The 71,378-nt window shown below is 47.6% G+C and overlaps 2 protein-coding genes across 3 annotated transcripts; both read left to right on the top strand.

The window, feature by feature from the left end:
* Nucleotides 1-16,627: 16,627 nt before the first annotated feature.
* Nucleotides 16,628-31,791, top strand: CCNF (cyclin F). 2 transcript variants are annotated; one of them, XM_073553573.1, is made up of 17 exons: nt 16,628-16,798; nt 19,773-19,927; nt 20,006-20,112; nt 20,467-20,534; nt 21,876-22,090; nt 22,252-22,305; nt 23,514-23,618; nt 23,760-23,837; nt 23,939-24,087; nt 24,567-24,731; nt 24,839-24,962; nt 26,269-26,449; nt 26,971-27,058; nt 27,255-27,354; nt 29,513-29,646; nt 30,595-30,767; nt 31,359-31,791. In XM_073553573.1, exons 1-17 carry the CDS (start codon nt 16,786-16,788, stop codon nt 31,724-31,726), a joined length of 2,277 nt encoding a protein of 758 aa, XP_073409674.1. In that variant the 5' UTR covers nt 16,628-16,785; the 3' UTR covers nt 31,727-31,791. The 2 variants fall into 2 exon arrangements, with proteins under 2 accessions (XP_073409674.1, XP_073409675.1); XM_073553574.1 differs by having other exon boundaries at nt 16,629-16,798; nt 29,516-29,646.
* Nucleotides 31,792-43,551: 11,760 nt separating this feature from the next.
* On the top strand, nt 43,552-70,938 carry ABCA3 (ATP binding cassette subfamily A member 3). The gene is made up of 31 exons (XM_073553571.1): nt 43,552-43,871; nt 50,277-50,366; nt 50,789-51,044; nt 52,101-52,228; nt 52,309-52,474; nt 52,631-52,890; nt 52,981-53,097; nt 53,783-53,903; nt 54,270-54,443; nt 54,528-54,709; nt 61,374-61,520; nt 61,732-61,861; nt 61,988-62,142; nt 62,226-62,381; nt 62,465-62,675; nt 63,342-63,492; nt 63,751-63,849; nt 63,930-64,113; nt 64,467-64,773; nt 64,926-65,199; nt 65,528-65,732; nt 65,862-66,081; nt 66,586-66,747; nt 67,369-67,526; nt 67,651-67,785; nt 68,190-68,384; nt 68,478-68,665; nt 68,751-68,921; nt 68,991-69,175; nt 69,594-69,667; nt 69,846-70,938. Exons 2-31 carry the CDS (start codon nt 50,313-50,315, stop codon nt 69,975-69,977), a joined length of 5,097 nt encoding a protein of 1,698 aa, XP_073409672.1. The 5' UTR covers nt 43,552-43,871; nt 50,277-50,312; the 3' UTR covers nt 69,978-70,938.
* The last annotated feature ends 440 nt before the right edge of the window (nt 70,939-71,378 follow it).

The following is a 71,378-nucleotide window of genomic DNA, read 5'->3' as shown; positions in this document are numbered from 1 at the left end:
GATGTTTCCACCACCATGCTTTACAGTAGGTATGGTGTTTGATGGATGCAACTCAGTATTCTTTTTCCTCCAAACACGATAAGTTGTGTTTCTACCAAACAGTTCCAGTTTGGTTTCATCAGACCATAGGACATTCTCCCAAAACTCCTCTGGATCATCCAAATGCTCTCTAGCAAACTTCAGACGGGCCCGGACATGTACAGGCTTAAGCAGTGGGACACGTCTGGCACTGCAGGATCTGAGTCCATGGTGGCGTAGTGTGTTACTTATGGTAGGCCTTGTTACATTGGTCCCAGCTCTCTGCAGTTCATTCACTAGGTCCCCCCTCGTGGTTCTGGGATTTTTGCTCACCGTTCTTGTGATCATTCTGACCCCACGGGGTGGGATTTTGCATGGAGCACCAGATCGAGGGAGATTATCAGTGGTCTTGTATGTCTTCCATTTTCTAATTATTGCTCCCACAGTTGATTTCTTCACTCCAAGCTGGTTGGCTATTGCAGATTCAGTCTTCCCAGCCTGGTGCAGGGCTACAATTTTGTTTCTGGTGTCCTTTGACAGCTCTTTGGTCTTCACCATAGTGGAGTTTGGAGTCAGACTGTTTGAGGGTGTGCACAGGTGTCTTTTTATACTGATAACAAGTTTAAACAGGTGTTGCCAAGTCCGTGTTGCCAAGCGAAAAGCCAAAAACATCACTGCTCTAGAGGAGATCTGCATGGAGGAATGGGCCAACATACCAACAACAGTGTGTGGCAACCTTGTGAAAACTTACAGAAAACGTTTGACCTCTGTCATTGCCAACAAAGGATATATCACAAAGTATTGAGATGAAATTTTGTTTCTGACCAAATACTTATTTTCCACCATAATATGAAAATAAAATGAAAAAAAAAACAGACAATGTGATTTTCTGGATTTTTTTTTCTCAGTTTGTCTCCCATAGTTGAGGTCTACCTATGATGTAAATTACAGACGCCTCTCATCTTTTTAAGTGGTGGAACTTGCACTATTGCTGACTGACTAAATACTTGTTTTCCCCACTGTACATGTCATTGTGACAAACATATTTATTTATATTTCACAGAGTTCTTCATAGCAGAATTTGGGAGTTGTAGTTGTTATTTTAAGGGGTTAATTCGTTGTTAAAAAAATGCGTGTGCTTCCCATTGTTCTGTAGCGGTGGCGAATGGGTTAATCTAACAAAGGGTTAATGTCACCTTACAATCGAATAGTGACATTAACCCTTTGTTAGATTAACCTACTGGCCACCAATGTAGGGCAATGGGAAGCCCACGCATTTTTTAACAACGAATTAACCCCTTAAAATAACAACTACAACTCCCAAATTTTGCACACAAACCCTCATCTAATTATTAGTCAGGGACATATAAAAAAACATGAAATGAAATGCTTTACTGAATGTAAACCATGTGTCGTTTCATGTCGGGTTGGGGAATGATTTCATAGAAGCCGGCAATTTAATTAGCGGCTATTCTGCTATGAAGAACTCTGTGAAATATAAATATATATATATATGTTTGTCACAATGACATGTATGTGTGTATATACTGTATATATATATATATATATATATATATGTATTCTATGTGTATATCTCTATTTCTTTCTTTATTAAACCTGTCAGTGTGAGTTTACTGTACAGCGCACTGAATTGTCGGCTTTTCTAAAAGACACCGGGTGCGTATTTCTCGCAAGTCACATGTGTGGTCCGTGTGTAATCCGTATTTTTTCCGCACCCATAGACTTGCATTGGCGTATTACGGGTGTAGTACACTGACATTCGCAGCATGCTGTGATTGGCACGGACCGTAGAATACGCCCGAGAAATATACGGCTGTTGGGAGCTGCCCCATAGAGAATCATTGGTCCGTGTGTAATGCGGGCTTTTAACGCCTCTCACTCGGCCGTATTCCTCGCCAGTGTGACCCCGGCCTAAGACTGATCTGGGTGGAGCAGTCAATCATCCTGTTGTCGGCAGTCACGTCCCGTCGACAGGGCAGCCCCGAGGAAGAAGAGCTGCTCTGTTGACTTGGAGCAGCTGAGTCGCCGGCAAGAGTGGTCAGTGATCGCTCTGAGCCGATGGCGGGTAGAGCAGGCAGGTGGTTGTCTCTGTTAGCAACTACCTGCCTGTTAATTTTTAGGCCCATAGTAAAAAAAATAAAATAAAAACGTTGTGGACAGCCCCTTTGAAGCTCACTCTACAACATGCAGATGATAAGGCAGTGTACCAATACTTAGTTGCCTTCTTGCATAAGTGTTTTCATTCTAGAGGTTCAGTTTCTCTATCACTCCCCGATCATCCATCCATAATTCTCACTAGATGCGACTTGTATCATGACTCACATTGCATGTAATGAAGTACGGGATCGGGAGACTGAGGAAGGACGCCCAGGATGGTTCATCATGTGTCATTTCATTTACAGCCCGATGACTAGAGATCCATCAGGACAGAATAATTAGTTTCTTTCTCCTCACTGACAACATATAATTTGCAGCACAAAAATGTTACAGATATTTTTAAATGTGATTGAAAACATTATTCATTTAGGAAACCATTTGATATTATTGCTTTGTGGCTCCTAGGACATTTAAAGGGATACTGTGGTGAAAACAGGGCTTTATTGAATAGTTGTCAGTCCGCCTGGGTGGGTGGAGGCTGATTACATTGGACTCTTGAGGTCTCTCACTCTTTAGCTGGGCCTAAAAATGCTCGTTTTAATATCAGGATTATATAGTCATTCTGATATGGATTTTAAAAGTAAGTACACTAGCTTCACCAGGTCAAAGAGATCTACTGAATAATGTGTATAGTGTGGATTGGGAAATCTGTTGACAGAACTTTGTTAAATATTCTATGAAGGCCATGCCTACTGTTGTATGATTGCTAGCACAGTACCGACCACTGTTTCTTAGGCTCCATTCATGTTTGTACTATGGCTTTCATTTAGGATGGCTTTCACATACAGTAATGTCAAGCAATGGACCAATCTAATGAAATGTTTCTATGATTAATGTATCTCTGCCATTTAGACTACCTATGCTGCCTATAGTACCTGTGCTACCTAGAGTAGTTGTGCTTCCTAGACTACCTATGCTGCCTAGAATACCTGTGCTTCCTAGAACACCTGTGCTGCCTAGTGTACCTGTGCTTCCTAGAGTACCTGTGATTTCTAAAGCACCTATGCAGCCTAGAGTACTTATGCTGCCCAAGACACCTGTGCTGCCTAGAGTACCTGTACTGCTTAGAGTAAGTATGCTTCTTAGAGTACCTGTGCTTCCCAGAGTACCTATACTGCCTACATCACCGGTGCTTCCTAGAGTACCTATTGTTAGGGTAGTCAGATAGCACTAAATTAAATTAAACTATAAAGTGAAATCGCAACCCGGGGTCCACCGTGCAGAGATGAATAATTGCTGCTAGTGTGAATAATGGCGGATAAAAAACTACTAGCGAAAGTTCCTCCAAAAACATGAGTTAACTCCACACAGTGTGAATGGAACGCAAAAACCCAACACCAGATAATATTCAGGAATGCACAGGAAGAGGAGTACCAGCTCAGCTAACCACCGAGGGGTATAAGGGAGAGGAGTAGCAGCTCAGCTAACCACCGAGGGGTACAGTGAGAGGAGTACCAGCTCAGCTAACCACCGAGGGGTACAGGGAGAGGAGTACCAGCTCAGCTAACCACCGAGGGGTATAAGGGAGAGGAGTACCAGCTCAGCTAACCACCGAGGGGTACATTGAGAGGAGTACCAGCACAGCTAACCACCGAGGGGTACAGGGAGAGGAGTACCAGCACAGCTAACCACCGACGGGTACAGGGAGAGGAGTACCAGCTCAGCTAACCACCGAGGGGTACAGGGAGAGGAGTACCAGCTCAGCTAACCACCGAGGGGTACAGGGAGAGGAGTACCAGCACTGCTAACCACCGAGGGGTACAGGGAGAGGAGTACCAGCACAGCTAACCACCGAGGGGTACAGGGAGAGGAGTACCAGCTCAGCTAACCACCGAGGGGTACAGGGAGAGGAGTACCAGCACAGCTAACCACGGAGGGGTACAGGGAGAGGAGTACCAGCACAGCTAACCACCGAGCAGTACAGAAGAATGAGGAGTGTGCAATACCCAGTTAAAATAATGGGGAATAAGCATGTTGGTTGACTGTGCCCCGAAAGTGACCCGTGCTAACCGCACACGTGGCCAAGACACGCGCTAGGTCAAGCAAAAACCTGCCTAAGGAAAACTAGGCACACAGAAGAGCGGCAGCGTATGTATGTATGTGTGTATATATATATATGTACATACATCAAAGTATGTATGTCAGTGTCCAGCTACAGCAATGAGACTCATGGGTCTTTCCCACCTGGTGATCAAGTTCCTGCACGGACTGGATTAGGAGTAAATCCTTCAATAGGAGAACAAAGAGGAAATCCAGCAAGGACTCAGCAAACCAGGATTGGAGTAAAATAATACTTTTCTTTATTTCTTCAAAAAAGGTTAAAAAGACGACCCACAAGGATCAGGAACCAGAGTGCATGGCAGAAATAAACGCAAATGGGACTACGCCTTTTGGCGACCTAATCTGCCTTCTTCACGGTCCAAACCTAATCAGAAGAAATAAAGAAAAGTATTATTTTACTCCAATCCTGGTTTGCTGAGTCCTTGCTGGATTTCCTCTTTGTTCATATATGTACATATATATATACAGTGGGGAAAAAAAGTATTTAGTCAGTCAGCAATAGTGCAAGTTCCACCACTTAAAAAGATGAGAGGCGTCTGTAATTTACATCATAGGTAGACCTCAACTATGGGAGACAAACTGAGAAAAAAAAATCCAGAAAATCACATTGTCCGATTTTTTTTTCATTTTATTTGCATATTATGGTGGAAAATAAGTATTTGGTCAGAAACAAGCAATCAAGATTTCTGGCTCTCACAGACCTGTAACTTCTTCTTTAAGAGTCTCCTCTTTCCTCCACTCATTACCTGTAGTAATGGCACCTGTTTAAACTTGTTATCAGTATAAAAAGACACCTGTGCACACCCTCAAACAGTCTGACTCCAAACTCCACTATGGTGAAGACCAAAGAGCTGTCAAAGGACACCAGAAACAAAATTGTAGCCCTGCACCAGGCTGGGAAGACTGAATCTGCAATAGCCAACCAGCTTGGAGTGAAGAAATCAACTGTGGGAGCAATAATTAGAAAATGGAAGACATACAAGACCACTGATAATCTCCCTCGATCTGGTGCTCCACGCAAAATCCCACCCCGTGGGGTCAGAATGATCACAAGAACGGTGAGCAAAAATCCCAGAACCACGCGGGGGGACCTAGTGAATGAACTGCAGAGAGCTGGGACCAATGTAACAAGGCCTACCATAAGTAACACACTACGCCACCATGGACTCAGATCCTGCAGTGCCAGACGTGTCCCACTGCTTAAGCCTGTACATGTCCGGGCCCGTCTGAAGTTTGCTAGAGAGCATTTGGATGATCCAGAGGAGTTTTGGGAGAATGTCCTATGGTCTGATGAAACCAAACTGGAACTGTTTGGTAGAAACACAACTTGTCGTGTTTGGAGGAAAAAGAATACTGAGTTGCATCCATCAAACACCATACCTACTATAAAGCATGGTGGTGGAAACATCATGCTTTGGGGCTGTTTCTCTGCAAAGGGGCCAGGACGACTGATCCGGGTACATGAAAGAATGAATGGGGCCATGTATCGTGAGATTTTGAGTGCAAACCTCCTTCCATCAGCAAGGGCATTGAAGATGAAACGTGGCTGGGTCTTTCAACATGACAATGATCCAAAGCAAACCGCCAGGGCAACGAAGGAGTGGCTTCGTAAGAAGCATTTCAAGGTCCTGGAGTGGCCTAGCCAGTCTCCAGATCTCAACCCTATAGAAAACCTTTGGAGGGAGTTGAAAGTCCGTGTTGCCAAGCGAAAAGCCAAAAACATCACTGCTCTAGAGGAGATCTGCATGGAGGAATGGGCCAACATACCAACAACAGTGTGTGGCAACCTTGTGAAGACTTACAGAAAACGTTTGACCTCTGTCATTGCCAACAAAGGATATATCACAAAGTATTGAGATGAAATTTTGTTTCAGACCAAATACTTATTTTCCACCATAATATGCAAATAAAATGAAAAAAAAAACAGACAATGTGATTTTCTGGATTTTTTTTTCTCAGTTTGTCTCCCATAGTTGAGGTCTACCTATGATGTAAATTACAGACGCCTCTCATCTTTTTAAGTGGTGGAACTTGCACTATTGCTGACTGACTAAATACTTTTTTTCCCCACTGTATATATATATATATATATATATATACACACACACACACACACATGCTTTGCTGAAAGCCCTTTATGCGCTAGGTGGCTCCGCCCCAAACACATGCCCAGTCGGACGGGGCGTCGTCCATGGGCCAATCCGGAGCTGCCACATCACCAGAGCAGTCTGAGCACCAATAAGAAGGTGCCACATCACAGACATGCTCAATAAAGTGACTGCTTGACTTAGACTCCAGAGAGTAGGGCTGCCTCTGTAAACCACTGGTTACCATAGACTTTAGCTGGGGAGCCAGCAGTAACCACACGTATAACAGGAGCCTGAGCACGTTGCAGGGACTGACTTCTGCGCTAAGCAGCAGACCCAGCGGCTGAGCCTGATTGGGAGACCATGGCACCAGAAAAGTCTTGGGATCTATCCCGCACAGCAGAAGAATCCCGGCGCCTGTGCTTCCTAGAATACCTATGCAACCTAGAGTACTTATGCTGCCTAAAATGCCTGTGCTTCCTAGGGAATCAGTGCTTCCTGGAGTACCTGCGCTTCCAAGCATACATATACTACCTAGAATAAATGTGTTTCCCAGATGACCTATGCTGCCTATAGTACCAGTGCCTCCTAGAGTACCTGTGCATCCTAGAGTACCTGTGCTGCCTAGAGTACTTGTGCTGCCTAGAGTACCTGTGCTTCCTAGAGTACCTGTTCTGCCAGGAGTACCTGTGCTTCCTAGAGTACCTGTGCTTCCTAGAGTACCTGTTCTGCCAGGAGTACTTGTGCTGCCTAGAGTACCTGTGCTTCCTATAGTACCTGTGCTTCCTATAGTACCTGTGCTGCCTAGAGTACTTGTGCTGCCTAGAGTACCTGCGCTTCCTAGAGTACCTGCGCTTCCTAGAGTACCTGTTCTGCCAGGAGTACTTGTGCTGCCTAGAGTACCTGTGCTTCCTATAGTACCTGTGCTGCCTAGAGTACTTGTGCTGCCTATAGTACCAGTGCCTCCTAGAGTACCTGTTCTGCCAGGAGTATCTGTGCTTCCTATAGTACCTGTGCTGCCTAGAGTACCTGCGCTTCCTAGAGTACCTGCGCTTCCTAGAGTACCTGTGCTTCCTAGAGTACCTGTTCTGCCAGGAGTACTTGTGCTGCCTAGAGTACCTGTGCTTCCTATAGTACCTGTGCTTCCTATAGTACCTGTGCTGCCTAGAGTACTTGTGCTGCCTAGAGTACCTGCGCTTCCTAGAGTACCTGTGCTTCCTAGAGTACCTGTTCTGCCAGGAGTACTTGTGCTGCTTAGGGTACCAGTGCTTCCTAGAGTACCTATGCTGCCTAGAGTACATGTGTTTCCCAGATAACCTATGCTGCCTAGAGTATCTGTGTATCCTATAGTACCAGTGCATCCTATAATACCATATGGTGACCAGAGTACCTGTGCTTCCCAGAATACCTGTGTAGCTGTGTTTTACAAATGTGGAGCATGTTTGTGACACATTAGGCCACATCCTATCATTGGAAACTGTCTGCACCACTGTACATTAATGTGACTCCCCCATCTCCGCACTATAAGTACCAATACTATGACATATAACGGCCTCATACCTACGGCTCGCTCTGTTACCTTGGATGACAGTGTATGTCAGGCTACTAATGATTCCTCATGGGATCTTAGATCACTACAGTGCGTTACAATGACAGTACGGCGAGATGAATCACTGACTGTAAATTTCTGAGGCGTCTCGGTGTCTTTCACGCTCGCCTTCTGGGCTCCCTGCCTGTCGTGAGAGAGATTACCTTATTGTGTATGCGCGGTCCTGTCTGTCTTCATTTTTGGAGAAAGCTTTGCGCCAGTGAGTCATCCAGCCCGAAGGAGACACAGGACTTTGTAGTAGATCCGCTACAAGCGGAATATACAGACAGATTAGCGAACGTCATTGCGAGTTCAAGTGAAGGATGACTCCATTTAAATATTGGTCCAAGGAAAAATAAATGCAAAAATTGAAGGCCACAGCTGAGACTTGGGAGTCAGGTATTTCAGGGTCGGACACAATGCGCTGAGCCAACATACCATTAGGCTGGAGTCACACTAACCTGCGCAAAATACGGTCCGTAGTTTACATGCGTAATACGGATGAATGACCCCTAAATAGTGCTCCGTAGGTCATCCGTAAGCAAGGTGTGGTCGCGTATTTTGCGCATGTCTGCATCCGTATGCAATCTGTATGGCGAGATTTTCTCGCAGCCTTGCAAAATGGACATTTAACGGTTTTGAGGCCTGCAAACAATTTAAATCATTAGCCTGCACCCTATTAATACACTCAGAAACAGGTGGCTGCCTCCATTCTGTCCATTTGTCACCTTGCTTTCACGAGGGGTGTTGGTGGTCTTTGTGCAGCATGGCAGAGGGTCTGAGATTCAATACAACTGAGCAGGTTCTCTTTACCTGGCTTTTGTCACGGCGCTTTGGTCACCCATACCCAGTGATAGTGGATCCGCGGAGGAGGAGACACATGTGGGTCCATCCACTTTTGAGGCAACGACTCACAAGAGGGCATTTTCACCGCCTCTATTCTTCTCTGAGGGAGCATCCGGAGAAATTTTACCAGTACTGTCGTATGAGCATTTCCACATTTGATCGACTCTTGGAGACAGTGCGCCCTGGGATCACCTTTCAGGACACTAGGATGCGCAAAGCTATATCTGCAGAGGAGCGACTTCTACTCACAATACGGTATGTACTACACAACCACATTCTCTATGTTCATAATGTGTGTGCTAAATTATGTTTTTTGGCCTTCTTGGACAAAGTTTAATACCCTCATCTTACTCCAAAAATGTTTCAACTTACACACCAGAATGTTACATCTAATATGTCCTGCATATCACTTAGTCATTGTGCCACCAAATATGTGTGTGTTGTTCTCTCTCATTTCCTAACAAGTTTGGTCGGCATGTAACTGATTTTTTTTTACTTTAGCCATTCTAAACTTAACTATTTCTGTTGTTCTACAGCTTCCTGTCCACTGGCCTGTCTTATGCCGCCCTCCACCATGAGTTTCTCATTGGAAAGTCAACCATTTCAGGCATAGTGAGGTCTACATGTACAGAAATCTGGACAAGACTCCATCAAGTGGTCATGCCCGAGCCCAGGATGGAAGACTGGTTAAGGATTTCAAGGGACTTTGAGGAGGAATGCCAGTTTCCAAATTGTATTGGGGCCCTGGATGGCAAACATATCAGGGTGCGTAAGCCGCCGAACTCAGGCTCCCAATTCTTCAATTATAAACAATACTTTTCTGTTGCATTGTTGGCTCTGGTAGACCCTCAATACAAGTTTATAATTGTTGACATTGGGGCCTATGGAAGGACGGAAGACTCTAGAGTCTTCAATACTTCCAAAATGGCTCGGCGGCTACGCACCAACCAGTTGGATCTACCACCACCACGCCAGCTACCAGGCTCCCCCGAACAATCAGTCCCTTATGTCCTTGTGGCAGATGAGGCCTTTCAGTTATCACGCACTGTCATGAGGCCATATCCCCGGCGCAACCTTGACCACAGGCGCAGAATTTTTAACTTGCGCCTATCACGTGCTAGGCGACTGGTGGAGTGTTCCTTTGGGATTCTTTGTGCCAAATGGCGGGTACTCCAGTCTGCCATTCAGTTGAGTGAGCAAAATGTGAATGAAGTTGTGAAAGCCTGTGTGGTTCTTCATAACTTCACCAGGATACATGATTGTTCCTCCTCCGATGGTGTTGTGCGTAGGCCGGACAATGTGCGCAGGGTGAGACCACCTATCAACCCTCAACGTAGACCGCTCTCTGGGCTCAAAGTGCGTGATATATTCACGAATTTCTTTATCTCACCTGAGGGGGATACTTCTTGGCAAGAGAATGCTGTGTCTATGTTATAATTTGTTTCTTTAATTGTGTCTAAATATATATTACTCAAGCCCTTATGATTCTATGACTGTTTCATTGCATTGGTTAGTGTCTGTTAGTATGTTGTGAGGGATTGTGAAAAATCACACAGAGACATTAACTAGAGTAGACAAATTTTTAGTTTTGCCTTTTTTTTGGTTGGTTTGCTTAAAGGCAAACATAATATTGCCATATGAACATTTTGGCAATGGGCAAAATAACCCTTTGTGCCTTCTTTAACTTTTTTTGTAAAATTAACATTACATAACAAAACACAAAAAAATATTAGGCAATAACAACATTGCTGCATGAGAATATTAAACTAGATTTGCCAAAAACAGGTGAGTTCCATCACCAAAATAAATGCTACAAGATAACACTCACATTTCCTCATAATGTTTTCCAATCATAGAAATATTCCACCACGACAGGCAAGGCTACCTCACATCTTTCACACAGATATTACCTGTCTGTAGAACAGAGAATATTTAACCATGCTATACTGGAAAGGATGAAAATACAAAACTCACTTGTTAAGACATAGAGAGAGCGGGATATTCTGAATGCTGGTCGCCTTCAATTTTTTTTCTAGAGATTGGTAGCAAAAAAGGTGACTACTTCACTAAGGCGAGCACGCCTTTCCTAGGCATTAGCAAGTGAGTAGTGTATTTTCATCCTTTCATTTTACAGTATAGCACGTTTAAATATTCTCTTTTGTACACACATGAAATATCTGTCTGAAAGGCGTGAGGTAGACTTGCCTATCATGATGGATTGTTTCATATGTTTGGAAAACATTGTTTAAAAATGTGAATGTTAAATTATGTTCTAAATGTTGGTGATGGAGAACACCTGTTTTTTCCTTTCTATTTGGAGCACCAGTTAAAACGCACTGGACATCTCCCGCCATCAGAATCATAAATCCTCATAGGTTGGGGAAGGGGAACGTGGAAGAACAGGCTGTGGGTGCTGCTGGACACTGTGGCCAACATCACCCTGTGTGGGGCCATACTGTTGCCCATGATGCTGGAATTGTCCTGCCTCCTGGGACTGTTGGGGATACTGGCCAGAGTAATGATGATGGTGAGGGGCTTCTTGTTGGCTCTGGTAGGCTCATACCCACCAAGATAGCCAGATCGTCCCCAACCAGGTTGGGACCAGCCTCCAACACTGGGTGGGTACAAGTGGCCATATTGGTGGAGTTGGCTTGAGGCTGACATTTGTGGCTGCGGAATAGAAGGTTGGGTAGGGGGAGGAAGGGGTTGAGGTGTTGGCCCACGTATTAGGGGCTGTTCGGACCCTGCTTGAGCAAGCATCTGTGTGGATGGTCTCATGCGCATTAGATTTTGTGGTGGGAGCTGCCACCTCTCCAGAAATTCAAAAACCTCATATGGGGTATTGGGGGGGGTGCTTGCATCAAGCAGGATCTGAATACATCCCCTAATACGGAGCCGGACCTCACGGGTAAGGGCACGGAGATAAAGGGTGAGGCTACGTGCATAGGCCTCCTCCCCATCATCTGTAGTTACTCTAGACAAATAATTGAGCACCCCAGTGTCCCCATTGGTCCTGCTCTCTTGAAGAGTGACCTGGCGCCTTCTTCTTGTTCGTCGTGATACTACAGCAGCCTGTGGGAGGACCTGATCTGGGCAGTTGGGCTGCTGCTCAAGTTGCCCGGCTCTTCCAGGATGGGTGATGTGGCAGCAGCAGACCATCCTGGTGGTGTTGTGTGTAGGCCAGCCATTGTGTTGTCCTGTGATGCCTCATCTTCAGCCATCCTCCTTGTAGGGGGAGAAGATGGGCCAGCCACCTCATCCCCTACAGGATCTATAATGGGCTCTGCCTCTGAGGCCGTTCCTCGATCCGTAAGGTTGGATTGAGTTCTGTTATGAAATAGAACAGAGGCAAAAATACATTAATATTTTTGTCTCTGTAAAGTATTTGTGTAATGTATCTGTGTAATGTGGTGTGAGGTATGTACTTACGGTCTCAGATCCAGAATTGGGGTGAGGAAGGACAGCCGGTCATAGTATATGTACTTTCTTTTGACATATTCAGCATCCCCACTCCTGGACGCTGCTGGCGTTCCCGGCGGAACTGGTCCCGGATGGTTCGCCAGCGTTTCATCACATCTTCCACTGCAATGTGACAGGAAATATTGTCAAATTCACATATTTGAGAGGTCACATTTTCTAACAGTAGTCTAGGCATTGGGCCTTCTGGGGTGTGCGTTCTACCCATGGTGGCATATGTAATTGGGCCGATACACAGGGTCTCATTAGCTACACTTAAAATAATTTTTTGGGCTACGAGGATGAGGAGCTTGTGGCCTAACCCCAAATTATGGCTGTGTGAAGCCACGTGTCACATTCATATGTATCGGCCTCATGAGGCTAAAAGTACATGCACAGGAAGGGGGGTGCTGATTCTATGTTCCTTTTTTTTTTTGCAAGCTATGGTTAATGATGTTTAGCGTTGCACTTACGAATTTTATGCTGCTCATCACGTGGTCGGTCACCAAAGTCATGGTACATCTGGCGACAGATGCGCCTCCATGACGCCTCCTTTCTTGTCCGGTTAGCATAATTTGCATCGCGTGGGTCCCATATTTCGGGACACTCCTGCACCAGGACAATGAGCATCTCAACATTAATGTACATGGACGCCATGCTGCTGCTGTACTCCGTGGAGGCGTACTTCCTGGATGTCTGGAGCGTTTTTTTAGCTCATTTGCATGTCTAGGCTTCCTGATGATGGATTGGGCCATTTCTTGTCACCAGCCAAAAGACCTGCGTATTGCTCGCAGGTCACACGTGTGTTCTGTGTGTAATCCGTATTTTTTGCGCACCCATAGACTTGCATTGGCGGACTACGGCCGTAGTACGCTGACAATCACAGCATGCTGCGATTGGCACGGAGCGTAGGATACGGATGAGAAATATACGGCTGGTGCGAGGGACCCCATAGAGAATCATTTGTCCGTGTGTAATGCGTGTTTTTAGCGCCTCTCACTCGCCCGTATTCCTCGCCAGTGGGACCCCGGCCTAATACTTGGCCTACGTTGCGGTCGGGCACTGGCTGCCCCCGGATAGCCGTACCTTTTATGCCTTCTAAGTAGGTGCACTTTTTTACCTTGATTATCTCTATGTAATATTGGCAGGAGGTTGCCACTACGTACTGATCCACAGGAGAGGAGATAAATAAATGACGGTGGGGTCTGGGGACCATCAACATCACCATGCTAAGGAGGAGTGTGGCCTAAAGGATATATCCCAACATTAACCTTATCACCTATCTAAATGATAGGTCATAGGGGATAACTTGTGGATCAGTAGGGGGACCCCAAATGATCCCAAGAACAGGGCTTTGAAATGCTCTTATATTGGTAGTGAACTGCTTCATTCTCTATGGGACTGCCGTAAAATGGCAAACGCAGTAGTTGGCTATCTCCGGCATTAACATAGAAAATGAATGTGGCGTAGGGGCGTATGTGTGTCGAGATCATTTGAGATCCCAGCAGTTGCCCAACACACACCCCAATCTACAAGTCATTTAGATAGATAATCCCCTTTGGTGGGGATTTTACTCAAATCCATAGCTTTACTGCATCTAAAATCCGTGCATATCTTTTGCACTTATTCATGCGTTTTTATACACTGTCTTTGCTCTGCGGGAACACACAAATATGCAATAAAACAATACCAAGCCAAAGGTTAAACAGGCAGATTTAGGGTCTACCCTAGAATGAAAGGGTAAAATCAGATGGGTGCAACAGACATTATCAGATTTAGTAAATCTCTCCAATAATGAAAAGGAAGAATAAACTCCACAATATAGTATGCCTTGAACATGATGCATGTTGTCCCTTTATGGAATCTCTGCGAAAAAAAACCCAACTAATTTAGGGTTTGGTTTCTCATTCAGGACCTTTCTTAAATTTAGCCAAAGGGAGTAGTAGTGGCTACAAAAAGAGCCTCTCTCTGAAAAACCTGCACGTCTGTGCATTACAAGAACATCACATTCATATATATTTGCTTATTCTGGGCTTAAAAGTCCAGTGGGCGGTCCTGATTGGATCAAACCAATCTGTTACTATTTAGCACCGCCCACTGGACTCCTATGCAATGAAGGGGCAGGGATATCAATGGATACATTACACTTTATGCTGAATCTTTTTTAATAAAACTATATATCAATCTTCTCAGTTCCTCTTGCCCAAGAGACAGGTCTCCATATACAACATGACTCTGTCCTCAGCTTTGTTGGAGTACCCCTTTAACCAAGAAGGATTGTACAAAAGGAACGACCCCTTCATAACTAATGCATACCCAATCCATTGTGGTTTTGTTGACGATTTGCTGTCAGGCCGCATGCACACATTGAGTATTTGGTGAGTTTTTTACCCCAGTATTTGTAAGCCAAAACCAGGAGTGGGAAAAGCATAATAGAAACATTTGCAGCATTTCTGCATTTTTCACCCACTCCTGGTTTTGAATTGCAATTACATAGGTAAAAATTTCACCAAATACTGAATGTGTGCATGTGGCCTTAAAGGGGTTGTCCAGTGAAAACAAGGTATCACGTATTGAAAGGATAGGTCATAATTTAGTGATTGGTGGGAGTGTGACCGATCAAAAATACGGCCGTCCAAATGTACCATAAAGGGGATAAAAATTCTCTTGTCTATTGGTTCAGGTACCAGCAGTCAAATCTCCACCAATCAGTAAGTTATCACTGATCTTATGTGATAAGATAGGTAATAACATGTTTTCACTGGACAACCCCTTTAATTAAAAAAGACACTAAAGGGCTAATGAAAAATGATCCCTCCTGAAACCAGTGTCGGTACCCAACCTGGGATCAACTGGCAGATTCAGGTTCTATCCTGGAATGAATGGGTAAAATCTGTGCAAAAAAAAAGTGCATTAGTGCTCTGGTGGGGGCATCAGGAGAAAGCTACAGCTACTCAGTGGCCACAGATTGGCTGCAGCGCTCACAGCGAATGTTGATGGCAGAGGACTGGGTGTAGACGCAGCGTTGAGTACAGAGGCTCGGGGGTGCATGGACCCAATAATCAGTGCACATTACTGTAGACTTAGGGTAGGCTGCCCGCTATAGTGACCCCAATAAACTCCACTGGTCTGCTCTCTGCCACTCCATGCTGTGGCTATCTCTGTCAGTCCGGTAGACCTCCCAGCATTAGGGCCCGTGCTTGACCAATGTTTATTTCTGTTGTCCTTGGAAAGGGGGCTCGAGACCCTTGATCTGGTCATCGGGGATCCAACTGGATGAGTGATAAATGTGGCTCACTTCATGATCATCTGCTATCGCGCACAAGTCCTATGCTGATAAGTTGGATGAGCCAGGTCTATATGGGCCCTGGGGGTCCCACTGGGCCCCTCTTCACTTCCGATTTGACCTCCTCCGTTTCCATGATCTATACGCTTTACTTCTCGGTCAGTAGAGCGGTATCTTTCAGGTCTTGTTTTTTGCGGCACGAGCTGTAGTTTTTATTAGACTTTCTGATATGATTTCATTTTGCTTTTTTTTTCTAGGCAAAGTGACCATTTGTATGGGATAATATATACACATTATTTGTTTGTTTACACCCAAGATGATACCAAATATGTTTTGTTTTTGTTTTTTCAGATTTTTTTATTATTTAGGCTTTCTATTTGATCTGCATATAAGGTCATTTCCCATATTGTGAAAATTGCTGTCGTCATGGCAACCAAAAACATGGCGGCATCGCTAGGAGGATGACCACGCCCCCTCCAGTTTAAAGAGCTGGCCACACCCCCTACCCAATCAGCCAGCCGGCGTGGTTCGAATTCTCTCTCGGCCACGCCTCCTGCACTGCGAGTGCCAGCACATGCCGCAGACCTCAGGTAACCTCAGCCGCTTCCTGCTTTCCTTCCATTGGGCAAACAATGTCCGTCACGTCACGTCACGAGGCAAGACCGCCCACTGCTGGCAAAGCCAATACTATCTAGCCACTCGGTTCAAAAAGAAATGCAATCGCGTCGCTCTCTGGGTAAAATAAAGGCGTGGTTATCAGATCACGTGCAAAAAACCTTAATTTTTTATTGGTCAGTTAGGCGAAGGGGCATCGCGTGCGAATACGGCATGGTTAGTAAGGGCAAAGCACGGGCTGTGTAAATTAACCGTCAAACTGACGCGCTAATGTGATCTTGCGCTCACGATGACACTAATAGGAAAAAAATTAAAAATAACCGAAGTTACATTTTTGGAGGGACTCCGTCGCTATGGTAGCTAAAGTCAACGCTAATTGGGTGGATTTGATAAGAGTTTCTGAAAACGTATTGGTTGTAGAGGAGTTGAGGGCGTGGTTATCGGCGGTATTTATTATGGGGTGGGCGTGGCCTGAGTACACTAGTGGGCGGGTTTTGGAGGGAGGCAAAGTGAATGGGAAGTTGTAGGAGGCGTGGCCTCAGGAATGGGGCAAGCGCGGCCCGGTTTGTAGCCCACAGCGAGGTCTGACTGTTCTGTCAAGCGGCTGTCCTGCGACCCTGCTCGGCCATCTACCTCATTCACCCGTCGGTATGAAGGGAGGCGGTAAGTGCGCTCTGGTCTGCTTTAGGCGCTACCCCATGCATAGATAGGACAACCTGTTGCATCTCTTCTGCTGCGGGGGGGGACTACAAGTCTCAGCTTGGCAGCAGAGCCTCCGTGTCAGGATCTATGCAGCTAATTACCGTGCATAGAAAGTCGCTTGTAGTTCAGGCGATCGATCGCTTCCTATTGTCACAAGGCACGATCGCCGACGATCGCCCATTGTCGTGTTAAAACTTGCTCCACTGAGTTTGGATGTGGTTTCTTGCTGATTTTTGGGGGGTCCTGGGACACTGGGCGGGCTGCCCCAGGGTGTTACTACTCCTCCGCTGCCCCAATGAGCTGCCGCTTCCTGCTCGCTGGATTTTAAATCTCCCTCCAAAGTTAGTTGAGAGTTAGGAGGGGGGAGGGAGGCGCCCCCTCCAGTGTGTGAGATGCCTCCAGACATTATCTGGGGGGTTACTACATGCCTCAACAGTCAGCAACTAGTGGTGTCAATTTGCTTTAAAAATATATATATATATATATAAAAAGTAAATTATCTCCAAAATATGGCCACTAAATACTTAGACAATTTTTTTTTTGTCCAGCCTGATCAATCGTGAAGATATTTCAAGTTTTGATTAGTTTGTTTTTTTATTTTTAATTGATGGATTAGATAGATGCAGTTGTCCAAATGGCTCCTAAATATATTCCCATTTCTTGTCTTCCTCTGTACCTTATAGTAATATTCTGATGATCTTTTAGGCACCTGAAGTTTTTATTAGTTTTGGGATTTCCTTTTTTTATTTATTGATGGATTGGATAGGTAAAAAAAAGTGTTCCGAAGTTTTCCAAAAGTCTATTAAATACTTTTTGCCCATCCTGACTTGTTTGGCTTTGATGAAATATTCAGTATTTTTGTGTCGTTTTATATACTGAATTATACTTTGTGTTGTGCATCTATATAGTAACGTGTGTAATAAGTTATATCACTTTCACTCATACACGCACATAACCTTGTCCTCAACCAGATACTTGCTTTGTGGCTTACATGTTTTAAAATAGATATTTTTTTTCCAAAAGTTAGAAACCTGCAACTTTTTAGTGCTGTAAATATTATATATTTATATGATTCAGTGCTAACTGTCCAAATATTGCATTTACAAGTTGGCTTCTAAGGGACCTGGTTCTATACACAGTAAATGTAAGGCAATGCTGAGAGTTGTAGTTCAACAACCAAGCAGAAAAATGTTGTAAGTGTAAAACAAATCCTGCACTTATTTGTTCAGTTTCTTTACTGTATTTTGACCCCCTGACTCGTTCCCATTCGGGTGCTTCCCCCTCTACTCTCTTGATTGCCTTTGCGGATTTAGGCCAGGGCTGTGTCATTGCCTTTTCAATAGATCCCAATTCTGTGTAGTTGATTGCTGGACTGATTGTCTATAGGGTGCTGTGGGCGGGTGAGGGTTTGAAAATCAACTTCCAGTAGCTCTGCCTGTAAAGGGGAGGGAGCTGTGCTCATTGATCAGGGCTGACTTCCTGCAAGGGTTAAGAGTAGGACTTAATCTCAATGTATAGAGTTGATACATTGTATACCTGTACTATGCTGTCACTATGTATCTCTTAGTAGCTCAACATGTAAGATTTATTTATTATACTCGCCAACATCATCAATATTTCTCTCTCCAGATTGGCTGACCCCTGACTCAAATTTCACTGCCCACCACAGCTTGAGTGTTTTTGACTCCATTCTTTGCCAACCATGCCCTTCCTCATCAGTTTTTGTAACTCCCATAGCACATGCATGGTCACCTTACCATTCCTTCTCTGAATGTAGATGCCAGAGACATGACAGGAGATCAAGGGGACCTCTATTCTGGAAAGGGTGCACCTATCAGACGTGTAGGATATGCCATGCTGTGACTTGGCCTTGTACATCCCTCTTTTTCCCCTTTAAGTGCCACTGGCAGACTGGTCCCTACAACCTTACCACCTAGACAGCCACTCATTTCAGTGCCCGATGTGCTATAAAACTATGGCCAGCCATAACCTCCCCTGGCAAGTTCTAGTGACACACATTTCCTACGAGCTTATGATTTTGGAGGTTTTTGTTTTTTATTTTTTTAAAAAAAATCTCCAATGGCTGTGTCTAGGTTTGCCGCTGCAATACCGGGCACAGTCTATAGTTGAGAGTGGTGCTGTTTCTAACAATACCCCAACTTTTTGTACATATCAAACAGCCCTTTTTTAAATTAAAAAGTTGCTGATAGAACGTCCGATCAGGGAATCCCCTACGATCTAAGGTGGCGGGTTGATACGAGCAAGCACAATAAGTGAATTTTGATTGAATTTCCTCTGTATGGATGCACATAACTGACAACATATGGTCATAACAATAAATGCAGTTGGCCACTTTCACTACCAGCTGTCTTCTACAGCACAGCTTTGGCCTCCAGCTGTTAAAAAAACTACAGCTCCCAGCATGCCCTGCCCACCACACCTGGCTAGTATTCTTCATTCTGGTACGTAATACCTGGTAAATGCTTTTACGCCATGTCTTCAGCGCCTACTACCTTCCGATGAGGAGATGAGAGGCGCTGTATATAAATAAATAATATATAAAATTACCGTGTTTGTTCTGATCTGCTGGAAAAATGTGAGAAAATCTAGAAAAGAGAGAACTGGTAACGGCGTTGTATGTAGGCAGCAAACGCTGATGTGTAGTGACAGGGTCATGTTATGGGGCGGCTGTAGGGTTTCTGCTCATGGCTTCAGATTACAATGGAGGGAGAAGCACGAAGGGAAGGAGGAGGAAATGGAAATGCAGGATAACAGAAGTGACAAACCCCATTTATACGAGGCGACCATTGCACGGTGCCTATTAGAGCTGCATAAATATACAACCCCTTATATATTGCATATACCTGGAGCTCTATACACTGCCTGTAATTTATAGGTTCGGCGTTTCATTATGTTCTTCCTTTCCTTTTTGCAGTTCTGCATTGCCGCTGCTCAAAATGTTTTGCTGCCCCTTCGAAACGGCGCGTGAAACGCCGTCCGCGGCTCCTGACGCTGCTCAGCCTCCCAGAGGACGTTCTTCTCTATATCCTGGAGTGCCTTCCTGCCGTGGACATGCAATCCATGCGAGACGTAAGTCCATAAGAGGAGATGCGTATGGGTCCCTGGTGCAGGGCTGCGGGGGGATAACGCATGTGCTCACCATTGCAGGTTCACCCTCATCTAAGGTCCATGGTGGACACTCACAGTAGTGTTTGGGCTCGCGCCTGCTTCCAGGATGTATGGCCGTCACCCGAAAACCTACATCTGTTCGAAAGGTAACATTATTTTATTCAGGTTCGCTGACGTTTGTAGGAGCTTGTCCCTCTAAGGGAAGAGCCGCACAGGGAAGAAAAACTGGTCGGGCTCCGATGTAAATCCAACCCTTGCTGACCCAGTTTCAAGACAATCATTGTACGGATGTATTAGTGCGCCAAAATTACGGACGCAAGTCCTGGTCCAGGCGTAATGGCTGATCCTCATGAAGCGGTCATAGGTCACATTGGGGATTGCATTAGTAATATGGGCTCAATATCTGCCCATAAACCGCAAACAAAGTGCAAGAAAACCTGACGTAAGTTTCAATTTTTTTATTGCATTTTCCTCAATATTTCTCTTCTTGATTCCATTAGGGCTGCAGAATGTGGAAATTTTGAAGCGTGTGTGAAGCTGGGAATTGCCTACTTGTACAATGAGGGCTGTAAGTGACCGGTTGGATTTTTATAGCGCCTTCTGATATTCTGTGCTAACACCATTCAGGCCTCATCAAAACCAACCTGACAGAAATACTGGCCTTGTTGCCCATAGCAACCAATCAGAGCGCTGCTTTCATTCCCCAAATGGTGCAGAAAAAATGAAAGCCGAGTTCTAATTGGTTGCTGTGGGCAACATGGCTGGTTTTTCCGTCAGGACATTTTGAACGATTAGGCCCAACTTTCTGAATGTTTACATTCCCCAATAGGTTTCTATATGGTGATGTTTAGATGTCCATTTTGTGATGCCAACAAGATTTATTTTTTTTTTTTTTTTTTTTTTTTTTTTTTTTTTTACTTTAGTTCATACTTTCAAACCATTTTTGTGTTTAATTGCGCTTTAACCCCTTCCTGACATGAAACGTACCAGTATGTCCTATGAATGGAGGATTTTGCGGGCAGCTTGTAACTGTAGCAATCAGAAATGGCTGCCATCACTGTAGTTTAACGACTTAAATGCCGCTGTCAACATTCGACAATGACATATAACTGGAGTGATTGCATCATTTTGACTGCTGTGGTGCCCACCCTGTTGCCATGGCAGCCAAAGGCCCATTGAAGACCCCTGTCACCACCACCAGCTCGGCTTCGTAGAAGATTATCACTGATTCTATATCATCTGTATACAGAACAAGTGGACATGTCCTCAAAGGCAACTTTTAAAAAACAAAAAACAGATTAAAAGAAAAGTTTTCTTTCAATTATACACCAATTTGAATTGACCTTTTTTCAGTTAATAAAAATTAAGAAATACACATTCCTAAAAGTCCAATCTATGAGAATCTAAAATTAATTTACCCATGCTGTATGAGAAAAATTGAATTGCTAGGAATTTTTTTTGTTTGGTGACTGGTCGGTGGGATGGACACTGCACCTCCTCCTAAAAATGCAATAGAAATGTCATAATTACCCCAAAAAATGGTATCAAGAAAAGAAAGCTTGCTTTGCAAAAAAAAAATAAATAATAAAAGTTAAGGAGATCGGACAATCATTTTATTTTTGTCTTTTCTCTCTGTACAAAGTTTTGTGGTTTGGGCTTTTTAATCACTGAACTAACAGAAAAATTTACCTGGAGAATCATGATATGTTTTTGCCACACACTGAACCCATTCAAAACTACAACTTGTCTCGCATAGAATTAAAAAAAAAAAAAATACTCCTACAGCTATGTCTTTTTGAAGAACACAAGGCCAAATTTAAAGGGCATAAATGGAAATGTTTAAAGAGATTTTAATGCACATCCAAGGTTTATTATGGCTTGAAATCAGTTTTGCATTCTGGTTTCGCAGTGTCTATGTCCGATGACGGTCGGGCTGAAGTTAATGGATTAAAAGCCTCGCATTTCTTTAGTTTGACGGAACGGCTGAACTCCGGAGCGGGCCCCTTTGTCTGGTTGTTTATTCGCCCGCCTTGGTCCACCTCTGGAAGCTGCTGTAAGGCTGTGGTGTTTGACAGCTTGAAGGATGAATGCAGGGGCGACTCTCAGGAAGAGCTTGTTACAGGGGTGCGTATTATAAGGCCAAAACATTAAATTATATTAGTAATAGGCCAGATATGAATTATTTCCTAGCGTAATATTTGCCATAAACATACAAAAAAAATTTTCAAAATTGTTCCATTAAAAAAAAAAACCACTTTTTTTTTTTCCCCCCTCTTAATATTCAGACGCTTCGAGGATCTTTACAGTATTGCTTAGCGAAGGTGTTAAATTTATTTGAGGTGAGTTCTCTCGTGACTTTTCCCTCTTCTGGTTACATGTACAAACTAGATAAATGCCAGATTATCCAGTAAATTAGACATGGAAAATTATATAAAATCTTCATTGAAGAACAAAACACCCCCCCCAAAGCCCTAAAAAATCAACAATATAGCTTGCATGTCCAGAGTGTTTTACCTAATGATTGTCAATGGAGTCACTTTTCGACTAGTCTGAACTTTGGCTTTTGACTTGTTTTTGTGCAGTTGTGTCGCGTAAATATCAATTATCTAAAGTGTTTCTATCTGAAGATACACTGTCCCAGTGGTTCCACTTCTGATGTCGGTTGGACACAGGACAGTGTTTTCTGTGTCAGCATGTCATCAGTGCTGTGTGTGAATTAGGCTGGCTAGCGCATTTTGGTGGATAAGCCAGCCGCGTTCCCTGTCACCGCCTATACAGCTGATGGGTGGGGGTGCGACACCCGGCACCACCGGCGATCAGATGTTCCCTGTGGCCGGAATGGCTCAGTTACTGCGCTGCACAGCTCCATTGACTGTATAGTGGCTGGGTACTGCTCATTTAGGCCCCCCATTCAAATCAGTAGGGAGTGGATGTGCAGTAACCAGTCGCATCGACTATTCCATCCATTGCAGCTCCGTAGCTGAGCAGTTTCGGGAACAGCTGATCGGTGGAAGTGCGACATCCGGCAACCTTGCCGATCAGACATAGACTCTCCCCTTAGAGGAGAGTCAGACATCCGTATTGCTCGGACTAGTCGGCGGCTCTCCCTACCCAAGTGTGACGACATGTATTTCTATGCAGCTGTCATGCTCAGGTTGGGAGAGCCACTAGTCAGGCCGAGCATTGCGTTGCAATCCCCGTCCGAGTTATACAGCCGTCGAGACTGTTCCCTAAGGCTAGGCCATCAATGTTAAGGTCCTGTACAACCCTTTTACTTTGATGGTCTATCCTTTAAAAAAGGGATGCACCACCCAGCACCTTGCCAGTACACTTTTGTCAAGGGCCGGCAGCTGTCAAAAGTGCTCAGTTGCAGAAAAGCACAGCTCCGTCAACTCTATAGTGGGTGTAGCCCGAGTACTGTATATCCCCCCCCCCCCACCACCACCAATGCAAATCAATAGGGGGATGCAGTCCACTTATGTAAAATTACTTTTTATTAAATCTATTAATCGAAGTATAACCTTTTTCCCTATATGCTTTCTTGTAGGAAGAGGAAAAGAAGAGGGAGGCTCTGGGGTTGCTGAAAGCTTCGGCCTCTCATGGCTGTCTGCACAGTTCCTTCCTCCTGTGGGAATCCAAGCACAAATCTGCTGTGAGTATAATTGCGTTTTGCTCGATTTTCACATGAAATTTTATTATCTGTCTTTTGTGTAAGGACACTGGCACCATCTCTGGCAGCTCTAGCATTTGTGAGATGCATCGGCTGAATGTTTCATCTTATTTTGCTTGCCAGGTCTCTGATCCCGGACGATATCTTCAGAGCCTGCGGCAGTTACGAGATTATGCGGCACGGGGTTGCTGGGATGCACAGGTAAGCATAAGTCCCATAAAAAAAAAAATTACAAAGACATATTATTAACTTTTAGATCTGTCTTGCACCATGTATGATGGGGTTTTGCTTTCCTTTTATAGATTTCTCTGGCTAAATCTTGTGGGCAAAAAAATCAGTTTGGTCAGGAACGGGCGACATCTGACCTTGTCGCTCAAGTATTTCAGTCATCTCACGCCATCAGCAAAGCTAGCATCTTCACCAAGCAAAAGGGCATGAACGATACTATGAGGTGAGTATTGGGTAACCCACTTTTTTATGAGATTTAAAGGGTTATTCCGGCGCTGTTTGATTCAACATTTGGAGCTGATCGGCTCCTTTCATGCCGCCTTTATACATACCCTCTGGAACACTTCTAATCAGTGGTTCGTACTGTTCATAAGAATGGTGCTTATGATCGCATGTGTTACAGCAGGTATCTGTAGACGTGACATCACTGGCGTCGCTTGCCCATTGGAAGGTGAACGGCACCTATTTTTGTTTTAATGCCCACCTTTTAAACAAACTTTAGCAGTATGTATAAAGAGGAAAGCGTATATTAACCTAGATAATTTTACAAATCCATTCCATTACTTTTTCCTGTATAATTTTCCAGAGCTGAATTCATAATTCTACTGTTTTCTATTGATAAGTCAGACACACCCCTAGCAGTTTAGCCGAGCAGTGGGACAGTACCATTTCTTGATTGCACTTTCTCATCTCCTCTTCCAGATATATCTTAATCGACTGGCTAGTAGAAGTGGCTACAATGAAGGACTTCTCCAGTCTCTGCTTGCACATGACTGTTGGTCTGGTGGATCGATACTTGAAGCTTCGTAGCGTTCCTCGTGCCCGTCTCCAGCTTGTGGGCATTGCCTGTATGGTGATTTGCACGCGGTAAGGGCTCACGGCACAAAAAAAAAAGAAATTTCCTTTTTTTTTTTTTTTCTTTTACAACACATATATAATTTGTCCAATATTGATGTTCTGGCTAATTTTTACAGATTTATCAGCAAAGACATCCTGACCATTCGTGAAGCAGTATGGCTCACAGATAACACATACAAATACGAGGATCTGGTACGGATGATGGGAGAGATCATATCTGCTCTGGAAGGGAAGATCCGGGTAGGTTGTCTCTTCAAATTATTAGAAAACCTGGTAAGGTTCCATGCACACAGCTTCCGAGCATTATTTTCTGGCGTATCCCTTTGATCAAGGCTGTGGTGTATCCCACTGTAAAGTCATACAATGATGTACTTTACTCATAGGGCCCATCTGCATCCATATGATGATTAATGGGGCACCTTACAGGAAAGTGCTCAAAGCTGTTCTTTCCTATAGGTTTTGGCCTCAGGAAGGTAAATGGAGTCCAATAGATATGTTTAAAGGGGGGGTTGTCCAATACTGTCTCTAGGAGTGCACCCCTATCCAGCCAGCTGACTTCCTTATTACTGGGGTAGCACGGGGGGGGGGGGGGGGGGTGTTCCAACAGTTTGGACCATCAGGACAACAACAAGAGGATGCTGAAATGTGCAATTCTCCTGTTTGCTCTAATATATATAGCTGACCTGAATGCCACTGATGTCTTTGTTTGCAAAGTGTAGGGTTAGGATTAACTGCACTGTTTTGCTATATTATTGCCGGGTGGATCAGGGTTCATTAGTAATCAGGGTTGTTAGTTTAGCTTTTGAGTAAAACGTGACAGTGGTGACTTCAGAAGACACAGAGGTGGTAGATCTTAATCTGCCAGTACATGCATCTGGCATGGCTTTACAATTGGGGTTCCTATTAGTGAAATAACTGCATCCGATGCTCCGTCTCAGGCCGCAACCTCTAGGACACACCATGGGGGCGATTCACTAAGACTGGCATGCGCCACGGTGGAGTACGCTGAATTGATTCATTAATCGACATTCGTTTTGGTGACATAAGTTATTACGCTCCGGCCAAAATCTCTTTCCTTCATATGGACGTAGCTGGCCAGGACTGGTGTGTAAACGCCAGAAGTTGCAATATTTTTGCAGCTTTTTATGGTCTTCATATTTCTAGCATAAGCACCTTAATTACTCGCATCCTAGGAGTCTGAGAATGAAGGTGTAGCGCGGAGTCAATTTCTCAAGGCCGATTGTCTGATGTGCATGGGTCTCCTCCCATCTCTCTCCCCACAGCAGGGAAAAAGGAAGACTAGAGGATAAATGCCCAATCTTTATCCTCAAGGCTGATGAGTTGTCTGGCCTCATCCTTCCCTCCATTGAAAATTCATGAACACTCAGCCAATCTGCAATACATGTGTATGGGGGAGTCGAGATAGATGGCTAGCGGTTGGACGAGCCTTCGGCTGACCTCTATTTCATGGGTATGAGGTCCTGGCCAGCAAGGCACAGCAGCCACCCACTGTATGGTGTTATATCTTCTGTTTCTCTCATCACAGATGCCCACCGTCATTGACTACAAGGACGTCCTATCTCACATCATCTCACTAGACAGAGGCACCCTGCACCTTTGCAGCTACATTTCTGAGCTGTCCCTGCTGTACACAGATCTGTCGGTGTATTCCCCAGCTCAGCTAGCTGCTGGGGCTCTTCTACTGGCAAGGATCCTGCACAGACAAGGTGGGTCTATGGCACTATATAGGATTCAGAAATTGTAAAAAATTGGTCCCAAACTTTGATTACTACCATTTAGTAATTCAGCTCAACAGTACAATGCACAGAAATTAATTGTAATGCATGGTTTAATTTAATTTTTTTTCCCCTTAGTCCTACATATACTGTACTTTTTATTGTCGGGCTGGTCATTTATATCTGAATCTTGCAGTACCACATTTCACCAGTTACGTGCATTTAATTTCCATAGACCCCAATACAATAGCGCCCCCAAGTCTAATTTCCAATAAAGATCTTTGCATTTGTCAGAAATATAGGACATTGTTAACAAGTAAAAAAAATGTGTATAACACAAAACCTAAAAAAAATCCACTTGTAAGCACTAAAAACAATCAAACTATATGAGTTCGGAGATGTATAGATTCAGTAATCGCCCATATGCATAGGTACTAATAATGGTGTTATGTAACAATGCTATATATGTGTTTCTGATTATATTGTATCTATCCCCTTTTTTTTTATACCAGCACTTCCGTGGCCAGCTCAGTTGGCAGAGTGTACGGGTTTCACTTTGGAACACTTAACCCCTTGTGTGCTGCTTCTACATAAGAAATGGTGAGGATGCCACGTACACCTGTCCGGAGAATGTTTGATAACTGAGGCCTGAGTCACCCGCTGGCTCGCCTCCCATACACTACACCGCTCAGGCGGATCTGTAGGGTGACTAATCTCTGGACGTCTGGTGCTGGATACAAACCAGACGTCGCTAATGTATAATATACTATTTAATTTTGTTTTTCTTGCGTCCTAGTTTTCATGATGACGCTCCAAAAGACTATCGTCAAGTGTCGCTGACCGCCGTGAAGCAAAGGTTTCAGAATGACCTTTATGGCAATATCGGCAATGAAAAGGTGAGGCATTTTTAATTTTGCTATGGTAAATGTTCCTGTAAGCTGCAAAGTAATGAGCCTCCCATTAGTTACTGTTGTGTATACAGCTCCAATGCAGACCTATGTGTCACCCTGATTGCAGACTACAAGGAAAACCTGTGTGTAGTCTGATCCTGCCGTTTTCACTCCCTCTGCCTCCTACTTGTGCAAATCTGCGGACAGTAGAATAGAGGGCAGATGACTTGGCTGCACCCCAATAACTGCTAGAAATGAGCAAATCGATTAATACGATCCTAGTCTGGCCCAGAATGTGGACAGAGGGTTACTGGCGCAAAAGTGAACACTGACCTGGTCCGGCCCAGAATGTGGACAGAGGGTTACTGATGCAGAAGAAGGGAACATTGACCTGGTCCGGCCCGGAATGTGGACAGAGGGTTACTGGCACAGAAGAAGGGAACACTGACCTGGTCCGGCCCAGAATGTGGACAGAGGGTTACTAATGCAGAAGGGAACACTGACCTGGTCCGGCCCAGAATGTGGACAGAGGGTTACTGGCGCAGAAGAAGGGAACACTGACCTGGTCCGGCCCAGAATGTGGACAGAGGGTTACTGGCGCAGAAGAAGGGAACACTGACCTGGTCCGGCCCAGAATGTGGACAGAGGGTTACTGGCGCAGAAGAAGGGAACACTGACCTGGTCCGGCCCAGAATGTGGACAGAGGGTTACTGGCGCAGAAGAAGGGAACACTGACCTGGTCCGGCCCAGAATGTGGACAGAGGGTTACTGGCGCAGAAGAAGGGAACACTGACCTGGTCCTGCCCAGAATGTGGACAGAGGGTTACTGGCACAGAAGAAGGGAACACTGACCTGGTCCGGCCCAGAATGTGGACAGAGGGTTACTGGCACAGAAGGGAACGCTGACCTGGTCTGGCCCAGAATGTGGACAGAGGGTTACTGGCGCAGAAGAAGGGAACACTGACCTGGTCCGGCCCAGAATGTGGACAGAGGGTTACTGGCGCAGAAGAAGGGAACGCTGACCTGGTCCTGCCCAGAATGTGGACAGAGGGTTACTGGCACAGAAGGGAACGCTGACCTGGTCTGGCCCAGAATGTGGACAGAGGGTTACTGGCGCAGAAGAAGGGAACATTGACCTGGTCCGGCCCAGAATGTGGACAGAGATTACTGGCGCAGAAGAAGGGAACATTGACCTGGTCCGGCCCAGAATGTGGACAGAGATTACTGGCGCAGAAGAAGGGAACATTGACCTGGTCTGGCCCAGAATGTGGACAGAGGGTTACTGGCACAGAAGAAGGGACCACTGACCTGGTCCAGCCCAGAATGTGGACAGAGGGTTATTGGCACAGAAGTGAACACTGGCCTGGCCTGGCTACCTTGGAGTGCCGAACTCTATGCCAGACCAGGTTTGTTTTGCTCATTTCTACCGTAGGTCAAACTCATTCATCTGATAACTACTCCTCCCTTCCCCACCTCCTACACACATGCACGCTCATCACAATTGAGCATTTATGCCTTTTTAATAGTAAGTTACTGACAAATACTTCTGGTTGCTGCTCCAATCCACTGAAAACAAAAGGAGCGGATGTCGACATTCACCATGGCCGGTTCTTGTCCCCCAACATCATCTATCAGGGCAGAGCCTGGAGACCCCCCCCTATAAAGATTTAGCCCTAAATCTAAAATGTTTATGGGGGCCTTGGTACTTGACTACACGGTGTGTATTTGCAGTCTTGCCAGGAAGACACATAGTTCTGCACAGGTGCTGTATACAAAGGTGACAGTATAATTAGAATATTTTTTTTTTTTTTTTTTTAGACCTTCTGGAGCAATAAAAAAATGCAGTAGTATACATACCCTTGTTTATTTGGCAGGGACACTACACTGCATAAATGTGGTGCTATTGCTCAAGATTTGACCATTGATCGCCCACCATGGTCCGACCTTACAACTTAATGCACATGTGCAGAATTGATTAGAGCAAGCATATTTATTCTTGTGGTGGCGGGTTGTAGATGGCGGCTGCACGGTGTACAGCGGCTGCGCGGTGTACGGTGGCCCAGCTGACAAGCTGTGTGTTTAGCAGGTGTTGGATCACTGGCTGCTGGTCACTCTTCTGGGAGTGGGTGCTTGGCTCAGGTAACAATCTGATTGCTGTTCTCAGCAGGTGATGGACTACAGCCAGCTGTGTACCTTGCTTGGGGTTTCCCTCCAGGATACAGAGAGCCCTGCATCCTCGCCTAGTGTCGCAGACATCCATCCCTTCCTGTGCTCACCTGCTGGGAACAAAACGAAAAGGTAAGTAAAACTCTTCCTGGGGGGAGGATTCCAATCATATAAATCATTATCTTTTATGTGGCTTGTACAAAATTAGAAAAACATGCTGATTTATTTTTAAAACAGCACCACACTTGTCTACAGGTTGTGTGTGGTATTGCAGGTCAGCCTGTTCCAAATCGTGGAGCTGACATCCAATATATCATAATCTGTAGATGGGAGAGAAGCCATTTTTTTAGAAAAAATTGACGAGTTTTTCTGTTTTTTATTCTTATTTAGTAAAAATTTCATTTGCCGTATTTTTCGTTCCCCCTTCTCAGTCACCCCCCCCCCCCCCCCCCCCCCAGGAAATGGGGATACGTCTTATAGCCCAAATGTAGCTTGCCGGGGGGTGGAGTGGGGTCACGTTTGACAGTCATAGTGGGGCGATGGTGCGGGCCCTGAGCTGGGAAAAGGGGGTGTCTTTGCGGTACGGGGCACAAGCAGAGTCCCCGCTGCACACATTAACCTCACGGTGGGCTTCAGGAATATGACGTCTGTGCGTGTGCAGATTGAGATCTCTCCTCAATGACGAGAAGAACCAGATCTCAATCTGTGCATGCGCCAACTCTGGCGTCATTTTACTGAAGACTGCGGGGACTCTGCTCCTGCATCACACTGCCAAGAAACCCCCTCCTCCCAACCCAGGACCACCCCTGACATGCCAGATCCTGATGACCGTACAGAATATGCAAAATACAGTAGTAATACTTTCTTTACCAATGCCCTTGCTGTTTCAGTCTGTTTTTCAGCGGTCATATGTGATGTTCTGGCTAGAATCACAGATGGGGCCAGGAAAGAATTGAATAACCCCTTTAAATATAATTCTTGCAGATATTATTGCGAGATACGACTTTAAAAAGTGCGACTACGTTTTGTGCATTAATACTTGACAATACCGCAGTCTAATAACAAAACTGGATCTGACAGGCGAAGAGAAGATGACTTTCAAGAAGATCGGGGCAGCTTTGTGACCACTCCGACCGCTGAGCTGTCCAATCAAGAAGAGACGCTGCTCGGCAACTTCTTGGACTGGAGTCTTGATTCTTCTTGTTCAGGCTATGAAGGTGATCGGGAGAGCGAAGGAGAACGGGAAGGAGATGGTAAGTGTCAATCATCCACCTGATGGCTCCTGTCATGCAGCCTGATCCTCTGTGTTGGGGGCCTCATATGGCTATATGTGTAGGCTGAATTAAGTCTGAAAGGCTTTGAAGAGGCCATTCATAAATATTATCTTTCTTGTACCTTTTTGAAAAAAAATCATTTCCTAAAATGAATTAGAAACAGATTTGTTCTTGGTCTTTTAATTCACATCACTGGTATCACAATAATATGGAGGTGGGAAAATTGTGGTTATAATTAAGGGTTTGTCTGGAATTGGGAAAAGCATGGCTGTTTTAATAAAAAAAAACTGCCCTATCCACTGTGTGCAGTATTGCAACTTGGTGCTGTTTACTTCAATGGACCTGATCTGCAATACCAGACACGACCCCTGGCAGCGAAGGCGCTGTAACTGGGAAGGGGGGGGAGCTGCCATGTTTTTCCAATCCCTTTTTAAAACCCTTGATCTAGAGACCATTCCAGATTTCTTAAACTATAAACTAATTCTAGGCTGCTCTTGCATAGTGAGATTATGGTATTGGCACCCTTGGGGGCAGCTTCCATCTTTACCTTCAGTCTCTTCTCTCCTGCAGTCACTTCGCCCAGTGGCATTCTGGACCTCTCCGTCATCCACGCAGAACACACGCGCTGCCAGGACTCCAGTGACGAGGACACAACGAATGTCCCAACACAGCCTACAAAAAAAACAAACTTCACCATCCCTTCCCTGAAGATCGGGGTGGAAAACAGTTCCGGCTACTCCTCAGTGAGCAGCGGAGGAAGCCCGACCGCCTCTCCTAACGGGGGTCCTTGCACCCCAACACCAGGACTGTCCCACAGCAAACTGGTTCCTATCCCTTTCCCCCAGCCAAGTCCATCACTTTTCAAAGCTGTCCGAAGACAAGTGAAAAGAAAAAACCAAGCGCAGCACAGCGATGAAAATGTTACAGACGCCTTGTAAAAAGCCCCCATCTCCCCCTGTGTACAAAGAGATATAGAAAAACATATATTTTTGTCATTTAAAAAGTTTTGTTTTGGAGTCTTTTCTGGGCAGGCGACTTCTACATATTGCGGCCTCCATTGTATCGGGAGTTATGGGGCTAATTAAAGGGGTCATTCCACTGACCTTTATTGCCTAAGCATAGGGCAGGCGATAAATGTAATCACTGGGAATCTGAATGCAGTGACGCCCTCCAATCACAAGAAGTGGGGGTCCAGTATGATTGGAGCAGAAGTGTATACATGGAGACGTGAATAGAGCCACAGCCGCATATGCTCTTTGCTCCATTCTTGTGATTTGGGAGGGTCCCAGGTAATTCTTGCTATTATCCCTTTAGGAAAGCCGTTGTCAAGGATTAGGCGAAAAAAAAATGCTTCTTGCCTCCAGAAACAGCACTACATCTATCCACAGGTCGTGTCTGGTATTGCTGCTCAGATCTAATCACCAGACTGAGGCTGAGCTGCAGTTCTCGAAACCTGTGGAAAGATGTGTCGCTGTTTTCCTGCTCCCAGACCCCAGTGCTAACAACCACTGTGACAATATGCTACTCAAACTGGTAACTGTTGGCAGTAAACCAAGGTCTGAGTGCTATTGCCCACTTTTTTTAAGTTTTAATTAAACAACCCTATCAGATGAGTTTTGTCATGGCGTCCCCTCCTTTATCCTTAAACTAAAAAAATAAGAAAAACTCTTGGGCACCAGTACAGAACCTGGCCCCAAACCACTGCACCAGTACAGAACCTGGCCCCAAACCACTGCACCAGTACAGAACCTGGCCCCAAACCGCGTATGGGGTGCGACTGCTGCCTCTTCACCCCACAAGCGATGCTGCAGTCTGGCCAATGTGTATGAATTGGGATAAGGTGGATCATGCCTGATTTGTAACATCTGACTGAGTAACTCCAGGCTGCCCTTTCTTATATTTTTGGCCCTCCGGTTGCTAAATGTGTTTTATGGGGTAAAGTCCATCATAATGTGACCTTCGGCCAATCTAGAGACAATAGTAAAACTGAGGTAACCTATATAACTAAAGTTGTAAAAATATGGATTAAAGTCTTATCACTGGTTTATTAGGACTTCAAAGTCCACAACAAGCTACAAAAAACCTGCCCAGGAGTGGTGTAAAGTGCGCGCTCGCCTATAAGGGGTGTGAGAGTGACAAGACTCGCAGAGTATTGCACCTCCAGCTCATGGTTGATGCTGAGACTCCTGAAGCCTCCAGATGGGGGCGCTGTTTGTGCTATGGATCCAGGATGCACGTCCTCTGTCACATGACTGAGCTGCAATTGCTGACGCGCAGCCTCATCGGATCAGGCGGGGAAACAGAACTTGTGATAGATAAATTCCCCAGTAAGATGGCATTTCCTGAAGTTTTTCTTTTCCTGAAACTTTGGAAGTGTGTTTTTTTTTTTTTTTTTTTTTTCTTTGATCGTGCATATTTTAGACAGGTTTCCTTCAAGCACCACTCCAATGAAATGACGTGCACTTTCTTTAGTTCCGCCAGGAGTTTTTCTAAACCCCTCAAACTTCGTATGGGCAGTAGAGTGAATTTACTATGGGAATGAATTAGAAGAGTTTTTGAAGATGATTTTGGACTGGAGCTGCTAAAAAAAAAAAATCTTCACACGCTAGGGTGCGCTTACGCTGACTTCTTTTTTTTTTTTTTCCTGCATTTTCCAGCAAAAAGCACCCAAGTTTTTGAAGTGCTGGGAGGATTTTTCTGGTCTGAAAACCCAGCAAAATAACTCCATATGAATACTCCGTAACATCTGTTTTCTTTTCCTGAAGAATTTCCTAAATCGATTTTTAAAAAAAAAAAATCTTTTTTTTCTTTCTTTCTGATTTCATGCTGAATCTGCCTGAAAAAGACATTAGGGAAGATTTAAAAAGAAAGTGTCTGTTGCCCATAGCAACCAGAGGAGTTTAAATTTTACCAGTGTTTAAGAAATGAATGCTGAGCTCTGATTGGTTGCGATGGGTAATAGACAAGTTTTTTTTATTTGACACGTCTGATAAATGAGGCTCTTTTATTTATCCGTGTGCTACATTTGATTATGGCCATTTTTGGGTCTGTATGTCTGATCTAACCATCCATATAAGATTTATTTTTCTTGCATGGGGGGGAAAAAAAGATTAAAAAATAATCATTAAAAAGCGGACGGTACATTGGTGCAAAACAGATGGGATACATTTTCTGGTAAAAAAAAAAAAATATATATATTTTTTTTTCAGGTTTCGATTGGATTAATATTGAATGTGTCTGATGGGAGCGTGAACGACTTCATAGACTATAATGGGAATGTTTTCTGTTTAAAAAAAAAAAAAAAAAGTGGACAGACTATGTGCAAAAATCTCATGTGTGAATGGGGCCTATGGGTATTGTCTGCAGCCGCTCCTGGATTATGAGCCGTGTATCAGCCTACTCTCGGGATAGGAGTCCTCAGACACCGGTGACGCACTCCACAGTGATATTCATTCTTATCTCCGTTGTTCAGAAGCAGAAAAAAGGATAATAATGAGAGTAGAGCGAATATGTTCGGCTTCGGTCTCCGAACCTGATTTTGCCATATTCTTGCTGAATTTGTTTGACGATCGATTCCAAACATATTTGGTCATTTCTACTCACATTGACTACAATGACATTCGGCAAATACAATATTCGCCGCCAATCATAATCGGACCCAAATTTTGAAAAATTCGCTCAACTCTAATAATAAGCTCGAGGCACTAAAAGACGACAAGATGTCATCCTAAAACACACAGCTATTCACCATGTCGGATGTTTCCACAGTTGTCAGTCGTCTTCCTCCTGAGAAATAAATGAGTTTCTTTCTCTGCGTTGTTCCATCTGTTGCTGTTTTTGCTAATCAAATGATTTTGAAGATCTGATTTCCGAAGAACTGCACCCCCCGGCCCCCCGTGACATTGAGACTGAGCTCACAGGCAAAACTGCAGGTAACAACCATAAAAGCCAGAGAGCAAATATAATCCAGCAATCATGTATCGTACTGGTCCAATATAACAGAGAGGGCACAGCTATATACTATGCATACACGAGCCCTGCCTTTATTATTAACTCATTGCTTCACTTTCAAAATAGCATGGAAAGCCATGACTGACGAGATACAAATTGTGATAGGTCAAAGCATCTCCAAAACAGCAGATATGGGGTGTTCCCGGTATATGACAGGTCTTTTGGGGTGTTCCCTGTATACGGCAGGTCTTGTGGGGTGTTCCCAGTAAACAGCAGGTCGTAGAGGTGTTCCTGGTATACGGCAGGTCTTGTGGGGTGTTCCCTGTATGCGACTGGTCTTGTGGGGTGTTCCCGGTATGCGACAGGTCTTGTGGGGTGTTACCGGTATATGGCAGGTCTTGTGGGGCGTTCCCTGTATACGGCAGGTCTTGTGGGGTGTTCCCGGTATACGGCAGGTCTTGTGGGGTGTTCCCGGTATACGGCAGGTCTTGTGGGGTGTTCCCGGTATACGACAGGTCTTGTGGGGTGTTCCCGGTATATGACAGGTCTTGGGTGTTCCTGGTGTACGGCAGGTCTCAGAGGTGTTCCTGGTATACAGCAGGTCTTATGGGGTGTTCCCGGTATGCGACTGGTCTTGTGGGGTGTTCCCGGTATGCGACAGGTCTTGTGGGGTGTTCCCAATAAACAGCAGGTCTTAGGCCTCTTTCACACATCAGGTTTTCGCCGTCAGGCGCGATCCGGCGCTTTTGACAAAAACCGGATCTGGCGAAATGCAATGCCGGATCCAGTTTCCCCCCCCATTGACTTGCATTAGAGCCGGATCGAGCCGGATGGCCATGCGTTTCATCCGGTTTTCGCCGGATCCGGCAATGTGTCGCGATCCGGCGTCTGGAAAAAACGGCTACTGTAACGTTTTTTGTCTCCGGCGAAAAAGCCGGACACGCCGGATCCGGCTTTTTCACACAATGAAAGCCTATGAGCGCCGCAATGCGCCGGATCCGGGTTTTTTGGTCTGAGCATGCTCAGTAGCTCTGCCCACAAGACACATATAAAAGCATGACAGTGGGACCCTCAGCCACACCCAACATGCCACCCAAGACAGCAACCAGGCGCAGGAGAAGGCAGGAGACCACTGCAGCAGCACCACCACCACCCCAAATGGAGCAGCATGCTGAACAACAGGAGGGGAGTCCAGCAGCAGATGAGAGATGGTAATTATCAAATCTCCCATTCCTCCAAACTAGGGCAATGGAATATCAAGATATTCATTGCCCCTTTGTTTCTCTTTATTCAACAGCCGCCCAAGAGATGCAGCAGCAGCAACAGTGGCAGCACTGGCAGCAGCAGTAACACCACCCACAGCCATGGAGTCTGGCCACCAGGAAGACAGCACATCTTCTTCTGGGAGCCCTCCCTCGCATCGTCAGCGTTTGACGGTAAGTTTTTATTTCCAAAATCCATCATCTCTGTAATATATGTCTATTCATTGCCTTTTATTTCAAAACAGGAATCACAAGATGAAGAGGAGCTCCCAGAAGAAGAAGGAAGGGGTGGACAGACACTTGGAGTGGGCTCACAATTGGTAAGTTTTTTGCATCAAACGCAGAAACACAACATCACACTACACACAACACAGAAAACAATGTTCTGCAGACCACACACAGCAAACAAATGCCTACATCCAAACACATAAAATTTTTTGTTTTCTTCTCTAGTCTTCCCAATCTGGTGCTCGGCCAAGAGGTCCTCGCAGTGCCTCCCAGGGTCATCGGCGACAGCAACGCGGCGGTCACCAGCGTGTAAGTATAAATATTTTTGCTTTGTTTTTTTGCACTTTTTATTTCATTTCTTTTGTGGAGGCTAATTATGTTATTTTTGTCTTTTTCTTTAACAGCCTTCACAGCGTGCTCCCGACTCTGACGGTGAGGATGGAGGACTCGATGTGGACCACCTCATCGATCTCGTCAGAGAAAGGGAGCCGCTCTGGAATATGGCTGACCGCCGCCATGCTGACCTTATCGTTACCCGACGACTCTGGGAGGAAATCTGTTCTCTCCTTTTGGGCCGCTGGGAGGACCTCGAAGCTCGGGCCCAGATTAAAGAGCGTAAGTATATACAGTACCGGTTGCTTGATGTAAACCAGTGTTTCCCGAACTCCAGTCCTCGTGGTCCCCACGGATCATGTGTTCAGGATTTCCATTTACTATGGAAATCCTGAAAACATGACCCCTGGGGACCATGAGGACTGGAGTTTGGGAAACACTGATGTTGTATACTAACCACTTTGTCCTTTCTCGTTTCAGGGGACAGAATTGTGAAGCGGTGGCGGTCTGTGAGGGATCGTTTCAAGAAGGAGTTCAATAAAGAGATGCGGGCCCCGAGTGGATCTGGAGGACGCAGGAGCAAGTACAAGTACGCACGAGCCCTGTCGTTCCTCCGGGAAACAATGGTCACCAGAAGGTAAATATTACACAGCACATGTGAAAAAAAATGTTTCTATGTAACTTTTTTTTTTTCAGCCAGGGCCATGCCATGTCACTATTTTAATTGTTTTTTTTTCTCTTTATTCCACAGCACGGTGAGCAGCACTCGGGAGCCTGCACGGTTGGACCCTTCTGAGGCGATCCCTGAGGAGACCGGCACCGAGGGACACTTCGACCGCCCCGGTACATCTGCACCTTCCCTGCCTTCCCACACATTCGACCCATCTGTCCCATCCACCAGCACAGGAGCATCGTGGCCGCCTACATTACATGAAGCTGCTGGTGAGGAGATCGCTTTCCCTTTACCCCACCCTTCTGCCCCTGCCACCTCTAGTACACCTGCGGGTACTGGGCGGCTGCGGCAGAGGGGTCAGGAAAAGACTTATGCGCCAGAGTTCTTTCATCTGAATGCATCTTTCCAGAACTGTCTAAAAGTCTTGTCAGAGCAAATCTCCGCAGGCTTTCAGCAGATCAACTCCAGCATTCTGGAGGTGAAGACACTTCTGCAAACCATGCATTCAGAAGCAAGATCTTCGCCAAACCACATCTTTTTCAGGTCTGTTGTGGAGCGCATGGCAACACTATCTCCTACCCAGCAGATGCATGTAATGCATTCATGCCACGGTGCTCTCCAGCACGTTACCTCCCAACCTCCTCCTCCCACCACAGTAGTTCCTCCACCTGCACCCCCTCCAGCCACTTTCCATCCTCCCCCTTCTATTACATACCAGCCACCTCCCCAGCACCAGCCACCTCCCCAGCACCAGCCACCTCCCCAGCACCAGCCACCTCCCCAGCACCAGCAACCTCCCCAGCACCAGCAACCTCCCCAGCACCAGCAACCTCCCCAGCACCAGCAACCTCCCCAGCACCAGCAACCTCCCCAGCACCAGCAACCTGCCCAGCACCAGCAACCTGCCCAGTACCAGCAACCTGCCCAGTACCAGCAACCTCCCCAGTACCAGACATCTCCCCACTTCCAGCAACCTGCCCCGTACCAAACTCCTTCCCCGTACCAAACTCCTTCCCCGTACAACTTGCCATCAACATCATCTGCTCCTACAGTCCCTGCCCAACCCTCCACTCCACCGCCCACCACCTCTTCTGCCTCCCACATGTCCACCCATTCTGTAGCTTTTTCCACACCTTCACCTCTAACTGTTCCTTCCCCACCACGATCCCAGTCCTCTCTCCACACTCCCAGTGTCGAAGTGTCCCGCAGCCCCTCCAGCAGTATTTCCACCCCACACTACACAGATTTGTAATGTGTTTTTTAATAAAAATGCCTATTGGTTTTAAAACCTTTATTAAAAAAGTTTTTTGCACTTTAAAAACATTTTACAAAAAAAAAATATTTAAATAAAAGTTAAATTATCGTTTACACTGGTTGTCTGTCATTTCTTTCTGCGGCGAACTATGTTTAAAAAAAAGGTTAAATACAGGATATTTCAAAGGTAAAAAGGTATTCAAAACCAGGTATATAACTGTGGGTAAATTTTACCTTTTTGCCACAGTTGTGTTCCTGGTTGTGTTTGAAGCAAAGTATTTCACCTAAAAAGTTGTGTTTATTGTTGGTGATTTCCGAACAATGTGCACAACTTTTGTTACAAGGTGAAATACTTTGCATAAAACACAACCAGGTACACACCTGTGGCCTAAAGCTAAAAATAGAGACCATGACAAGATAGCCAACTTTGGTTGGCAAAGGTATATACTGTTGGTACACAAGTTTGGTTAAGGGCACAAATCTTTCACACTATGTCATCCTGCCAGTGTACTCTGCCTTGAGGTGACAAAGTATAGTGCAAAATTGTCCCTCATTACTGAAACCGTCACAGAACTTCTAGTGGTAATGTCATGGTAATCTTGCAAGGTGGTTTCTTCAGAGGTGTCCTCAATGGAAATGGGTTCCTTGCAGATAACAAAATTGTGGAGTACCACGCAAGCTTTGATCACCTCGTCCACAGTTTCTGTCTTGAGGTTGATCGCAGTCAATAGGACCCACCATTTGGCTGTCAGAATACCAAAGGTACATTCAACCATTCTTCTTGCTCTTGTGAGGCGGTAATTAAAAATGCGTTTTGTTCTTGTCAATCCTCTGCTAGAGTACGGTTTCAAAAGGTGTTCTGACAGCTGGAAGGCTTCATCCCCTACACAGACAAATGGCATAGGTGGACCAGATGTTTGCGGCAGCGGTCTAGGGGGTGGGAACTGGAAGGTGTTTCCATACAGTTTACGCCCCATGGCAGACAGTTTGAAAACTTGAGAGTCATTGGAGCGGCCATAGGCCCCAATATCAACCGCAATAAATTTGTATTCCGCGTCAGCGATGGCCATGAGGACAATTGAAAAATATTTCTTGTAATTGAAATATTCCGATCCCGATCCGGCTGGCTTTACAATGCGGATATGTTTCCCGTCCACAGCGCCCAAGCAGTTGGGAAACTGACATATCTGTAGAAACTTTTCTGAAATTTCAATCCACCTCTCTGTTGTGGGCTCTGGTAAAAACTCTTCAGCTAAGGAGTCCCACAGTGCACGGCATGTGTACTTCACTATTCCAGATATGGTGGAAATCCCGAGTCTGTACTGGAAATGCAGTGACGAAAGGGATTCTCCAGTTGCAAGAAATCTGTGGGGAATTAAAAAAACAATCAATTAGTTTAAAATTACAGCATTACATACCAAAACTCAGCTATAACACTTGGAGATACAAACTACCACCAACAAGATTGCAGTGAAAGTGTGCTCTGATGCGAGCATATCCAATAAATGTGGCTTACCTTAAAGTCACCATCAGACGCTCTGCGGGTGAAACAGAGAAGTGGCAATAGGTGTCTGCTTTTCTTATGAGGTGTGCAATGCGCTCCACCAAGTAATCAAAATTCTCTATTTTCATCCGAACATATCCAAAAAATTTATCCGGGTTTCGTCTAAGGTCCATGCATAGTGTAGAATAGACCCCACGCGTCATTCTCTTGGCTGTGATGGGGTGGATCCACAAACGTCGTCTACGATGCCTGATGCGCTGCTGTCTCGCTCTCTCCTCCAGAACAATCACCCTCAAACGATTCGCCTCCGCTGTAAAATCCGCCAAATTCTTCAAAATATTTCCAATCACAACATCCATCTTCGCCAGTAACTTGCTCTTCTCTCCAACCTGCACTTTCTCCTCTACAACCTGTCAAAGAAGGGCTGTAGGAACACGCTATATATAGTTTTTCAGTAGCCAATCCCGTTCGGAAGGCCACAAGGGTCAATTTTAAAAACCGGATCCGGCGTAATCCGTCAAAAAACGGAACAAAAACCGGATGAGACGGATCCGGTTTTGTCTGTCAAGTGCAAGACGAATCCGGCAGAAAAACGGATCCGTCACATCCGGTTTTACAAAATATTTGCCGGATCCGGCGCTCCGGCACGACACCGGATCGCGCCTGACGCCGAAAACCTGATGTGTGAAAGTAGCCTTAGGTGTTCCTGGTATACAGCAGGTCTTAGAGGTGTTCCTGGTGTACAGCAGGTTTTGGGTGTTCCCAGTATACGGCGGGTCTTGTGGCATGTTCACAGTATACGGCGGGTCTCGTGGGGTGTTCCCTCTATATGTTAGGTCTCGTGGGGTGATACCAGTATACAACAGGTCTTAGGGGTGTTCCTTGTATACGACAGGTCTTGTTGGGTGTCTGGTATACAGTGGGTCTTGTAGGGTGTTCCCGATATATGGCAGGTCTTGTAAGGTGTTCCTGCTATATGACAGTTTTTGTGGGATATTTCTGGTATACGGCTAAACTTTTGGGGTGTTTTGTATACGGCAGTTCTTGTGGGGTGCTCCCGATATGCGATAGAACCTTTGGGGCATTCCCGGCATACTTCAGGTATTGTTGAGTGTTCCTCGAATACAGCAGAACTTTTGGGGTCTTCCATGTATACAGTACAGCAGGTCTTATTGGCTGTTCCTGGTATATCGTGGGTCTTCTGAGGTCCATACAGTATAAGTTGGTGGATTTACAGAATACGACAGCTTCATGGTGAGTTACTCGTTTGGAGTTGTTGGTAGAAAAAGTGGACCAGAGAGGGACAAATGGTAAACCAGTTCATGGACGTCCATTGATGTGTGTGGTGAGCAACTGCTCGCCATCTGTCCTGATCCCACAAAAGAATAATCCTGCTAGCCATGATAGAAAGGGGTCAGTACACACAGGACATTGCAGCTTGCGGTGAAGCTTTAGACAGTTCATGATGACCCCTATTCTCCACCTGCAATGATCAGAGTAATGGTAGGAGGTGTCTGGTCTGATGAATCCCATTGTCTCAACATGTGGATAGCCATTGTGTCTGAGTTACGTGGGGAAAAAATGGCACCAAGATGGTGGGCAGTGTGAAGGGTAGCAGGGAAACAATGCTCTGCTCCATGTAAAGATATTTTGCTGATTATTAAAATTTGAAGCAGTTCTTGAGACATTTTAATACTTTTCTTTTGTTTACAACTCGTTACCTAGGAGACCAACCACCACTGCTGGACAGCGGAACATGCAAGATGCTGTAGGCTATATATTTTTTTAACTTGTAAGCGCTGTTTTGAAGTTGGCCAGGATCACAGGAGCGCGCTGTTACCTTTTACTCCCAGCCAGCTTCATCACTGTGCTCACAAGTTAGTCGCCAGCAGTCATTATTGCATTTGCATCCTTTCTTGTCTAGTTTTTGGTGTTTTTCGTCTGCCTTATTTTATTATTTTGGGCTTTTTTTTAAAAAAAATCTAAAGTCATTAGTATTTTGCAGAAATCTTATCCAATCCGCCTCTGGAGTAATTTTGAGCCTGATGCATTTATTTTCTTTTTTTTTTAATCACTTTTTTTTACATTTGTTTTATCTGCAGAATTAAAAATTCTCTTTATATTTGTCTTTAACCCATTTTTGAGACTTTTTAGTTACAAATGTCGCAAATTCAAATAAAATTTGTGCAAAAAAAAATTCAGAAGTATTTAAAATCACGCCAGGCGGGGGTGGGAAGGACTGGAGGACATTTTTAAAAAGTTACAATTTATGAATCGGCCCAAAAAAATCTGGAGAACAAACCATGCTTATAATAACAAACATTAAAATAAAACAAATGAACGCATAGAAAAACAGGCGCAAATTTAAAGAATTTGGAGCTAATGAAAAATGGGCAAAAAAAACACCAAAAAAACTAGACAAAAATCGGTGCAAATGCTTGTGACCAAAAATCAGCAATTCTGATATTTCAATTTCTCCATTTCATTGTTCATCAAAGGAAATGGATACATATGACCTTTTATTAGTTTTGACAGTCATGGATGTGGCCTTTTTTTTTTTTTAGATTTTATTTACATTTAAATATATTTATTAAAAATGAATATTGGTCCTCCCGAGGATTTGAAGCTGCGGTCCTGTAATATTACAGTGTGTTCTAAAACTACTAATCTCTCATGGCGCTCAGCCACTGAGTGTACAAATGTGGCAGACACAAGGGACTTTAGTATAACCGCCTTACTGCCATGACAGTGGCACCGCAACCCTGCAGTCGTGTTGCAGGCCGGGGATGGTTGCGGAGAGACGCCTTCCTACATTTCCAACCCCTTAACTGTCTCTGGCTTGCTTGACAGCGGCATCTATCCTTGATCTCTGATCGCGCCCGGCTCCTGACCGCGCGCCATACATGTACGGCGCTGTCGCATATGGTCACCTGGGCACAGTGGCCGCCGCACTTGTCCTGGACTAAAACATCTGTGCAAAAAAAAAACCCCGTTATAGTCCCTTAAAACCAATATTGGCTGTGACTTTGAAGGGTTAACCATCCTGTTATAAGAACAGGCGCAGGCGGTGACGATGGGACATGACAGCTGATGATTGGCGCCGTGACGCCACTGTCGCCCAAATTACACCCCTGCAGGGTTTGGTGGGTTTCGGTTGCAATTGTCATCCGGCCCGGACTTCTTCTCTTTTGCAAGCGACCTACGGTATTGAATTTTTTTTTTTTAACTTCTGCAACAGAAAGAGCAGAAACTTGAACACAGAGAAAATGGAGAATGCGGCGCTGGGTCCAGAGAGATGATAAAGGGCGGATTTTATTGATAAGTTCCATTATCCAGTTCCGCGTTGTCAATGATAACGCGTTTCGAACAATATCACCCATGACCATCATCTAAAAAAAAATGTAATTTGTTTCATTATTGAAGTTAAGTAATGGATCAGAGGACAAAAAAAAAAAAACTGAACCCCCTTCCTCCCGAAGCTACAGGTCACGTGACGCTCCCGGGCCGCTGCAGCGCCTTTGTTTGCGGTCCAACTGTCACGTGACAAGCTCTGGGTCATGTGACCTAACCCGGAAGCGGCTGGCAGAGGCTCAGGCCGCTATTTGCGCTGCGATCCTGGGGAGGGCGGTGACGTCAGCGGCTGTCTGCTGCTTCTCCCGCTGCACCTGTGCTGCCGCCGCCCGCACTGTGCCCGGTGCCCGCAGCCCTGACAGCTGAGCTCCTCCTCCTCACCACCATCATGAGTCACGACAGCTGCTGGATGTCGTGACACAAGAGCGTCCGATGCCGGAGGCCTCATCCTACACAAAGGCAGCCATCCACCAGACCGCATCCTCCTCCCCAGGAGAGGGGATGGTGCCGGGAGCCGGCCCTGACAGGTGAGAGCCCCGTCCTCCATATATCCGGCTGATCACGCCGATCACCGCGATCAAGGCAGAAGCAATCGATCAGATCGGATTGTCAATATCTCTATGGCTTCAATGTGAATATTTTCCTCTCCTCCCCCCACGATCAGTAGAACAAAGGCCCCCGGTGCCCATCTGGAGGCATAATGATGCACATGAGCTGAGGGTGCGATGCTCTGCAGCAGTGTTCATTATTACAGCCATTTCTCGCCTTTCCTGCTTGCTGTCAGTGAATAGATTTTTTTCCCCCCTGAGTGTGTCCTCGGTGCAGGTTTCGTGACAGTGTATCGGCGATGTTCTGTATATATGATGCAGCTGTGTCGGATCATGTAGTATCATGATACTGGATTCAAGAAGACCCCTGAAGCGCTGCTGTATGTATCTGCCTCAGCTCTACGGAAGGGCAGGATTGTCTTCCTGCTGGTGTCAGTAGTGCCACAACCATAGATTTATAGCTGTCATGTCTCCCAGCTGTCTGGTTTGTTGACCGCTTAGCGCCCCGACTTCCCGCACGTCAGCTGAGCTCTCAATGGGGAGAGGGGAGTGAGCAGCTGTCAGACGTCTCCTTATCTCCTCCGATCACATAAGGATCAGGCATGTTGAAATCCAGCTGCGCAACCTTCTTTTACCATTACACATAAGATGAGGGGAGTGTCAGCATTCCCAACCGTCGTAGAACTACAACTCCCAGCATACCACGTAAGGATTTGGTTGTACAGGTGAGGTTGGACCCCCCCCCCCCATGCAGGGCACATCAGCCGCTGTTTGTAGACTCCTCGGTGTTGTGTTATCTTGAAGGTTGGAATCCGGTAGATCCGGACTTGCATGGATCACATGGTGTCTGTGAGATCTGACGTTTCTGTACAGGGCGTCGTGTATTCTGCACGTGATATAAAAGGGGAGCGCTCTGGAAGGTCAGAGGTTACGTCCCCCCCCCCCCCGTACATTGTGGAGCGTCATGTGCTGTTTGCTCTTCTTTTATGACAAGGGCAGGGTACATTCGGATTTCCTGCAGCCTCTCGGCAGATGGCGGCTGTTTTATGGCCGCCTGTGTCTGTGCATCGGAGTACAGGCTGCCATACAGCGGGTATATATGTGCAATATGACCTAACCACAGGATATCTCATAGCGACCCCCCCCCCCCCCACCCGACCCAGAATAGGGGCACCTCCTCCCACCATTCCTCATCCAGAGGCCATAAATGTGCACTTCTATGGGAATCAAAGAAAAATGCCCAGCAATCCAGCTCTAACTCCCGTAGACATTCACAGCCCCCTGTCTAGTTATTCTCCATCAGGGGGACCCACTTTAGGAGATCTTACAGATTTAAGACAGAAATGTCCCCTTAAGATCTTTCACGAACGTGACCATAAACGTAAAAGTATTGCCATATATGGCCTGTTTACAGGAGATTTGGGGGGACTGGCTGCTGAGACCCCACCGATTACAAGTATAGAGGGTCTCGGTGTCTCCTGTGTAGCCCGCGCTTTAGTGACCATGTCTGAGCGCCGCTCCTATAGGCGGTGAATGGAGCCGTGGTCACACAGGATATTGGGGATTGGTGGGTTTATCTGCAGTTGGACCCCCAGTGATCATACACTTATCCTCCGTCCTGTAGGTAAGTGATATGTTGTGTATGGTCATTAGTAGGAAGTTGGCTCCTTACTATCTCCCGTATGATCTTGGGGTTGTAAGGTCACCGTGTTGCGGAGGAGCCATCTAAGACGTCCTGAAAGGAGATGACAGTGTGAATAGCTGCCGATCAGAGGAACCCGATGGCCATAAATGAGCAGAGTTCTGCGTTTTGGATTGGTGTGCGCATGGGCATCAAGATGCCAACGGGTGTTATGATCAGGTGCCGGCCCTTGTGCTCACGATTGGTAGGTTGGCCTATAAAGGTCCGCAGGTGGGGGGATGGGGTGCCATTGATAAGTGCACCAGATGGTCCATGTATTCATTCACCATCTCAATAGCTATGGTGACGGCCGGCGCTCAGTGAAGGGCTGTGTGCGCTCCTTGTGCATGCACCCACCACTGGCACTGCCGCCTATGGGCACAAGTTCATTATGTATTGGCTCGGAGCATAATGAATGCAGCCTATAATCCCACCCGTACAGCAGGCATCCATGTGGCCCATCTTATAATATGATGGCTTATTGCAAGAATATCTCATGATTGTGGGGGTCTGAAATGCACAGCATGAAGGGGCCACAGCGCAGGTGCGCCCCCTGCCACCCACATGTGGAGGTAACACCATCATCAGTAGGGGTCCTAGAGGATAGCGCCCTCCCCTCCCTTTCTCCACCCTTTCCCCCCCCAAATCATAAAATTATGCGACTTTATAAATGAAGCTTATTTAGTCTTAAAGGGGTTGTCATCATAGACTTCCCCTTTATTATGCAACCAATTGATGACTGTCATGAGAAACTGCAAGATGACGTCAGAAATGTATGGATGTAAGTGAATGGTGGGCCATGGGATAGACGGTCTGAGTCTGCTACTTGTTAGAGGCTCGTAACGTTGGGGGTCCGCGTAGAGATCTCCCCCTCTATTACTTCCTATTAGGGTACATTCTTGATGGGATATTAGAATGAAATACACACAATGGTGGCATCCATGTTTCAGATCTTCAGCCCTCAGCGTGTCCTGCCGGCTGCTTGTTCTGCAGTCTGTGGAGGGTTTTATAATGAAGTGTTGTTGGGTCACGTGTCTCGGTGTTGTCTCATGGGATGGACTGGATGATCACAGGCGTATAATTATCAGGACTCGTCTACCCCTCAGGAGGCGTTTAGCACCCGGTGCCTGACAGCGTGGTGGTGCCAGGCTCAGTAACACAATGCCCGGTGTCTGTGATCACTGAGCACCTTGCAGGGTCAGCCCGAACCTCAGGGCTCGCTGGTCACATAGACCCCATAGGCCTCCATGCATCAGACTTGTTTTCCAGCAGATCCAACAGGCAATCAGACTGAGATCTAGAGAATTCGGAGACAAGTCATCACCTTGATCTTTGTCTCGTTCCACAGAGCGTCGCTGACCGACCATTATACTGCTGATAGGAGCCCTGTTATCTGGGAATCAATCCCACTCTCCAGGAAAGGTACACGTGCAGGGGCAGACATACCATTGGTGCAACCTGTGCCGACGCACGGGGGTCCAAGTGTGAAAGGGCAACTTCTACCTCCAGAGCGGCTACTATCTCAGACATATACAGGGAGCACAATGATGAGATATTGGACTGCAAAGGGCCCAAATACTGTTCTTGTAGAGGGGCCTCTCCTGTCTGTGTCCTCCCCTGTGTAATGAGTCTGAACGTTGTTAGGTGGGTGTCACATCCACTTGATGGAAGGGCACAAGGTTCCCAGCAGGACACTGCCCATCACACGGTCTCCACCATCTTGTCTTCTTCCCATAGTGCCATCTCTTCTGTGTAAGTAACGCATGTGCACCGGCCATCCACATGATGGAAAACGGAATTTATCAGACCAGGCACCTTCTACCATTACTGCTGGTCCAGTTCTGATGCTCGTGTGCCCGATTAGGACTTATGACAGTGGAAGGACTCACTTTTATATTGTAGCTGTGATGGTCTGCATGCCCTGATACTTTTCTACCATAACCACGATGCTCTGCGCGCCCTGGCGCCTTTCTGATGTGGCTGTGGCACTGTGCACACCCTGGCGCTTTTCTGACGTGGCTGTAGCAATCTGCGCGCCCTGGTACCTTTCTGACGTGGCTGTAGCACTCTGCACGCCCTGGCACCTTTCTGACGTGGCTGTGGCACTCTGCACGCCCTGGCACCTTTCTGACGTGGCTGTAGCACTCTGCGCTCCCTGGCACCTTTCTGACGTGGCTGTAGCACTCTGCGCGCCCTGGCACCTTTCTGACATAGCTGTAGCACTCTGCACGCCCAGACGCCTTTCTGACGTGGCTGTAGCACTCTGCGCGCCCTGGCACCTTTCTGACGTGGCTGTGGCACTCTGCGCGCCCTGGCACCTTTCTGACGTGGCTGCGGCGCTCTGCACGCCCTGGCACCTTTCTGACGTGGCTGCGGCGCTCTGCACGCCCTGGCACCTTTCTGACGTGGCTGCAGCACTCTGCGCGCCCAGACGCCTTTCTGACGTGGCTGCGGCGCTCTGCACGCCCTGGCACCTTTCTGACGTGGCTGCAGCACTCTGCGCGCCCAGACGCCTTTCTGACATGGCTGTGGCACTCTGCGCTTCCTGGCGCCTTTCTGACGTGGCATGAACTTCACCACTTTGTGATCCTGTAACTTTTCTGTAGGATCAGACCAGACTTGCGTCGACACTCCACATCGGTACCTTGGGCGTCTATGACCCTGTCTCCAGTTCACTTTTCTCATTGTTGTACCCAACATCCTATTCTAGAGCCGCTCCGACCCAGTCATGTATGCCACCGTTTGGTCTGTGCCGCAGTCGCTCCTTTCAGAATTACTCAGTTTTCCTTCTTCAAATCTTTAGAGCTGACGGATCGCTTCCTATTATGGATACTTTATCCTCCCCCCCCCCCCCATAAAAAGCATGGCCGCTGTGTACACAGAAATAATAAAGCTTGGAAAGCGGGACGCGCAAAGCACATAGTCATGATGGGTTACACTATCCAAACAGTCGGCACAGGATGGTGGCCCGGCATTCAAGTCTGCTGTCACCGGGGACATACTGAGCTACCACCATCGCAATATGTTCTACGATACGATCTGTACCAAAAGCCATGTTACGCCGCTCTGCAGAGCATCGCATGTGCAGAGCGTGGCACCATGCAGCATCGCATGTGCAGAGCGTGGCACCATGCAGCATCGCATGTGCAGAGCGTGGCACCATGCAGCATCGCATGTGCAGAGCGTGGCACCATGCAGCATCGCATGTGCAGAGCGTGGCACCATGCAGCATCGCATGTGCAGAGCGTGGCACCATGCAGCATCGCATGTGCAGAGCGTGGCACCATGCAGCATCGCATGTGCAGAGCGTGGCACCATGCAGCATCGCATGTGCAGAGCGTGGCACCATGCAGCATCGCATGTGCAGAGCGTGGCACCATGCAGCATCGCATGTGCAGAGCGTGGCACCATGCAGCATCGCATGTGCAGAGCGTGGCACCATGCAGCATCGCATGTGCAGAGCGTGGCACCATGCAGCATCGCATGTGCAGAGCGTGGCACCATGCAGCATCGCATGTGCAGAGCGTGGCACCATGCAGCATCGCATGTGCAGAGCGTGGCACCATGCAGCATCGCATGTGCAGAGCGTGGCACCATGCAGCATCGCATGTGCAGAGCGTGGCACCATGCAGCATCGCATGTGCAGAGCGTGGCACCATGCAGCATCGCATGTGCAGAGCGTGGCACCATGCAGCATCGCATGTGCAGAGCGTGGCACCATGCAGCATCGCATGTGCAGAGCGTGGCACCATGCAGCATCGCATGTGCAGAGCGTGGCACCATGCAGCATCGCATGTGCAGAGCGTGGCACCATGCAGCATCGCATGTGCAGAGCGTGGCACCATGCAGCATCGCATGTGCAGAGCGTGGCACCATGCAGCATCGCATGTGCAGAGCGTGGCACCATGCAGCATCGCATGTGCAGAGCGTGGCACCATGCAGCATCGCATGTGCAGAGCGTGGCAGCATCGCATGTGCAGAGCGTGGCAGCATCGCATGTGCAGAGCGTGGCAGCATCGCATGTGCAGAGCGTCGCAGCATCGCATGTGCAGAGCGTCGCAGCATCGCATGTGCAGAGCGTCGCATGTGCAGAGCGTCGCAGCATCGCATGTGCAGAGCGTCGCACCATCGCATGTGCAGAGCGTCGCACCATGCAGCATCGCATGTGCAGAGCGTCGCACCATGCAGCATCGCATGTGCAGAGCGTCGCACCATGCAGCATCGCATGTGCAGAGCGTCGCACCATGCAGCAGCGCGCGTGCAGAGCGTCGCACCATGCAGCAGCGCCGGCGTGTGCAGAGCGTTGCTTTATTCACCTTTTTCTTTCTGGAATGCAGCACCAAAGTGCTCAACTTGAGTTCTTGCACCATGGCTGGTTTGTGTCGCAATGCTCTGCGTCATCGCTCCCGTCCCCCAGCTAAAGTGTGCTACTCTCCGTAATCAGAGACATTCTAGGGTACTTAAGAGCGACAAGGGCTTAGCGTTCACAGAGCGGCCACTGGCCCCATCCAGTGCGTTACACAATCCAGCTCTCTGTAGGGCGTGAAGGAAACCCGCCATCGGTGCTTCTTGGGCGTTTGTGTCCAATGGGGAAGTCACTATCGGTCTGAGTGGTATCCTGCAGGATTCGTGTAACAAGGGGGTGGTGTATTAGGGTTTTCATCCATTTCCTCCCCTGCTCACCCTCCACTTGCTCCTTACAGATTGTGAGTAACGGTCGTCTGCTGGAGTGATCCACCATGGCGGTGTTACGGCAGCTGTGGCTCCTTCTATGGAAGAATTACATCTTACAGGTACGTAAGGGCACGGTATGGCGGTGGTATTATCAGGCAGCTAGTCCTGGGTCATGGGGGGATATGTGACATGGCAGATATTGTGTATATAGCATGGCCTGTACATCTGACACTGAGCACAGGAAGGGGCTTTTATACTACGGAAACCTGCAGCGTCATATGAGATGTACAGACCAATGCCTGTTCCTTTAAGCGTGTGTTACAGGGTATTTCTACCCCTGAAAACCATGGTAAATGTAAGTAATCGTTGGGCTCGGACCTCCATTCATCCTGCAGATCTGATGCTGAGTCTCCTTCACTTGTTTTCCATGTAGTGGGGCCAACATAGAGGTGACCAGGCGTAGAGCCGAGCATGTGGATGCCAGCCCCCCCCCCACCGATTGACTTTTAAAGCTTTTTGATTTTGTCTCCACTCCCCTTAGAAACGTCAGGTCCTGGTGACGGTGATCGAGCTTGCACTGCCGCTCCTGTTTTCTGTTATCCTGATTGCATTGAGGCACAGAGTCGAGTCTAAGAACCACCCCAGTGCGACCACGTACCCGAATGTGGACTTTCTCAGGGTGCCCGGAATGTTTCGTATTATGGGACCTTGGGATCTGGCCTACGTCCCGTCCAATAGTAATGTTGTGCGGGACGTTGTGAGAGCAGTGGAGAAGAACCTGGCTATTGATATCCGAGGTAAGGCATCTTAATCTGCTGGTCCCATATATCTGAAATAAGGCATCCTACTTTAGTGGTCCCATATATCCGAGCTAAGGCAGCCTACTCTGGTGTTCCCATATATCTGAGCTAAGGCAGCCTACTCTGGTGTTCCCATATATCCGAGCTAAGGCAGCCTACTCTGGTGTTCCCATATATCCGAGCTAAGGCAGCTTAATCTGGTGTTCCCATATATCTGAGCTAAGGCAGCCTACTCTGGTGGTCCCATATATCCGAGCTAAGGCAGCCTACTCAGGTAGTCCCATATATCCGAGCTAAGGCAGCTTAATCTGGTGGTCCCATATATCCGATCTAAGGCAGCCTACTCTGGTGTTCCCATATATCCGAGCTAAGGCAGCTTAATCTGGTGGTCCCATATATCCTAGCTAAGGCAGCCTACTCAGGTAGTCCCATATATCCGAGCTAAGGCAGCTTAATCTGGTGGTCCCATATATCCGAGCTAAGGCAGCTTAATCTGGTGGTCCCATATATCCGAGCTAAGGCAGCCTACTCAGGTAGTCCCATAAATCCGAGCTAAGGCAGCTTAATCTGGTGGTCCCATATATCCGAGCTAAGGCAGCCTACTTTGGTGGTCCCATATATCCGAGCTAAGGCAGCCCACTTTGGTGGTCCCATATATCCGAGCTAAGGCAGCCTACTTTGGTGGTCCCATATATCTGGGCTAAGGAAACCTACTCCTGTGTCCCATATATCCTAGATTAGACAACCTACTTCGGTAGTCTCCTATGACCGTGAAATTCATTCTCTGTGGCTTCTGGAATAAGTCAAGCACAGCACTCTGCAACCCCTTAGGGAATAGATGGAGCGATGTTCGGACATGTTCACTGCTGCTCCGTTCCAACAGGGATAAAAGTGCCCCATTTTGCCGATCCGTGTAGGTCCCATTAGTCAGACCCCCCCACAGTATAACATATACCGTGGATATATCGGCCATGTAAGTGTATTCCATCAGGTGTTTTCAGTACACAGGAATCTTGTTCTATTTCCTTGCTTGACTCTCTCCATTGTCCGCAGCCCGGGGGTTCCCTACAGAAGGAGATTTGGAGAAGTTCATCAGACGTGACAACCAGTCGGGCAATGTGCTGGCCGCCATAGTCTTCGACCATACGTTCAATAACAGCGATGATCCATTACCCCTGCAGGTAACGACTCCGCTAAGAGAAGGCCGGGCTACATGGCGACATTCGTGCTGCAGTAGTAACCGCTCTCTTTCCTGGTACAGGTCCGCTACAATCTGCGGTTTAAGTACAGCCCTCGCAACGCTCCCATCGGTGAGCAGTCAGGAATAAACCCAAATGTGGATCGCAACTGGCACACCAGATACTTGTACCCACTCTTCCAGCTTCCGGGACCTCGCGAGCAGAATGACATAACTGGAGGCACACCGGGTAATATTGGGCGCCCTGCCTGGTTTTCTGCATGTTTGACTATAAAGGGATTGTACACAAAAACTTAAAATAAAAAACCCTAGCCTGTTCCTTGATTTTAGGTTTTTTGATCGCTATACACAAATATTTTTTTGTTGTTTTTTTTTTACCTTCCAGGATACTATAGAGAGTGCTTTCTGGCAGTGCAGCACCACGTGGACCGGGCAATCATTTACCACCATGCCAACGAATCCGGGCAGGCGCTTCTGGATGAGATTGATGTCTCTATCCGACGGTTTCCCTTCCCACCCTACGTCAATGACCTCTTCATCCTGGCTATCCAGAATCAGCTCCCTTTGCTCCTGATGCTCAGCTTCACCTACACCTCCCTGAGCATTGTGCGCGCTCTGGTCCTGGAGAAGGAGCGGAAGCTGAAGGTGAGGACAGAGTTGTGTCGTGTCTCCTGTGATCGATAAACTGCATGAATTACAACCTAATGATTGACCTACATGTGACATTTCTTACAGGAGTACATGCGAGTCATGGGACTGAAGTCCTGGCTTCTCTCTACTGCCTGGTTCATCCATTTTTTTATATTACTTTTGGTGTCCATCTTTTTTGTCACTTTACTATTGTGTGTCCAGGTCAGTATTGCTCTTTCCTTCCAGTTTCTTGCATTTCCGCTGCCATTTTGCATTGCTCTAGTGTAGAACTATGTGTCCATATGGATGCAAACTGCAAACACTCCCTGTGCTGTTGCATCCTGCAGTCATCTGTTTCTCTCCTCCATCTGTCTCTATTTTATTGACGTAAAATGAGGCGGTGGCATTGGTCAGAATGAAGGGGCTATGGTATGACTGTGGGATCAGACTACAGAGGGGTTTGCTTGTGGCCAGCAACCATGGAAATTTTGCTGTAACCGTGATGTGTTCAATAAGAAAGGGGATGTTCCCACCGGACGTGATGACCTATTGATTGGCTATGCTGTCACTTTTGATTGGTGGGGTCCAACTTCTTGGACCCCCTCCCTTCCATATGATAAGTGCAACAGCTTTTCATGGATTTGTAGCTCCCACCGAGGAAGTTGAAATGCAGCCCTGTTCATCAGGACAGGAAATAAAAGGTTTCTGCTCCTTTCTTTGGGTGATCAGAGGGTTAAGTCTGCAAGGATGCCATATGGCCCCTTATAGGGCTGACTGCCTCTTGCCCACATTGTGATGCAGATCGGTCACCTTGCCTTACTTGGCATCTTGCGCGTCCTTGCACCCTTAAGAGACTTTCCTCTTATTTTTGGGTCACTGACAAATTATTTTTTTCCTTTTTTTCCAGGCTAGTAACGAGGGGGCAGTTCTCACTCGAAGTGACCCCACGGTTGTTTTTGTCTATCTTCTGGTGTTTGCCCTGTCCACCATCTCCTTCAGCTTTATGATCAGCAGCTTTTTCTCACGAGGTAGGAATACATTCTCCATCTTTGGATGCCACCTTTTCTTTCCTCGGTAGCCCAGCGCTCCTCTGCCTCCCGGCTTCCTTCTTGGCTTTGGGGGGATGTGCTCTTGATGATTGACATTATTGCACCGCTGTTGCCCCGAATGGCCAGATCCAGAGCAGCTGTTCCAAGCTCGCCCCTTCCCTACGAAATTGGGCATGTCTGATACTGCAAACTATGGAATTAAAACAATTCCTTTATTCTTGAGAATGAGGAGAATTTATAATAAATGGAAAAATGGAAAGTTTTTTGTTTTTAGCAATTTTACCCATTAAAGATGATAAAACGCGTTTTGGATACCTGTGATCCTTTTTTTTTTGTCTCCTACAGCGAATGTGGCAGCTGCAGCCGGAGGGTTCCTGTATTTCTTCTCCTACATCCCCTACTTCTTCATCTCCCCTCGATATGATAGGATAACTCATAGCGAGAAGCTGGCATCTTGTCTTATTTCCAATGTGGGCATGGCTATGGGCGCCCAACTGATCGGGATGTTTGAAGGCAAAGGTCAGCAAGAGCCGTCGTGTCTTCATATCTTGTGAAGGCCAAAAGACAACAACAAGGAGTTTTATGTCATCGCTTCGTCTTTAGGTACCGGAGCTCAGTGGTCAAATCTGCTCACCCCGGTCAGTGTGGACGATAACTTCACCCTGGGCCAAGTGATGGGCATGTTGCTGCTGGACTCTGTAGCGTACTCCATCATCGGGTGGTATGTGGAAAGTATCATGCCGGGAGATTACGGAGTTCCCCAACCTTGGTACTTCTGCTTTATGGTAAGAAGCTATTTTTTTTTTTTTTTTTACAAATTTGAACTATTGTTTCCCAATCTTTAAAGTGGACCGAAAGCGTTAATGTGTCAGAAGTTTTGATCAATGGCTGTCCTTTTTAATAAAACACCTATTGATCACTAAAATGAAGCACTTCACTACCCCTCTGTCTGTGATTCACTCTCGTCAGAGGATCAATCGAGTACGTGCACTCTCTTATTAAATGGGTTGTCACAGGCATCGCAGCTCAGCTCCATTAAAATGAATGAGACTGAGCTGCAATAATCGCTCACACCTTGTGGACAGGTGTCTTTTCTCGTTCGCCTTATTGGGGGACACAGAGACCATGGGTGTATGCTGCTGCCACTAGGAGGCTGACACTATGCACAAAAAAGGTTAGCTCCTCCTCCGCCGTATACACCCCACCGACCGGCAGGAAATTCCTCAGTTTAGCTTAGTGTCAGTAGGAGGTGGACACGGGTCTTTTATTAGACCCATATCTACCTCGGTGTGCGTCGTTTCTTTGCAGGTTCCGGAGGATACGGAGTGAACAGTCACATCCGTACTCCCACAAAGAGACTATGAGTACGGCGTGTACTGCCACCCCGTATCCTCATAGGTCTCTGCAGCAGGACCAGGAGCCTCGCACAAGTAGGTGCCAGCCGCACGGATGGTCCTTGCCCCCCGCCTCCCACCCTCTCGCCTACCAGAGCCTGAAGGTTGGATGAGGCGCGGATTTCATAGAGACAGACAGCGTGGGATTTTCAGGTACCTTTATTGTAAGGCCCCCTGCCTGGGTGAGTATGTCAGTCTTCCCCCGGCGTTTTCTCTTGGAGCGGTCGCCCGGGGGACCACGTTAGGGTCCCTGCACGCCCCGCATCCCCCCACGGTCACCGCATCCATGCAGGCCCCGGGTCTTCACGGGCCTCGTTCTGCGCTTCCCCCCCCTTTTTTCCATCTCGGCAGGGGTAGCGCTGGAGTCGGGCAGTTCTGGGCAGGGACGCGGCCCGGTGTTGCGACGCGTCTTCCGCGCCGACCCCCTGCTGACAGGCGGCCGCCGCAACTAATTTAGGCCCTGGCTTGTGTTCGGGCCTACCGCAGCGTCGCGGCCACGCCCCCCGCCCCTTTCTACTAAGCGGGCTTCTCTCCCGCTCTCTCCAGGCCCTCCCCCCACCTTTCCCTCTCCTGCCCAGCATATTATGGCTAGAGGGCAGCAATTATTAACCCTGCGAGGAGCTCCGCCCTTCCCCTTCCCCGGGACCTGCGCTTTTCTACAGGCAGGCGCCATCTTCACAGCCTGCCAGCCGGACGCAGCTGGAGAGGCTCCCCAGCCCCTGAGCAGTTTCTGCAAGCAGCTTTTTGCCTCTTTGGGACGGCCAGCCGGACTTCTCCCTGATCTGCATCCCCGGACAGGTCGAGCAGCATCGCTTTTGGGGACACCGGACCGTGAGTAGCTCTGCACGGCAGACTGACCCTTCTCCGCCCTCTGTCCCCCAACCTTCCGGCACTACCTCAGGTTTTTCACAATGTCTATCCCTAAGGCTGATCGTACCCGCTCTTCGGCCCTCCCCTGCACCCTAGTCAAGTTCTTCGCAAGTTCTTCACATGTTCTTCGTGCAACCGCAAACTTCCCTCAGGTCAGTCCTCTCCCCTCTGTCTGGACTGTAGCAATCCAATCCAGCCCGACGCCGCTCAGGAGCCATCCATAGCCCCAGGGGTGAGTGAGCCCCCCTTGCCGGGTTGGGCCTCCTCCCTATCACAGTCGGTGGCAGACCTCACCAAGGTGTCTCAGTCCCTAGTAGCCGTTCTGGATAAGTTGCCCTTGGGAGCTTCTGCGGGACCTAGCACGTCCCAGGACGTCCCATCTGAGCCAGCCAGTGTCAGTCGCAAGAGACCCAGGCAGGATCTCCAGGCGGAGTCCTCTCCTCGCCCTACCTCACCCCATACTCCCCAGCAGTCTCCCTCTCGGGCCTCCTCTCCCGAGTCAGGTGAAGCGCTTTCGGAATCTGAAGGGGTCTTAGAGCTGGATTCGGATCAGGATGCGAACATGAAGGTTACGGTGCAGAACCTCATTGCCGCGATTCACCATACCTTCGACATCACTGACGCCCCTGCGAAATCCTCAGATCAGGAGGTTTCGTTCAGACGGGCGGAAACACCTTCCAGGGTGTTTCCCTTTCATTCCGAGTTTGGGAAGATTTTTACCAAGGAAAGGGAAGATCCGACTAGACGCTTTCAAACAGGAAAGCGTCTCGGCGTGCTGTATCCGTTCGCTAAAGAGCTCACGGACAACTGGGCCGCTTCTCCTTCAGTGGACCCTCCCGTATCCAGACTCTCTAATAATACTGTTCTTCCGCTGTCGGGTGTAGCGTCTCTAAAAGATTCTAATGACAGAATCATAGAATCCCTAGCAAAGTCTGCCTTCGAGGCGGCATCTGCGGCGGTATGTCCAGTCTTTGCTTCATCTTGGGCAGCAAAGGCTATATCCGCTTGGGCAGAGGATCTTCGTCAGGGCATTCTGGATAAGGCACAACCGGAGCATTTGGCCGATCTCGCCAATCAGATTTCCCATGCGGGGGATTATCTGCTTTCTGCTTCCTTGGATGCCGCATCTTGCGCGGTTCAGGCGTCAAGCAACATCGTGGCAATCCGACGTACAATTTGGCTCAAGGCCTGGCAGGCGGACTTGTCCTCTAAAAAGTCTGACTAATCTGCCTTTTCAAGGAGTGCGTCTCTTTGGGTCCCAATTGGACCAGATTATTAAGGACGCTACCGGAGGTACGAGTTCTCTTCTCCCCCAATCCAAGCCTCGCAGACCTCCTCCAAGGCGTCAGTTCCGTCCCTTTCGGTCTTTCTGCCGTTTCAATGCGGCGGAAAACCCTTCCAACCAGCAAAGGCCACAAGCACGTCAGGGAAGAAAGAAGGTCTCCTTCAGGCCCACTCCGTCCTGGCGGTCCCACTCTTCCCAGGGAAGACCACCCAGATCTAGATCTGGACGGTCTACGTCCGCATGACTATCATCGGTCTTCCATGGGTCCCTTCCAATTGGGAGGTCGACTTCTTTTCTTCAGCGACGTCTGGTTCGCCTCAGTAGAGGACGCTTGGGTCAGAGAGGTTGTATCGACAGGATACAAAATAGAGTTCGTTTCTCTTCCACGGGATCGCTTCTTCCAATCCCGTCCGCCACGGGATCCTGCCTTGATCCCGGGGTTCAGTTCGGCCATCGCCTCTCTCCTCAGCTCCGGGGTGATTGTGCCCGTTCCCGAATCGGAACGATTCACAGGGTTTTATTCAAACCTGTTTGTGGTGCCGAAAAAGGACGGGGCAGTTCGACCCATCTTGGATCTCAAGTTACTCAACAAGAGAGTTTGCCTCCGCCACTTCCGGATTGAGTCGGTTCGCTCGGTGATTGCCTCCATGGAGGAGCAGGAATTCATGTGTTCCATAGACATCCAAGATGCCTATCTACACGTGCCCATATTTCCCGGACATCCGAAGTTCCTGTGGTTTGCGATTCACCACGAACATTATCAGTTCGTCGCGCTCCCTTTCGGGCTCGCCACCGCTCCCAGGGTCTTCACGAAGATTATGGCGGCGTTGATGGCCTTGTTGAGGATCAGAGGTCTTGTTCTTTTTCCGTATCTCGACGATATTCTGATCAAGGCTCCCTCCTTTCATCAGGCCCGCCTAAGTGTGGCGATCGTTCTAGACACCCTGTCCAGTTTTGGGTGGATCGTCAACCGGAAAAAGTCCTGTCTGATCCCTACTCAACGCCTTGTGTTTCTGGGCCTTCTTTTCGACACTCGTCGGTCATGGCGATTTCTCCCACAAGACAAGATTCTTTCCCTGCAGCAGGGCGTCCGATCACTACAGATCGCACGGTTTTCATCTCTCAGGACAGCCATGAGGATTCTGAGGAAGATGGTGGCAGCAATAGAGGCAGTTCCCTTTGCCCAGTTTCACGCCAGGCCCCTCCAGCAGGCCATTTTGTCCAGGTGGAACAGGTCGGCTCTGTCTCTGGATCGTCCGGTTCGTCTTTCATGCCGGATCAAGCAGTCTCTCAACTGGTGGTTGACGTCTCCCCTCATTCTCTCGGGGCGGTCCTTTCTTCCCAGATTGTCACAACGGACGCCAGCCTCATCGGCTGGGGTGCAGTTTTCCGCAATCACACTGTTCAGGGTCGATGGTCGACTCAGGAATCAGCTCTGCAGATCAATGTCCTAGAGATACAAGCGATCCTTCTGGCTCTCGTCCACTGGGAACGGCGCCTCAAGGGCCTGCCTGTCAGGATTCAAACAGACAATGCCACAGCGGTGGCGTATATCAACCGACAAGGGGGGACACGGAGTGTCTCAGCCCTGGCGGAAGTGTCCAGAATTCTTCAATGGGCAGAGACCTTTGTTCCAACAATTTCCGCGGTTCACATTCCCGGCGTGGACAACTGGGCCGCCGATTTTCTAAGCCGCGAGTGTCTCGCGGCAGGGGAATGGTCCCTACATCCGGAGGTGTTTCATCTGCTCTGCCGTCGGTGGGGAACCCCGGACGTAGACCTCATGGCGTCTCGCCTCAAAAGGAAGGTACCACAATTCGTGTCCAGGTCTCGGGACCCCCTGGCAGTGGGCGCCGACGCTCTGGCCGTTCCTTGGTCACAGTTCGAGCTCCCCTACCTGTTCCCTCCCCTGCCTCTTCTTCCCAAGCTGTTGAAGAAAATCAAGGCAGAAGGGATTCCAGTCGTCCTCATCGCCCCGAATTGGCCCAGAAGGTCTTGGTTCGCGGACATTGTCAACCTTCTCGCGGACGCCCCCTGGAAGCTTCCCGACAGGGCAGATCTGCTGTCGCAAGGCCCGATTTGCCACCCCAATTCTCAGTCGCTCAATTTAACGGCGTGGCTGTTGAGACCGAGGTTTTGAAACGGGCAGGATTCTCTGATCGAGTGATTCATACCATGATCCGCGCCAGAAAGCCTTCCTCTTCCAAGATCTATTACCGTACTTGGAAAGCCTATTTCTCCTGGTGTGAGGCCAATGACATCGCGGCCATGGTTTTTTCGCTTCCTTCTGTTCTGGCGTTTCTTCAGACAGGGCTGGATGCCGGGCTTGCGCTCAGTTCCTTGAAGGGTCAAGTTTCGGCAGTGTCCATTTTATTTCAGAAGACGCTGGCCTCCCGGCCCCAGGTCAAAACCTTTCTTCAGGGTGTGGCTCACACGGTTCCTCCGTACCGAGCGCCCGTGGATCCTTGGGATCTTAATTTCGTTCTTGGGGTTCTGCAAGGTCCTCCTTTTGAACCTCTCAGGGATGTTTCCCTTGCCCTCCTTTCTTGGAAGGTGGCCTTTCTGGTGGCCATTACTTCCATCCGACGTGTGTCGGAATTAGCGGCCCTTTCTTGCCGCTCTCCCTTTTTGGTACTTCATCAGGACAAGGTAGTTCTGCGGCCTCCGCCCTCTTTCCTTCCGAAGGTGGTATCTTCGTTTCACCTCAATGAGGACATTGTTCTGCCATCCTTCTGCCCGAGCCCAGCTCATCCTCGGGAGCGATCCTTGAACAAGCTGGACCTGGTCAGGGCATTGAGAGTCTATCTAGCCAGGACATCTTCCTTGCGGAAGTCAGACTCTCTGTTTTATCATTCCAGACGGTGCAAGGAAAGGTCACCCAGCCTCAAAGGCCACTATTGCTCACTGGATCAGATCGGCAATTTTGGAGGCATACCGGGTCAAGCATCGTGCAGCTCCTTCAGGGATCAGAGCGCACTCTACCCGGGCGGTGGGTGCCTCCTGGGCGGTGCGCCACAGAGCTTCCGCGCTGCAGCTTTGCAAAGCTGCAACGTGGTCTTCGGTTCACACTTTTGTGAAATTCTACAGGGTCCACACCTACGCTTCGGCGGACGCCAGCCTAGGTAGAAGGATTCTGCAGGCCGCGGTGGTGAGTCCACTGGCCTGATGGAAGTTTGTTTCCCACCCCAGGGACTGCTTTGGGACGTCCCATGGTCTCTGTGTCCCCCAATAAGGCGAACGAGAAAACAGGATTTTTTGGGTTGCTTACCGTAAAATCTGTTTCTCGGAGCCTTCATTGGGGGACACAGCACCCTCCCATGTTCTACAACTCCTGTTCTTATGTTTGTCGATTGGTTACAGTTGAGTTGTTCGTTCTGTTTTCAATCTATTCCGTTACTTCTCCTACTGCTTTCTCACTAACTGAGGAATTTCCTGCCGGTCGGTGGGGTGTATACGGCAGAGGAGGAGCTAACCTTTTTTGTGCATAGTGTCAGCCTCCTAGTGGCAGCAGCGTACACCCATGGTCTCTGTGTCCCCCAATGAAGGCTCCGAGAAACAGATTTTACGGTAAGCAACCCAAAAAATCCTGTTTTTCTAATCCTGGACAACCCCTTTAAGTCTGATTCCATATCCACGCCACCTTGAGAAAAGTAGATTACAGGTGTATAGGCAAAGCGCTCACCTGCTTCTCTTGTGTCAACGAATGTGGAGGTCTCGGCACTCGGACCCCTAATGATCAAAACTTCTGACACATCACTGTATTTTGAGGTCTAATATTAAAGCGTGAACCAGAAACAAAAAATACTCTAGAACTAAATGGTTAACTGCGATCAGATCTTCTCTATCCACGTTGCTTAAAGCAATCAAAACTGACATTCCTTCCTCTGGGCGTCTTTGCAGCCTTCATATTGGTGCGGGACTGCGAGAGATGCCGAATTCCTAGAGAAGGAAGATGACGAGGATCCGGAGAAAGCCTTGAGAGGGGATTACTTGGAAGAAGAACCTGCAGACCTGGTGCCGGGTATTCGGATCAAACATTTAACAAAGGTGAAGTTCTACCCCACGTCCACTAGGTGTCACTCTCACAACGCCATTCTAGATATGATTCCCTTTCCCTTCTTAAAGGGGTGGTCTCGTAATGAACACATCAAGTGTCTGATCCTCGGGCAACCAATGCAATCCTGAGAATGGGAGGCCCCCAAATGAATGGAGTGGTGGTCGTTCGTGCATACAATATTGTGCTCTTTTTATTTTCCAGGCTTTCCGCGTGAACGGCAAGAGGCGCGTTGCTGTGCGGGATCTTACCCTTAACATGTATGAAGGACAAATTACGGTACTATTGGGACACAACGGAGCCGGGAAGAGCACTACTTTATCTATGCTGACCGGTGCGTGATCTTGCACACCCATAACTACGATTCCATCCGTTAAACCCTTCATTGTGCCAATAAGCGTCATTGCAGCATTGGGCACGATCTACATCTAACCATCCGTTTTCTTTGTGTGTATTTTAGGCCTTTTCCCCCCCTCATCTGGTGAATGCTACATTGGAGGGTATGAAATCTCTCGAGACACCGCTCTCATCAGACGCAATCTGGGGCTTTGCCCCCAACACGACGTCCTATTCCAGGGTCTCACCGTGGAGGAGCACTTGTATTTTTACGCAGCTGTAAGGGTCTCGGGTGCTAATAAGCCAGCAATGTGCGTCTGTATATGGTCATTGCACCCAAACTTCATGTCTGTGTTTTTTAGCTGAAAGGCTGTCCCCGTTGGCGCTGCCCGGATGAGGTGGAAAAGATTTTGCAAATCCTAAGAATTGAAGAGAAACGTAAAGCTGTGAGCACTCAGCTGTCGGGGGGCACCTGCCGGAAGCTGTCTATAGGGATTGCCTTGATAGGAGGGTCTAAGGTAATAGATCGCCATGTACGCGGCTAATAGATGCCACATTGTAAGGTGCGTTACCTGATCTGCAAACTTTGTGATCACTGCAGGTCGTTATGCTGGATGAGCCGACTTCTGGAATGGACCCGGCCTCTCGCAGGGACACGTGGGAGCTCTTAAGGCAGCACAAACACGACCGGACCCTCCTCCTCACCACGCACTTCATGGACGAGGCCGATATCCTTGGAGATCGAGTCGCCATCCTTGCGCAGGGGCAGCTGCAATGCTGCGGGTCGCCTCTCTTCCTGAAGAGCAAATATGGTGAGAAGGGGGGAATGTGGAAGGGGGTTACTGATAATGGGGCCAAATTGCATTTCTCTGTACAATGGGTCACAAAGAGCACGGCTGTGGAGGAGAAAAGGCAACTGGAATTTGACCCCTTCATTCTCTAGATCAGGGGTGGGCAATTAATTTTCCTAAGGGGGGCCACATGAGACCGACTATTGTGGAGGGCCGCCTAAAGGCAGAAAGTAAGTGTGCACAATGTTATTCAGTATGAGCATGCGCACGGCTCCACCCACTGTATACAGGTACATATCACACAAACGCATGGAAACCTACTGTCCTTTGTTCCCGCTCTCTTGGGCTCAGCTCCGCTCTTTGTTGGGTGCACTGACGCTCCGCACAGCAGACGCGATGTAGTGATATCACCTCCTCAGTTGTTTCAGTCGCACACTCTGATTGTTGGAAGAAGTCGCCAGCCGCTCTGCCCTCCACCATTATACTCACTGCTACCGGCATCCTGAGGGTGGCCGCATAATGCGGCCTGTGGGCGAGTGTTTTCAACCCTGTCTCAGTCCGTGGGCTTGGCCGCAGTAGCCCCTACACCAATAAGCCCGGTTTTATGTATTACCACTAACTAACCCATCTTATTCTAGCGCTAGAAATAAGTTGCACATCCTACGTTTTGGTGTCATCGTTCTGCAGGCGCCGGGTACCATATGGTGATGGTGAAGCAGCCGCACTGCCAAGTGGAAGAAATCACAGACCTCGTCACCAGCTATGTCCCCCATGCCACCTTGGAGAGTAATGCTGGGGCAGAACTGTCTTACATCTTGCCCAAGGAGAGCACCCACAGGTATGACTTATGTAAATGATATTTTGGCGTTTATCGTACCCTGGTGCCCAGCCAGGGCCTGGTATTACTGCGCACCTTTGTTCACTTGAATAAGGCCGGTTTTACACCTGCGTGAAACATGGAGCGGGCACTGATCAGAAGACTCGGCCTGCCGTTCTGCGCTGGTATTTGCCTATAAAACCATTGTCTCTCCCATCGGGTCTTCCGATTCAAGTACACATGTGTGAACCCGGCCTTATATCCAGCCATCTTTTTTAGGTTTGAGCCACTGTTCTCTGAGCTGGAGCTTCGCCGCGATGAGTTGGGCATTGCCAGTTATGGAGCGTCGGTCACCACTATGGAGGAAGTATTTCTAAGGTAAGGGCCCACCATGTTTGATGCCTTTATCGATTCCTGTCTCTTGTAGGATCTCTGAGTCGCCTTCTTCTACATTGTAGGGTGGGGAAATTAGTAGACAGCAGCCTGGACATACAGGCCATACAGCTGCCCGCACTCCAGTATCAGCACGAGCGACGCGCAAACGATTGGTCTGCGGAGGAGTCCTGCTCCATGAGCGACTGTACGGAGGACAGCGGGACCCTGATCACCGAGGATTGTTCTAATGTCAAGCTTAACGGAGGGGTGAGCTTAAGCAATGATAGACGGCATCACTTACTAGGGGACGTTCAATGTATGGAGACGATACGCTCCGTGCAAAGTAATGAGGTCAGTCGTAGGATCGATGGGATGGAGCCTGATTGCAGGATCCGACTACACGGGATTTGGCTGCAGTCTGTTAATATGGAGATGCAGACGCCGTGCAGATCTGTAGAGAATAAAAATTGATTGCAAAACTGCTAGAATTTTCTCCTTAAAAATCCCATTGGCTGCGTGCTGAAGGTGATATCTGATTTTCTTCTCTTTCTGATTAATATTTGTATGAAGTGACTGCATTATGTAATGTACATTTCTCCGTCTTTTCTTCCCCCCCCCAGTGTTCCCTCTGGTGCCAGCAGTTCTATGCCCTTTTTGTAAAGCGAGCTTCATACAGCTGGAGGAACTGGAAGATCGTTGTGGGCCAGTTCTTGGTCCCTTTGGTCTTCACCACATTGGCCCTGATTGTAGGAAACACCTTCCCCGGACCCCAGGACTCTCCACCGCTGCAGATGAGCTTGGCACCTTATGGGCGCACAGCGGTGCCATACTCCCTGCCACCTAATGCCTCACTCCTGCTGCAGACCCTGGCAGAGAACTTCAGGGAGCAGCTGGATGAGAACTATGTCGAACCCCAAGAAGTGATCGGTAAGTCCTGGTTGCTTGGTACGCTCCTAGAGAAGAGGGCGACTTAGATGATCAGCCCCTTTAAGTTGTATACCTCTGCTACGGAAAGCTGTGACCTTGTGGGACGCAGCAGCTCCCATGTGCCAATTATATTTTTTTTACTTCATCCTCAGGTGACCTTGATGATTATCTTCTGGCAAAGGCGACCGACGAAGGCGCCCTGTTTGCTGAACACTGCCTGTGCGCCGCCGAGATCCTGCGTGTCGGCAGGCGTTACAATGTCACTGCCCGATTCAATAACCAGGCGTACCACGCGGTGGCTGTGGCATTGGCATTGGCTGATAACACGCTGTTCAGATTGGTGGCTGGCGCCAATGCTTCTATTTCAGTAACCAACTACCCGCTGCCACGAAACACCACCGAGACTGCCAAAGACCAGCTCCTCGAGTAAGGGGGATGCTCAGAATGAGCCGTATAAGCCGTTTATATACACGTCACCCCTTCCCTTCTTCTTGCATCCAAGGCCATATTGCTAATATAGTGCAAAACTCCTTTATCTTCTTCTTTCCTATGTGTGATATACAGCACAAAGGGCCACCATCTCCAAAACTCCTAGAAGCCATATTTATATACAGAAGGTGTATAAGTCTGCATGCAGAGAGCTCCCTCTAGTGGCACTGTGGCTGCGCTGCTCTTGCTATCAGAGTTTCTGGTCTTTGTGGGAGGCGCTCTGTATATGAACGTGCTAAGATTAGTTTTGCGTTTTTTTCTGCAGGGGTCAGACGGGTTTCGCCATCGCCATTAATCTTCTGTACGGGATGGCATCTTTGGCTAGCACGTTCTCCCTGTTGCTGGTCGGGGAGAGGGCGGTGAAGTCCAAGCACGTGCAGTTTGTGAGCGGAGCATCGTCCTTCAGTTACTGGCTGTCTGCATTGACCTGGGATCTGCTGAACTTCCTAATCCCGTGCGCCCTCATGCTTGTAAGTGACCCCCCCCCCCCCCGTATTGTGCGTTTTCCGACATCCGGTACCGGATCAGAGATGAGTCGGGGAAACGTCACCACCTCCTCGTTTAGGCGCCTGTAACCTCTGCCCCCGTTGTACTTGCAGGTGGTGTTCCAGGCCTTTGGGGTGCGCGCGTATACGGATAACCACCATCTTGTGGACGTGATGCTGATGCTCCTCCTGTACGGCTGGGCCGTCATTCCTCTTATGTACTTGTTCAGCTTTCTGTTCACCTCCACTGCCACCGCTTACACCCGGCTCACCATATTCAACATCCTGTCGGGCACGGCCTCCTTCTTGTCGGTCACCATCATGAGCATCCCAGGTAAGAGAGTTGCCCTACTTGAACAGCACTTGCCTATATCTACCCTCATATTGCCCATTCTTGCTAATTTTTGGGTTTTCCCCTCTATTAAAAGGGGCTGTCTGGTGAAAACAAGTGATCGCTTGTTTATCAGTGGTGGTCCGACTATCGGGACCCTCACCAGATGTCAGAGCAGGTTCTCTTACCCCTGTTTAGAATGGATCCTGACCGCCGCTCCGTTCATTCCCTGCAGCGCTGCCCAATGCTGCGTTTGGCTTTTTCCGACAATCCTATAGTGAATGAAGTGGCGCTCGGGCGTCCGATCAGCTGCTGTTTTAAAAGGCCAAAAAAAAAAGTTCTAAAAATTTCCCGTCCTAACATCCGGACCCTTGGAGAACAGCGAGTTATCGCCTCTTCTGTGGGCAGGTGATGACTTGTTTGCAATAGAAAACCCCTATAAGTTCCTCAAACATGGCTTTTTTTTTTTAGTTCTTTTTCACCTTTTTACATCTTTATTTTCCGCAGCTCTCGACCTGTTGGACCTATCTCACACCCTGGACCTCATATTTTTGGTGCTGCCCAATTATTGCATGGGACGATCATTCAGTGACTTCTATCAAAACTACCATTTCCTGGAATTCTGTACATCGTTTACCCCGATATCTGAACTTGCCTGCAAGAACATGAGTGAGTGACGCTTTTTTTTTCTTCTTATGATTTTGTCCAGCATGGAGAGTTGTGAAACCTTTTGATCGCTTTATTAGGGGATTTGTCTTCACTCCTGTAAAAAAAAAAAACAAAAAAAAAACAAAACAACAAATGTATGCAAGTAGCTTCCAGAAAATGGCTTTTCCTAGTCTACTCTCCTTTTTTTGGAGTACGGATGCTGGCAGTAAGAGAGTCGGCACTGGAATCTTCCTTGACGTCAAACCTAACTATACATATGTACCACTGAGGGGGAGAACATAATGAGAACAGGATTGTTTGGGAAGTAAATCCATTAGAATATACTGTACAGGAGGCAGTGAGGGTCCGCCAGAGACTGTTCTGATAAGCAAAACACTAAGAGGAGGACACAAGCAGACTTTCACTGCCAGCATCTGTACTCTAAATGAGGACGTTCTGATATCAGTGCAGCTGAAGGCAACAAATAGACTGGAGAAAACCCAGGCACAACCGGCCGTCCAGTTCTGCCCACCACACATATCTATGCCCCCCGCAGAGCTGGGGTAATAATGAAGGTTGACACTCGCATACTTCAGCTTTTCGGGGACACTTGTGAGATTTACCGTTACTTTTCCTTTCCAGATATCGCCTATCAACATAACTATTACTCTTTCTCCTCTCCGGGAGTGGGACGCTACTTGACCTCTATGGCCGTTCAGGGCTTCACCTTCCTTTGCCTTCTCTTCATTATCGAGAGCCAGATCCTCTGCCAGCTTTGCCGGTTCAGACGTCGTCGCTGGGTACGGATTTTAGGCCGGGTGGGAAGGTCACAAAATGGGGCTGAGCTTTGACTTTTCTGGGGATCTTTGATCTATAAATTCCTTTTATTTAGCTTCTATTTGCTTCATGTCCTCATCTTTGCAGTTCTCACTCCCTGAGTCTCCCGTGACTCCCTCAGAGGACCGGGATGTGGCCGATGAGAGGAAGAAGGTGTTGGAGTCTCCGATGGAGCAGCCCTCGACACTTAGTAGCCCCCTGGTTATCCGGGAACTTAGCAAGGTTAGTTTTGGTGATTAACACTTAGGTCATGAAAGTATTTAAGATGGGGGCCCCAATGTACAAAGGGGCCAAAATAACAATGTACTGAATAATCTCTATGGAGATCGATGCCAACTGTCCAGCTAGAAACGGGTACGTGGGGGCATAGTTGGGGTTTCCACCTCTCCTATTGAGGAATATTAGATCCTCTGAGGTCTAAGCCCCCCCCCCCATGTATATTCCTAATCTATAAGCTGAATCCTAGAGAGGTCTTAAACACAGGTACCCCCAACTAACCATTGAGGCAAGGGAGGGTATGAAGCCGTGGTCTACATGCTCGCTATTTCTGCCGACCACAACCGTGAAAAGCTGATGTTTGATGGAGTCTGGAGTACCCCTTTAATTGTGCTTCTTTAATTCTGAAGGTGTACGGCCGGCGCGCTCTTCTTCTTGCCGTAGATCGCATATCCCTGGCCGTGGGCCGAGGAGAATGCTTTGGACTGCTCGGCTTTAACGGAGCTGGTAAGACCACCACGTTCCGGATGCTGACTGGAGACGAAAGCGTCAGCTCTGGGGACGCCTACATCGATGGGTACAGCATCCTAAACCACACAAAGAAGGTAACTGGGAGACGCAAGGACCAGGTGTTATTTCTGTGCTTCCATACATATGTAGCCCCCCGTGTCTTATCGGCGTCCCCTCCTGTTGCGCAGGCCCAGCAGAGGATTGGCTACTGCCCACAGTTTGACCCCTTACTTGAACATATGACTGGTCGTGAGACGCTGTGCCTGTATGCCCGCCTACGGGGAGTCCCGGAGGTCTACATTAATAGCTGTGTAGAGAACATGCTGCGGGGGCTTCTCCTGGAACCTCATGCTAATAAACTGGTGCGGGCGTATAGGTGAGTAGGTGGGACGGCGGGGTGGTCTCGTATGTGTCGTTTTCTTCCTATAACGGGAATATGTGTTCTCTCCCGTCCATCCCAGTGGTGGAAACAAGAGGAAGCTCAGCGCTGGCATTGCCCTGATCGGTGGTCCGCCAGTCATCTTCATGGATGAGCCGTCTACTGGAATGGATCCGGTGGCCCGGAGACTTCTGTGGGACGCAGTGACCAGAACTCGAGAAAGCGGTAAAGCTGTGATCATCACGTCACATAGGTGAGACGCTATGATGTGGGGAGGGAATTTGGGAAGACGCACGGTTTCTAATCACTCGATGTCTTCCAGCATGGAGGAGTGCGAAGCTCTTTGCACGCGGCTCGCCATCATGGTGAACGGTCAGCTCAAGTGCCTGGGCAGTCCTCAGCACCTGAAATGCAAATTTGGTAGTGGATACACGTTACTAGCCAAGACATCCAAAGGCAGAGATGATCTGGTTGCCTTTAAAGATTTTGTGGAGACCGTCTTCCCAGGTCAGTGTGTGCCGAGCAAATGCAGTCTACACCTCAGGCAGAATTGGTGTAGTGAAGGCTGCAGCCGATCAGCGGATGCTGATTGTCTGCAGCTGTAACATGACAATGTCACATGCTTACTGGAAATCGCAGTGCTGACATCACTGGGCCAGGAGACAAATATTTTTTTTTTCAATTTTATATGGGGCACATCTGCAATTAAGGAAAAACCCTTTAATCTGAAGCCACCACTAGGGGGAGCTTAATGCGTGAACGTATACAGCTCCCATTGATCTCATACATCTTTATACACTTAGCTCCCTCTAGTGGTGTTTGCCGTCAACCACAATTTATTTTTTTTTCCCCCTCTATAATTGGCAGCTGTCTTGATTCCCCATGGCTGATGGTAGTGCTGTACTAATACTGTTTTGTCTTACAGGTAGCCAGCTGAAGCACGAGCACCAGGGTATGGTCCATTACCATATAACAAACCAGGATCTGAGTTGGGCACAGGTAAGAAATTCGCCGGTCCATCTATTGAGTCGTCCATCCAAAGCAATAGCCTCTACGGCGGCTGTTGTACATTTTCTAGTCTTGACTCAGTTGACGTTGGACGTTTTAAGATTGAGACCAGTTTTTGTGTTCTTATCTGTTTCTCTTTGGGAATTCTCTCCATTTTTTTTTTTTCCAGGTGTTTGGAACTTTAGAAAAAGCCAAAGAGAAGTTTGATCTGGAGGATTACTGCGTGAGCCAGATCTCTCTGGAGCAAGTCTTCCTGAGCTTCAGTCATTTCCAGCAGCCTCCGGAGGTGATCGTAGTATAGAACTTTTTCCAGAAAGCTTGTGAAATCTCTCCACGGACTGCAGACGCCGCCTCTGGTGTCCACTCGACTGTGACTAACGGCCTCCGGTTGCCCTCCTGACCGTTTTTCGCCGTCCACTGATTCTACGTATGACGTCCAGACAAAACTTTGCACCTTCCTTAGTAGAAGAACCACATCACTGTCCCCGTCGGTCTTAACCATTTCTAGAAGAATTGTCTGTCCATAATGACCATGGTCTCCATCCAGTCTAACCAGCCTGCCCTATACTGATGACCAATCTCCTCCAGTGCCTCCTCCTTTCATACAAGCCCCCCACATCAACCCCAATATCCCCCCGCCGCCTGGAATCTGGTATTACTTCCGTCATCCTACCAAGGGAGCGACTGCACTGAAATCAAATTCTACCACTGACTAAACCATGTGAGGCACTGATGGATCTACGATACGATGATTGAAATTGTCGCCCTAATTGTTGTATTGCTTGAATGGAAATCACTACGCTGATTTGAAAGGATGCCATTTTTAATTTTTTCTTTTCTTTTAAATTGGACACTTTAAGCTTAAAGGGATAGAGAAGGGAATTGTGAATACTAAACCAATGGACTTGTCAATGCAACCGCCGTCGGGCAGCGTCGCCTCCCGGGCCCCGCTCTGTGCCTGGAGCTTTAAGGGCTGTCAATCTAGGGAGTGCTAGTTAATATTTAACCCTTTAGCCTCTGAAGAGAAGATCATACGGCTAAAAGTGAATGTACAAGGACAGCTGGCACTGACACGTCCCTCGTTGCAAAACTAACCCCAAAGCTTGTGTTTTTGTGCGGACAGCCAGGGAACAATACGTGCGATGCTGCCCGCTCTGTTTTGTCTTTGGAACAACGTTTTGACTGCTCCAAGCAGACATCTGATTGTAAAAAAAAAAAAAAAAAACACCTCAATAAATCTTATTTATGCTGCTCTTTTGAAAGCCGCGGACTTCATATAATTTATTCTGTGGGAACCATCACCGGCGTCCCTGAAACCAAGGACGAGTTCTTATGTCGCGTCTCACTATTGAGATAGGCAGGGGGAATATAACATTCTAATACGGCATGTAGACAACTACTATTTATTAATAATTAAATATTCTACAGCTTCTGTTCAGATCAATGTGTCGCCATGGTTACAGACTACAAACACCGGGTGTAGTCTGATCCGGACAACACATGGCGTAACATGAATCTGACTGCACTTGGGTTCCATTGTGGACTTGTAGTCATGGAGGCACATAGGTCTGCATAGGAGCTGTATACACATTTGTGCAAATTGTCAGACAAATCTCTGCTGCAGCTCAGGGCTTTTCCAGGATGCTTGTCAAGTGGCGGCGGACAGCAATCCCCAGCGCCTCTTCCGATTTGTAACCCTAGC

The sequence above is a fragment of the Dendrobates tinctorius genome, unplaced genomic scaffold (genome assembly GCF_039654945.1).
Source record: "Dendrobates tinctorius isolate UK_male_01 unplaced genomic scaffold, ASM3965494v1 ptg000202l, whole genome shotgun sequence".
Lineage (NCBI taxonomy): Eukaryota > Metazoa > Chordata > Amphibia > Anura > Dendrobatidae > Dendrobates > Dendrobates tinctorius.
The sequence above is the reverse complement of the archived record's forward strand: the minus strand, read 5'-3'. Positions and strand labels throughout refer to the sequence as shown.

Bases quoted from the DNA above. Each gene is read 5' to 3' on its own strand.
- CCNF (XM_073553573.1), top strand. The intron at 22,091-22,251 runs GTGCGTATTATA...CTTAATATTCAG, and splicing joins AGGAAGAGCTTGTTACAGGG to ACGCTTCGAGGATCTTTACA. The intron at 22,306-23,513 runs GTGAGTTCTCTC...GCTTTCTTGTAG, and splicing joins AGGTGTTAAATTTATTTGAG to GAAGAGGAAAAGAAGAGGGA.
- ABCA3 (XM_073553571.1), top strand. From the start codon at position 50,313: ATGGCGGTGTTACGGCAGCTGTGGCTCCTTCTATGGAAGAATTACATC. The intron at 53,904-54,269 runs GTAGGAATACAT...TGTCTCCTACAG, and splicing joins CAGCAGCTTTTTCTCACGAG to CGAATGTGGCAGCTGCAGCC. The intron at 66,082-66,585 runs GTAAGAGAGTTG...TATTTTCCGCAG, and splicing joins CACCATCATGAGCATCCCAG to CTCTCGACCTGTTGGACCTA.